The sequence below is a fragment of the Bidens hawaiensis genome, unplaced genomic scaffold (genome assembly GCF_021521415.1).
Source record: "Bidens hawaiensis isolate Kalapana, Puna unplaced genomic scaffold, B.hawaiensis_p1.1 tig00029072_1, whole genome shotgun sequence".
Classification (NCBI taxonomy): Eukaryota; Viridiplantae; Streptophyta; class Magnoliopsida; order Asterales; family Asteraceae; genus Bidens; species Bidens hawaiensis.
The window spans coordinates 31,238-103,326 of NW_027505146.1; the positions used below are offsets into that span (position 1 = coordinate 31,238).

A 72,089-nucleotide genomic window follows, 5' to 3' on the forward strand; every position below is an offset into this window, starting at 1 on the left:
GATTTCTTGTATGGATCCTATTACATATGATATCCTTACAAGCTACAATCGTTGCATGATGTTTGTGATGGTATGTTGATTCTTGAACTACATTGTCTACTCGTTATCCACATTTCAAAAGGTAATGTTGAAATGTGTCTTTTCTATCAACCATCACGTCTTTCTAAATATACAAGTTTCTCATTCACATTACTTTGAACATGTTTAACCTTCAAACAAAAGCTTAATGAAATATTGTCTGAACAATATAACTGTTGGAATCATAAGACGTGATAAGATGCTTCTATTGTCAATGATGAAACATCATTTCTATGTAATAATCATTGTATATTATGTTTTTCTTCATTTGGCATGGGTTAATGTTACAACCAGTGATCGATATTATTTCATAGGTGAGCATAAGTGTTTATTTTTATTTATATTTTTAAGATGATGAGATAAAGCTCATATACCCACTAATTAATACATAACCAATGCATGCAATGGTTGATCAATATTATCATGAGTATCATGATGTTGGTTGATCAATATCTAGCTACTGCTTCGATTGCATAACGCTAGTTATAAAATTCATTTTTGCCAACAACACACTACCTGTGCCACACCCCGACCAACGATAGAATATGTCGGGACGTAACTTAGATTGTTCATAAGCTCAAGACACTAATAAAAATAGTGATAATAGTTATGAAATTTATTTCATAAATCCAAGTACACATAGTTCAAACAAAACCAAAACAACCGTCCAAACTTATCAAAACTTGGCAAATTATTAAATATCCTAAAGGTAGATACTAAATTCTTCAATCAGGTAATCATCCAATAAGCATACTTGCAACGCGCGTGAAAATAATATATCTAGTCAACAATATATTGTGAGCAAAACACAAGATTTGATGTATATAATATGAAAAAAATACACAATTCTATGCGGATACAGTAATTACAGCATTTAATACAATATATAACAATTAAAGTCCGTTCAATATAACAAAAGTTAAACTACTAAGACAAGGCATATGATCATATTAATGAGGATGAGAATGAGGACGAGGCTACCAATACAATAAATAAACATATTGTCTATCAAGCATATAACAAGTAAACGAGCAAATACACGTAAACGCATATATATGGTGGTTGAGAACTCATTGTTGTAAAAAATAAGGTTGTGGTACGCATGTTACCCCCAAAATAAAACAAAAAGTAAAAAGAGGTGTGAATTACTCACTTTAAAACTAGGCAAGAAAAGATATGAGAACAAAGTTGTCATACCCCAACCTAAGGCGGAATATGTCGGGGCGCGACATAATTATATCATAGCTCAAAAGACACTAAAGTAAATATACGTGTCAATATCTAAATTATTTATTTCATATAATTCAAGTACGCAAAAACACAAACATTGTTTCGAATTAAATAACATTACTACTTAAATAAATAAGAACAAATCCGTCCTTATTACCCATGCAACCTAAAGTCTAATCTACTCTTTAATCTCTTGCTTCATCCAATATAGCTACCTACGCCATGTGTGAAAATATGTAGTTTGTCAACATAAAGTTGAGAAAGTAATCACGGTTTTTGAATATATATAATATTGAAAATGACAATTCCTTGCGATAAATATGAACTACTATAACTAGCATGACAATAAATATAAAAATTGTCTTTTCACTCGAATCACATAGATAACGAGCTACTCCGACGTCGTATGATCATACTATTGAGGATGAGGATGAGATACCAACCACCAAAACATAAAATAAACACATAGTCACATTTACACATATAACTAATTGAGCAATATCATATAACGCAAATAATGGTGAAAAATGATTAACTTGTGAACGCATAACACCCCCAAAATATAAAACGGTAAAAAGGAGGATGTGAATTACTTACCTTTTAGTGTGTGGATTAATGAAGATGAAACGACAATAAATAATTAAAGTGAAAACGGTCGAGCTCCTCGAGATTTGCCAACAAAGATTCCTAGTTAAATATAATGTTAATCAATTATAAACGAAATATTAACAAGAGTTATAACGTATTTGAGATTGATCGGTGTTTTAAGATTAAAGATCTATTAGTTTAGTTGTTAAAATAAATTTGGAGATTAATATATTAATGATTTGTATTATTATTATCACTAGTATTAATATTAGCGTTGTGCATGTATTTATAAATAAATGAACATTATGAATATTCAATATTAATTAGCCATGGAATTATATATAATATGTTTGATAAAAAAAGGTTGTTATGCACCTGTATATTTATTAACGGGATCAATTATTTGAACTTACAATCTAGCTCGGTTTATTATTATTATTATTATTTGATTATATTTATTTATTAGTATTAATATTATTTTATTGTTGTTAAATATGATATTTATCTAAATGTATTAATATCATTAGTATTAATACTATATGTAGGTATTTATAAATAATCGTTATAAATGCATAACCAATATTAATTAATTATTATAACACACACATATGTGTGTGTTTAATAAAAGTATAAATGCTAATCATTATTGAAAATGTTATACACCTATATTAATGAAAAAAAAGTTTTTAAATATTTAAGCGAGTTTAGTTTACTTTAATATAAGAGGAATTATATATATTTATTAAACTCCAATTATAAGTATATATATAATGTATATATTTGTATATGTATATATGTATTTGTACATAGTATAAGATGTTGGAAAAATCAGGAAAAAGATAGCCCGGGGCTTGGTTTTGTTAAAAATAATATTTATTTAACCTTATAGGTATATACAAATAATAATTTAACAAATAAAAGGTTTATAAAAATAAAAATACCAAAAACCGGGCCTGGGGAACTCGAACCCGCACCCCAGGCCTAGGGCTGTTCACGAGTCGAGCCCGAGTCTAGCCAGGATGGTTTCGAGCTCGGGCTCGAAATTAAACGAGGAAACTTAGCTAGGCTCTAGCTTGATTTTGAAGCTAAAAGAGCTTAAGATCGAGCCAACGAATCGAGCCATGACTCGAGCCGAGCCAGTGTTGATTTTGGCTCGGTTACAAACATGATCCAAATCAGCTCAGGATGTTTCAAATCAACTTTTTATAACTAGTTTTATTCGAGCTTTTTCGAGCGAGCCACGAGTCTGAGCTTCGAGCCTCGAGCTTTTTGAACAACCCTACGGCCAGGCCGGTTCTCATGTTTTAACATAACAGGCGCTGGCCAACTGAGCCAACTCTGAACTTGGTAAATACATGGAAACAGACATATATATGTAGTTTGTGCAGTTTACCCTTAACCTTGAACAAACCCTAGATCTCAAACTTGTTTAATTGCTCGATATTTGTTACAATTGATTTGGGATTATCATTAATCATTAGAAAATGACTATAAAGCATAAATTTACTACCGAATTTGATGAGGGCTTAGTGGAGGACGACAGAGTAGTTTCACGGCTTAATCCGAACTTAAAACAGGTGTTGACGGCTTCGTATATCAAAATTGTGTTAGGGTTGTTTGTAGGATTGAGAGGGATGTGTGAGCGAGTTTAATTGTGTTTTGATCGAGTATATATAGTGTAAATGAGTCAAGGTCAGCTGCGTGTAACACCCCGGCAAAAGCGGAAACGCCCGAGTGTGACGCACAGATTGCTCAAACACACGTGGCACTATTAAGTGACCATAATAACATTAATTCATTAAATAGCGAAGTACACAAGTTCAACAAGTAAACAATTCAAGTTTAAATCAAAGATAAACAATAATCCGTTTATTAAATACCCTAAGCAATCTAGGTGTCTTCATACTTCATCTTCTAATCATCTTACCTGTAACATATGTATAAAATAAAATCAGCTATAAATAGCCAGTGAGTTTCCACAGTTTTAAATACATACATAAAAACCATACAACTCATGGACAAGTGATAACGAGCAAGTAAGTCCTTTCCAATTGGTAACAACCAACGTACTTGGGTAATCGCGCAAGTAAGGTCCTTTCCAGTTGATAGCAATCAACGTACTCGGATAATGAGGCCCTTTTCCACTCGATATAAATGGACCGGAGTGCAAAGGGGGGCATATGATCATACTTAATGAAGCTTCCCAACGTGCAAGTAATATTCGTGCAAGTAATACAAGTATCACACAAGTCCATATACGAATTGTAGTTTTGTAATAGAAGAAATCAATAATTGAATTTTAATATGGATACATATGCTACCCCAAAACAATAAAACATTAAAAGGGGTGGTGAAAAACTCACCTTAACGATTGAGGCAAAAGGGATATGAATAACTTGAAAGCATTTGAAAATGACCACAACTGAACACTTCACGTAAGCCGAAGCAAGCGATCCGTACTAACTAAATTGAGTAAAAACCAGACTTAATCGATAATCGAACGGGGTTGATTATTGCATATCTTGAAAGGTGTTATTTTATATTACTTTTATATTTTTGATTATTTTATTACCATCTAAGCTTTAACGAAAGATCGGCTATTAATGCGATTTAAGCACTTTAATGGCGAGAAGACGAAGTTTATATGTTCGAAAAGTTTGAACTATTGTTTATAAGTTATATTTATATTTATTGTGTTGACGAAAACAATTTTTATAAGTTCAAAGTATACTTTACGTTTATTAAACGATTTTTAAATACGATTTACGAAAACAGGAAACTTGGTTTTTAAATGTAAAACAGTAAGATTTATATTATATTTAATTTACATAATCTTTATTTAATTTAAAAAGGTTTTTATAAATTTATTTTGAGTTTTAAATGATTAAAAATTATTTGCTAAAAATAATTAAATAAAGAATAATAAATTAAATAAACTTGTATTTAAAAAAAAAGAAGAGAAAACAGTTATGACCCATGGTTTCGAAACCGGGTCTGTGTGTTACGATTATGATGTATTAACCAACTGGTCTAGGATGGATATTCGTTAATGTTCTGGTTTTAATTATATATATATATATATATATATATATATATATATATATATATATTAGTTTCTAATGATTTTTAATAATAATAATAATATAAGCAGTTTATCAAAAAGAAAGGTTGTTCTATGAACTTTAAATTTTCGTTGATTTCCACATCCTTTAGAGGCATATCTAAAGTTTCGTCAGCCAAACACTTGCGTAAATTAGAAACATGACATCATGTATGCCTTTCATCTCTTCTGGTAATCGTAAGCGATAAGCTACAGTACCGATTCTTTCTAACACTTCAAATGGTCCAACAAAACGCGGACTTAATTTTTCTTTCTTGCCGAATCGTATAACACCTTTCCATGGTGAAACCTTTAATAAAACTTTGTCGCCTACTTGGAATTCTAACGGCTTACAGCGAACATCAGCATAATTCTTTTGTTGATCTCTTGCCTTTTTAAGTCGTTCATGGATTTGTAGTATCTTATCCTTTGTTTCTTGGACTATTTCTGGCCCAGACATTTGATTATCTCCAGTTTCAGACCAACATACCGGTGTTCTATATTTCCGTCCATACAATGCTTCAAATGGTGGGGCCTGAATACTCGTATGATAACTATTATTACATGAGAATTTCATCAAAGGGAGATGATCATCCTAACTTCCTCCAAGATCAATCACACAAGCTCGGAGCATATCTTCAAGCGTTTGAATTGTTCTTTCACTCTGCCCATTAGTTTTAAGGATAGTAAGCAGTGCTAAGATTCAGTTGAGTTCCTAATGCTTGTTGGAAACTTTTCCAAAAATGAGACGTAAATCTACTGTCTCGATCAGATATGATAGACAATGGCACACCATGTAATGACACAATGTTGTTTACGTATATTCATGCCAATCTATCCATAGAGTATGATTCATTGATGGGTATGAAAAGAGCTGATTTAGTTAACCTATCGATGATGACCCAAATAGCATTATGCTGTTGGGTAGTCTTAGGGAGTTTCGTAATAAAATCCATTCTTATCATCTCCCATTTCCAAACAGGTAATTCAGGCTGTTGAAGCAAACCTGAAGGTTTTTGATGCTCAGCCTTGACTTGTAAACATATTAAACATTTGGCTACGTATAGAGCAATATCCTTTTTCATCCCGTTCCACCAGTAGTTCGACTTAAGATTCTAATACATTTTATCACTACCGGGATGCATCATACACTTCGATCGATGAGCTTCACTCATAATCTTTTCACGTAAGTCATCAATCTTTGGTACCCAGATTCTGTTTCCAAGTCTAAGTATGTCATCATCTCCTTTGACTAAAGAGTCGATTGTACCATTACGTTTTTCTTTGGAGATTTTATTTCCTTTGATTGCTTTATTTTGAGCCTCCTTGATTTGTACAATTAAATCTATTTGTAGTTCCAGTTTTAAGGCTCTAACCCTCTTGGGTTTTTCATGTTCTTTGCGACTAAATGCGTCAGCTACTACATTTGCTTTTCCTTCACGATAGATGATTTCACAATCATAGTCGTTTAAGGTTTCCATCCATCTTCTCTATCGCATGTTAAGTTCTTTCTTATCAAAGATGTGCTTTAAGCTTTTATGATCAGTGTACACGATAAACTTAACTCCATATAAATAGTGTCTCCATAACTTTAAGGCAAAAATTATGGCACCCAATTCTAGATCATGAGTTGTATAATTCTTTTCGTGCACTTTCAATTGATGAGAAGAATAAGCTATTACTTTGTTTCGTTGCATCAGTACACAACTTCATACCTGAATGAGATGCGTCACTAAATACAACAAAGTCTTCTGTACCTTCTGGCAAAGCCAGTATAGGTGCATTAGTAAGCTTTTGTTTAAGTAAATCAAATGCTTCTTGTTACTTGGTTCCCCATTCATACTTAACATTCTTCCGAGTTAAAGAAGTTAAGGGAACTGCTATACGGGAGAAATTCTCAATAAATCTTCTATAATATCCGGCCAACCCTAAGAAACTTCGAACTTTGGTTGGCGTTCTAGGAATTTCCCATTTGTCTATCGCTTCAATTTTGGCAGGATCTACTTGAATTCCATTTGCATTTATAACATGACCAAGAAATTGTACTTCATGAAGCCAGAACTCACACTTAGAAAACTTAGCATACAATTTCTCAGTTCGAAGTAATTCAAGCAAAATCCTGAGATGAACCTTATGATCTTCTTCCGATTTAGAATAAATAAGTATATCGTCGATGAATACGATTACAAATTTATCTAAATAAGGCTTACAAATTCTGTTCATCATGTCTATGAATGCTGCGGGAGCATTTGTAAGTCCAAAAGGCATGACTGTGAATTCAAAATGTTCATATATGGTTCTAAATGCAGTCTTTGGAATATCTTCTTCTTGTACTTTTAATTGATGATAACCTGAACGTAAATCGATTTTCGAAAACAACTTGCTCCTTGTAGTTGATTAAACAAATCGTCGATTCTTGGGAGTGGGTATTTGTTCTTGATTGTTACTTTGTTTAGCTCGCGATAATCGATGCACATTCTCATTGAACCGTCTTTCTTTTTCACAAATAAGATCGGAGCTCCCCAAGGTGAAGAACTCGGTCTTATAAATCCTTTCTTCAACAGTTAATCTAATTGTTTCTTTAATTCTTTCATCTCCGTTGGAGCTAATCTATACGGGTATTTGGCTATTGGAGCGGTTCCAGGTACTAAGTCTATTCTAAATTCAACATCATGCTCTGGTGGTATCCCTGGTAATTCTTCTGGGAAAACGTCAGGAAATTCGGAGACAATTGGTACGTTTTCTAATTTTTTCTCTTTAGGTTATTCCTTCACATACACCATGAATGCTAAGCATCGTTTGCGCAAACATTTATTAGCTTTAATCATTGAGATTAAGCTAACATGACCTGCATATTTGTCTCCAGCAATTTGGATTATCTTCCCATTTGTACGAATTTCAATTGCTTTCTTATCACATAAGATACAGGCTTGTTTATCGGATAACCAGTCCATACCTAAAACGATATCAAAGCCTGCCAATGTCATGGGTAACAACTGGACATGTATGACATGTCTTGCTAATAGTATTTTGCCTTTATTCAAGACTTCAGATATTCTAACTTGATTACCATCGGCCGTTTCTACGACGAGAGATTTATCTAATTTAACTAAGGGTTTGTTTAATAGACTACAGAATTTCTTATCTATAAAACTTTGGTTCGCACCTGAGTCGAATAAAACCCTAGCAAAAACATTATTAACGAGAAACGTACCGGTTATGACTTCTGGCGTTTCAGCTGCCTTCTCGGTGTTGAGCACAAAAACACGTGCATTTCCCTTCCTACCCTCATTCTTGGTGCCACTACCACTTGTACCTTCTCCTCCAGTTCTCTTCTTCGGACATTCATTTCGAAAATGTCCCATCTCTCCACAACCGTAACAAGCAATTTTATTCTTCCAACAATCAGTGGTTCCATGACCCACTTGTTTACAATTAGTACAGGTGACTGACTGATTGAACCTGCATCTTCCAAAGTGTCTTCGGTTGCATATCTTACACAACGGAATTGGTGACTGGGGATTCCTCTTCTCTCCATGGTATGGTTTCTTGTTTCCCCTATCATTCTTTTTAAACACAACCTCCCTCTTGAAGGTATTCTCTTTTTTTTCTTCTTCACGAGTCCTGATTAAACCATTCATCATATACCCAGCCAATTCCATGGCTGAATCAATAGTTTAAGGTAGAAACGATCTAACCATATCTCTAATATCTTTTGGCAAACCACAGATATAACGAGTGACTTTATTATTTTTCGGCGTTACCAAGTGTGGTACTATCCTACAATACTCCAGGAATTTAGTATTGTAGTCGTTGAGATTTGTTCCAACAACTCTATGATTTAAAAACTTGATTTGAATTTCATCTTTTTCGTTCATCAGACAAAACTTCCTGATTAGGAGATCCTTGAATTCTTCCCAACTTAGCTTGTACATGTTTAATCTACCCTTAGCTTGTATAAGAGTATTCCATCATTGTAGAGCTTCACCTTTGAATGATTAGGAGGAATATTAAATTGCTTCTTTCTCAGAACACTTAGTAATGACATTAATGGCTTCTATTTCTTCAAGCCATCCCAGTGTAGCAATAACACCGTCACTTCCATGGAAATCTTTAGGTTTGATTGTTTGGTATGTCTTATAACTAAAACCTTTCTTAGTCTTTTGTTTCTTGGTTTTCTTCTCCTCATAATCGCTATCAGCATTAGAGCTGACATGTTCTTCATCCTCGTCCCTCTTGGATTTGTTAGATTTCTCATTGCTCGATGCGTCTTTCTTCCTCATAGTCTCTAGCATAACTGGAAAAACTTTAGCGATTCCTTTTGCAATCATTTCTTGCATATCTTCCTTTCTCACAAATTGATCACCAGCGGGAGGGGTAGCATTCATTTCTTGATTTTCGATGTTTTTCTTTAGTCTTCCCCTCGTATTCCTTGAGGGTCCACTATTAACTTCAACGTTTGAATTTCCTCTTTTCGACAATCTATAGACGAGAAATAGGAGGTAACTATTAGTTACTATCTCTAAGAATTCATCAATGGCATATATATCTTATTCGTACTTTCATGCACTTATATTGGTTAAAGCCTAAGTACTTTTCTCAAATACTTAATTCGCTAAAACCGATGGCTCTGATACCAACCTGTCACACCCCGCCTTCGGGCCTAGGTGTGTGACTCACAGTTGGTACCACTTTTGTCAATTTATCAAAGTTTGCAGCGGAAATTGTTATTTTAAAATATTTACTTTTATAACTTAAGGAATTAAATACCCTTCTTCATTTTACAAAATTACTTGTTTAAAAACAAGTTTTACATATGCCTCATTACAAAATTAGCTGAGCCACCAGCTGCATACTATGCCTAGTGATCTTCTATCTCCACAGGCATATTCACCACTATACATTGCTCCTGGTTACCTGAAAACAGTTTAAAAATACGTCAGCTATGCTGCTGGTGAACACGCAGACTCAATAAAAAATTTTCACAATTAGTAATGACACAACACCAATAGTGTTCAATGACTCAGTGTGTCTCAATTCCGTCTCATCGGAACTAAACATACGCACAAACCACATAATCGGACTTCACTCTCCCTAGAGACAGTCACTTGCCTCATGGTTAGTATGTCTATAGTGTGCCCACTACAGTACATATATGTAAGGATCCAGACACATGTGTATTTTAGCCTGTGTGTTTAGTACTACCTTGTATCGAAACGTTTTAGAGGATTTGAACCAACCCTCATGCAAATACTTTCATAACTCTTTACATATAGATAACAGTCCATAGTTTATAAGAGTAAATATGTTTTCAAAAAGATAGTACATAGATGTATTCACATCATAAAATATTTCACACTATAAAAAGGTTGAACATATTCACCTTTTATTATATCAATGTATCTCACTGACAATTGCCTGTTCTTTATCTCAGTCCTATAGTACGAAAATAATATTTCATAAATAACTAGATCAAAAATCTAGCTTTGGATCTTTAGTCTACTTGTATAACCTTTACCTTGATATTCCTTTCTTTTATAAAGCATTTATATGCTACGTTTCTTCATCATGAAGAAACGTGTATATCAAAATTCTTCTTTCATAAGATATATCTTTATAAACCAAATAATAATATTTCATCAATAATCTTAGCTTATCAAAACTTATATTTCACTTACTATCTGATCAAGGTATAGATTATATCCCTAACTAGGGTCTAAGCCATATAATAATAAAATAATAACTTAAGCAGAACCCCTACCTTATGCGGGTATTTTGCTTAAGCTTTAAACGGGCAGCACTTCTACTTCCTTATCACGTATTGAATCTTAAACCGTCGGGACCTCACTTCCGGCTTGCTTAACAAATCTACAGATAGTCAAAACTCCCGTTCTTTCACGAATTACGAGAAATCAGGATCTCGAAACCTCACAATAGTCGGGCACGCCTCCCAAGGTTCTGTGTTTTGCCCACCGTCGCGTAGCGCGATGGGCCTCTCCATAGGCCGTCGCGTAGCGCGACGCTGCAATTCAGGAGATCCTGCCACGTTTTGACACGTGGTTGATATGGTTACTTAACCGGGTCATCGTGTAGCGCGATACCCTTTCCTTCTGGACCATCGCGTAGCGCGACGCCTCTTTTTCTATACTTCCGGGAAACACCATTGCGTAGCGCGATGTTAAACATAACCTACCCATCGTTTAGCGATGGGTCTAGCAAACCAAAATTTTATTTTCAGCCCCTGGACTTTGTTAACTTGTCACGTCTTGGTCTATCTTCCACAGTTCAAAAATACTAAAGCGGCCCTTATACGGCTCACGGAGATGCGAGCGTGCAAAGTGCGCCATCAAAACGCCATATTACGCACATCGCCCGAGTCCGTGTCCGTGTCCGAGTCTGCACGCGTGCGCGTCGGGTGCTTCGCACCCTCCGCTAAGACTAGTGAGAGTGGTTAGACACACAAGAACATTATCATGGAAAACTCCTTCCTTATAAAGTGCTTCCATTTCTTTCCCACTTTCCATGTGGGATGGAGTTTTCCTTATTTATTCCTTAACATAAATTGCCTTCTTTACTTTATCATACGTTTCCCATTATTTATCTCATGAATATTTTTGGTCCTTCACCTTTATAAATTTGTCAAATTTGAACCAAAACTTTGTGGGCGTTACAAAAATTGTGTTAGGGTTTTTGTTCGTAGGATTGAGAGGGATGTATGAGTGAGTTTAATTGTGTTTTGATCGAGTATATATAGTGTAAATGAGTCAATGTCAGCCGTAGGTTTGATTGAACATGTTAGCTGTCAATTCGTTGTAGTTTTCTACATTTAGAGTGTCGGTAGAGTCGTATTTGTAGGTTCTGTGGCGGGTGGATCTAACAATGTTCTTGGATCAACCGAGCTTAGTGCTAGTGGAAATCACACTAAGCCACCTAAGCGGTCTCGGATCTTGAGATGTTATTTTCGGGTGTAGTGAGAAAGAGAGACGAGAGAAAAACGAGAGAAAGTAAGAGAAGGGAAGATATGTGAGTTAGTCAAATTGGCAAAAGGATGTGCTTCTCATGGCATGCTCCTTATTTATAGAGGAGCATGCATGAGAGATTTCTTTATTTCCATAATGCTCAATGGGCTTGATTACAAGTTTTTCCCTTGGGCCATTACATATAAAATGAACTATTAAAGTCCAAGAGAAATAAATACATTCAATACAAAAGACTAATATTAACAAAATGAGGTCTAACAATCTCCCTCTAGTCTTTAGTATTGAAAACCGTCGGTGTCGTATTCTATCCAGCCGTCCTCGGGTAGTGGAAGTTCAACAACTCTTTTAACAAACTTGTTGAAGGCTTCAACTATCCGGTCTGTGTTCTGACGACCGATGTCCTCGACGGTTCCCAGGGGTGAGTTGTAGAGCTTCTTCACATATTCTATTTGCAGCCCCATTAGCTCGTGCTCGTTAAATATACGGATCTCAGGTAGATCTTTGCAGTGTATGACGACCTCCCTTGTCGTGTTATCGAATTCCCAGCCAATGAAGTCTCGGAGGATGTTGGGAATATAGGGCTCACCATGGTAGATGATATGACAATCCTTTGGTGCCCTGTATCTCCACATTTTTCGTGGCTCTCCGGTGGCTGGGTCTATCTCCCTTGGGTTCTTGTACTTGCGACCCTTATTTAGCTCGAAATCTTTGTAGTCCATTTTCGATTGACGATGTAGATAATTTGGGACCCAACTTTCTAACGTACTCCCAACCGCACCATGGCCTAGAGCTTTTCAGAGATAGTTACTGTCAAGCTCTGGTAACGTCTTTAACTCGCGGTGATTGAGATAAATCAGATCGCCGCTATATCGTCTGATTGCCCAACAATTGTTCTCCTTATTATATTTCGTGTAGACGATCAGTGAATCATCATGGCAAGGATAGTTGAGCTCGCGGGCACATGCACGACTTGACACAATATGAGTCTTTCTCTTCTTCTTTGGTGGTTCCTGTGTCAAGTCGGCGGTTGGATCGGAGACGGGATCAGCGGCAGGAGTCTCTGAAGTTTGAACTTGAGCTGGAGGTGTATCTGGATTTGGCGAGTAGTTGATGTATTCGTCTTCTACTGCCTCTTCCGTGTTAGTTGTAATGTACTACTCTAAGTCCTCTCTTGCTTCAATAAAGGCTTCCAACATACTTGCAAAATCACCTTCAAGGAATATCTCTTTGTACATGTCAATGATCTATGTGTCGTGTTCCCTGACTTTGCCAGATGAATCATGGGTAGCAGGGTCTTCATAATCATGTTGAGTGGGTGGAGGTGATTGAGTGTTAACTCCACCTCCACCTCCTGCTGCCCCGTCCCCTCGGTCTTCTCCATCTCTACCACCACCACCACCACCATCATCATCATCATCATCATCATCATTATCATCATCATCATCATCATTATCATCATCATCATCATCATCATCATCATCATCATCATCATCGTCATCAAAGCTGTCGTGCACGTTGTCGTCTTCATCGTCTTCACCATCATCATCTTCTTCCTCATCATCATCTTCCTTCTCTCCTTCATTTCTACCACCAATACCACTAGATTGGCCGCCTTGTTGTACCAACCGACCAACAGTCGCCTCTTCTTAAGACGTCACAACCTGAACTCCTCGCGTAGCCATACTAGGACCGCGGTAGGCTGAGATCCACCAGCCTGAGAAGTCTCACCAGACCTTCTCCAACTCCTGAAAACTGTATCAAGTTGATCCTCCAGACCGTGAAAGTCATCTTCATGAATACCCATAAGGTCTGAGGCCGCTTGATACTTGCTCACCAGTTCTTCATTTGTTTTCAGTTGAAGCTCATTGAGATGATCATGCTCCGTCACTTTTGCTTAAATTGCCTCCATCTCGGCTCTAAGTGTCGCATTCTCAGCCATGAGTGTATCGAGGGAGGCAGATGATGCTAGTTGATTCTCTAAATTTGTGACTCCGGAGTTTGTAGCCTCACATTCAACATCCCACTTCCTCGTCGCATCTTCGATCTTCTTGTTAAGATTTGTTCTAATAGCGCTTGCACTTGATAAGTTTCTCTTTAATGTGGTCATTCTGTCTCCAAGCCTTGAATGATCTGCTCGCAAATTTGTGTTCTTAAAGGCTTCATGGTTCATTAGCACCTGCAAATTCTGGATTCGGGTATGGAAAGTATTTGTCAACGATCTTTGAATTTCAACAAGTGCATCGCTTGCCTCCTTCTGCTCTTCCAATACCCTTATCCTCTCCCTTAGAGCTTCCTTCTCTTTCTCATCCTCAATCGCCTTCTGTTTCATATCTTTGATGAACTTGAGGAGCGTTATTTCTCGTTCCGTCCTTTTTGCGTTGGATTCCTCCAGTGCGACGATCCTATCAAGGATAGGATCGGCGTATACTGGAGGTGTCGAAGACTTCCATCGGGCAATGGGTTTGGGTGAAATAATAGTGGATGGTGGTGTGATAGACACTGTGGGTGGTGAGGTTACTTGCAAAGGTAAGGTAATGGATTGGGTAAGTATTTGTGAAGTTGTAGAGGTGGGTGGTGTTGGTTGTTTGGCAAGTGGTGTTGTGGATTGGGGTGGTGAAGTTATAACGGTTTGGCTCCATAAGCTGGTTGTTTGGATTGGTGAGCTGAAGATAGAGAATGTGAAGATTGAGGTAGGTTGTGTAGGTGGTGTGGTTATGGATTATGTTTGAATGGGTTCAGTCGGTGTAGATGGTCGTGGTTGATCTTGAAGTGGTAAGGGTGGTATTTGGGGTAGGAAGGTCGATATTGGTTGGTCTATTGGAGTGGGTTCGGGTGAGGGTTCAGGTGAGTCATGGAGTAAGGTTTTGGTTTTATTGGATTTTGCTTTCTTTCTGGTCTTTTGCTTCTTGTAGGTAGGGATCTGGATTTTGGTTACATCTAAGTCCTTAAGGGCTTTGGCTAGGGCTTCTTTGGTGTTTATAGGTTGGTCAGAGGATTTACCTTGAGAGGGAATCTTCAACATGAGCTTGGATGACTTCTGGGAGTCCCCAAGTTTCCTCAGACGCTTCAAGGGCAGCTGGTCTTCCTCTTCCTCCTTGAAATCAACAACCTTGCCCTTCTCAGTATCCTTCCTCTTTAGATCATTCTTGGCTTACGTGCGGTCCTCAGGAGGCTCATCAGACGAATCTTGGTATGCCTCAACCTCTGGCTCATCATCCTCTTACTAAAACAGATCGAACTTAGGACCCGGCCTTGGTCCCTCATATTGATATCCCCTTCCTTTGGTGCTCAGCAACACACCAAAAATTGAAGTCTTGATCTCATTCACATGATAGGGCTCGGGAAGTGACTTCTTGTCCTTAGCTTTCTTTGATCCCGGCCTTGGAACATCTGGAATCAAATAATCTAAAAGCATTTTTACAAATCTTGGGTACATAAGCCATGTAGCCTCACTCCTGATATTTCCCAACATACATAGAAATATCCTCCTAGAGTAATTGAACTCCTCCCAAGTCGTTAGTGCAAACTTGATACGAACCCAGTCAACCCTTATGCTGTCGAACCCCCCACGAATATCCATAAAGCAATGAGTCACTATGTGGAAAAGAAACCTCCAAAATGGCAGGTGATGTTTCTTCTCGAGGCTCTTCCGTTCGGTGTCGTATCCCATCTTTGTAACAAACTCAACCAAATTCTTTCTGTCTCCCTTCTCATATTTATAATCTGGTTAGTCAGCAATCATTAACACCCGTCTAATATCTGCTTCAGTGATAGTCAACTCTTTCCCGGCAACCCTTGTTGTAAAGGATAGAGAATCATCAGCAATCTTGGCAAATGCCCAGAAGTCCCAAACCCATTTGTAATAAATAGCTGGATCAGCAGAGATAGCATGTGCAAGGGGTGATTGCTTAAGCCCCTTGACCATAGACGTGAACACTTTGTCCTTTTTAGATTTTGGAAGCTCAAGGGCACAAAATTGATTATGACCCTGAAATTAGAAGTTGAGAATATGAGAATCATCGTTAATTATAAGAAATTAAACAAGATAGATACAAACAAGAGTTTGAAATGTGCACAAGATAATTAACTTAGTTATAAATAAACTTATTTAATTTCAAGTTATAATTTACATTTTAGTTTACTAAGTTAAAGCATGATTTTAGTCTGTTAATAGGTTACTAAGTCCAATATGTACAAATATAAAGTTCAAAATGTTTCAAAAGTCCAAACAGTCCATAAGTCAAAACCAGTCCCAGTACCATCAGTTTCAAAATTCTGAAAAATTTGCTAAGTGTGCCTTTTTCGCATGAGAATTTCGCACCGGGTCCAGTTTCGCTTCCCATGGGCATGCGAAGCGAAAAACCCTTCATGCGAAAAAGTTAACTTGTCTAATTTTTGCTTTCTTCTCCTTCCTTTGGTGTCGCCTAGTCACAAATTAGGTTTCTGGAAAGATTGAGCCAAAAACTCTTTGGTTTACATGGTCAATTGAACCCGTGATCCTATGAACTAACCCTAGATCTACAAACTTTACAAACAACCCTATGAGATAATTATTTAATGATGATTAGCATAAACCAAGATCTAATTTGTGATCCTAAGCCCAGATAACAACACAAACTATAAGATCTGTTTCCAGATCTGGCCGACGGTTTATATGAACCGCCGCCACGATCTCGTTGAACCTAGAAACACATGATCTGGATTCAATGGCATAATTGATAATGAGGGCCGGATTCTTTGAAAAATTTGAAGATGATTAGGGTTTGAAGGATGAAGATGAGAGAGAAGAGAGAGAGAGTGAAAAGTAAAAGTGTTTGGTGAATAGTGAAAGATATTTTAGGTTCCCCTTATATATAGGGTCAGCCTATCTCGCGATAAGATCAAAATATCGCGAGTATTCACCTAAAAATACAATCTCGGTCCTCGGTCTTTAAAAATATTTGCATTTTCAATCCCTGAAAAACATTTACCCACCGAATCCGAGCACCTGTTTATTTATTTGATATTTCCTTTGTCGGTCTGTGACTGTTAACGTTTGCAAGATTGATCTTTTTGACAAACAAAACATAAAAACACAATAAAAGAAGATAATAATAATAATAATAATAATAATAATAATAATAATAATAATAATAATAATAATAATAATAATAATAATAATAATAATAATAATAAAAATAAAAGTAAAAATAAAAGTAAAAATAAAATAAAATAAAATTAAAAATAAAACTTAAAATATTAAACTATACAGGTACTTAATATTTTAGAAAATAAAAACAAAACAAAGTAAACTAAAATAAAAGAAAATTTAAAACCTTTTGAAGTTAAAAATAATATTGAATTAATTTACATAGATCTTTTTTTTAGTTAATTTACAAAGAACGATCGCGACATGGAATCATATTGATTTGCAAAGCTTTAGATCGCGTTTCCATTTTGAAATTATTGTGACACAAGTTCATCATTGACTGCAGATATTGTCCACCTTTTTAACTTGACAAGTTTTTTGATGCCAAAGTAAAACATTTGAAGTTTGATTAGGCACGGTGCTTATGTGGTCCCCACTTAATCAGACATGTTACTGATTCCATCATATCTCGAGCCTACTTTGTGTTAACATATCACCTCAACTTGACTTAAACCTTTTTTAGTTTATCACAGTACTCTTATTAACATACTTGACACTTTTTACTTTGTACACTCTACACTTTGTGCTATGCACACTTGACTCGATCTAGAAAAGTTAAAATAAAGTAGAAGATTCAGGGCCTTAACAATCAGATCTTGTATGACTATAAACAGAGAAAGTCTAAGGCTTGAATCAAAATAAATGAAGAAATAAAATAGAATTAAAATCCTAAAAGACTCTTTTTCTTGATTTTTCATTTTGTTTTTCTGTTTTTCTTTTTCTTTTTCTTTTCTTGACTCTTTTGTTTTTCTTTTTCTTGCCTTTCTATGAGGCTTTACTTGACTCAAATAAAAATAAAAAATTGTCACTTATTTCATAAGACGACTGTGATATGGTAAAGAGAGGCTTAGGTATGACATGTATAGTTACATTTTTGCCTTCATGAATTTGACTTCACGGATTCATGCAACCGCTTCTTAAATGTATAGCCAATAGCAACGGCAGTATTTTAAGTTTATATCACCCGACACTTACTTGTTTGTCAAGCCTATCTACACATCTATGAATGACCTTGTAGCATTTTGTTCTATTCTTTTAACGCGCTAGAATCATTACATACCAATGTACTATCACTTTCCAATAGGTCGGATCAAATTCTTAATTGAAAATTTTAAAATAACCGACTCCCTCTATGAAAGATCTCCCTCTAAACGGGACAACACTTTTAGAGTGTTCTTAAGATTTTCTTAAATAGGAGTAAAGATGAAATTAATATTATATATAAAAATTAAATATTTTTCTTATGTCAAATGACTTGATTTCTGTTTTACTAAAAGTAAATTTAAAATCTTTTTGGTGAGTTAAAGTTAACTCATTTTCTCCCTCTAAAATTGTAACATATTTGAAAAATAGTTACAATTTTAAAACAAAGTTATAATTTACTCAAAAGAAATCATGCCCAATGACTCAACGAGAAACATAAATCGGACATGACAAAAAGCTTTGGTAAAGAGATCTGCAAAGTTAAAATCGGTGTGGACTCTTTTTATGTTCACAAGTTTACGATCAAAACAATCACGAATAAAGTGTATTCGGATTTCAATATGCTTAGTCTTTGAGTGCTGGAACGGATTTTTAATGATTGCAACGTCCGCCTCATTATCACATTTGATCGTTGTGTCAAAGAAATTCAAACCGTAATCCAGCAGCTGATGCTGGATCCATATCGCTTGAGGGCAGCAGCTGGATGCGGCAATATACTTGGCTTCTGCGGTGGAGGTGGACACAATGACTTGTTTCTTGCACTGCCATGAGATCAAACGATCTCCTAGGAATTGATATCCACCCGATGTAGACTTTCTGTCCAAGTTGCATCCCCCCATAATCACTATCGATGTAAGCATGAAGCTCCAAGGGAGATTCCTTTGGATTCCAAAAACCCAAATGTGGTCTACCCTTCAAGTATCTGAAAATATGCTTGACAGCAGTCATGTGGGATTCTTACGGGTCAGACTGATATCTGGCACACTGACAAACAGGGAACATGATGTCCGTTCTGCTTGTAGTGAGATACATTAGGGAACCAATCATTGACCTATAAAGGTGTTGATCGACTGGTTTTCCTAATGGATCAGGAGCGAGAACAGGTCGCGTAGCGATTGATGTCATGAAAGCAGTTGAGTCCTCGAATCCAAATTTCTGAATAATGTCATGAACGTACTTTTCTTGATGAATTAAAGTCCCATCCATCTTTTGCTCAACTTGTAAGCCTAGGAAGAAAGTCATCTCCCCTAAGGAACTCATTTCAAATCGCTGTTGTATAACCTCAGAGAACTCCTTGCACAGATTCTCATTCGTGGACCCGAAGATGATGTCATCAACATAAACTTGTACCTGAATCAAATCACCCTTGACTTTCTTGACAAAGAGAGTTTGATCGACGATTCCTCTCTTGTATCCATTCTTCACTAAATGATCGGCCAGTATGGCATACCATGCACGAGGTGCTTGGTGAAGACCATAAAGTGCTTTGTCAAGTCGGTAAACGTAATCAGGATGACTCGGATCTTCAAAACCTGGAGGTTGAATGACGTAGATTACTTCATTCACCTTCCCGTATAGGAAAGCAATCTTCACATCCATTTGATACACTTTGAAGTTCATGTACAAAGCATATGCCAGAAAGATGCGAATTGCTTCTAGTCTGGCTACCGGTGCATAGACTTCATCATAATCAAGACCTTCACGTTGCCAAAAACCTTGTACAACAAGCCGGGATTTTTTTCTAATGATCACCCCTTGTCATCCTTTTTATTTCGGAACACCCATTTCGTTTCGATCGGTTTCTTATGTTCTGGTTTCTTCACTAGCCTCCAAACATTCAGCTTCTTGAACTGTAACAGCTCTTCTTGCATCGGTTCCACCGAAGAGTTCTCTTTCAATGCAACTTTGTAGTCTTTGGGCTCAATCTGTGAAATAAAACAGGCAAAAAGACATATGTTAATTGTACCAGAGGTGCTGCGTGTTTGAATGCTAGCGGATGGATCTCCAATTATGTTCTCAGTCGGATGTTGACGATGGATCGGTGACTGTGGAATTTGCTCGACATGCTTGACTGGTGTTGCCTCAAGCTGGATGGTCAGGCTCTCTAAGGGATGAAATACGGTGGTCGCAGGGACATAAGCACCTGGTTGAGAATCAGTGGGGTCCTCATGCTGATCAACCAGATTTTCCTATGCAATGGGAACTTCCCATAGGTTGTCATAAAATGGCACCACGACGGCTGGAACAGAGGTTCAGTTGGTGTTATCAGATGCTCCGTTTGGACTGTGATCAACTTGCACATTTGATGCATCGACCTCCACTGCAAGACCCTGATTTTCTTTTCTGAGGGAGGTGTGTGGATGGATTCCACCACACTTGGTTCTGTAGGAGGTGGCTCTGCTTGTTTGACATGAACATTTTCATCGTTGTCGGCTGACACATATGAATCAGAATCTGAATCAGTGATGTCTTCAACAACGTGCATTTCGGTGGTGTCGGCAGAGGGCTGCATATCATTAACCTGGGCTGGTGGATTAGCCACGGGTTGTATATTAAGTACGGGTGCAGGAGCAGCTATGTTAACATCTCCAAGATTTCTCAATACAGCATGCATCAGAACAGATTGATCATCAGCATGTTGAACAGGTGCAGAAACAACAGGGGAAATTGTTGGTACAACGGGTGTCACATACATCCCATGAAATTGCTTGAACAGACTTTCATAATCAAACATCCAGTCCGGAACATTGCATGCATCGGTAAGGTTCAATTCTTGCCATTCAATGTTGAAAGACTCCAAGATCACTCTTGTTTTCTTGTTGTATACCCGATAAGCACATTTATCGGCAGCATAACCAACAAAGTAGCACTCATCCGCCTTTTCAGCAAACTTGGAGGTTGTTCCAGCATTGGTTTGGAGTATGGTGCAGGGACATCCACACGTTCTGAAGAAATTTACCCTTGGCTTCATTCCATAAAAGACCTCATATGGAGTCTTGTTCAATCTTTTGTTCAGAAGCAAACGATTCTGGGTAAAGCAAGCTGCGTTGATGGCTTCACCCCTAAAAATCAATGGTAGTTTTGAATATAACAACATTGTTCGAGCGGCTTCAACCAACGTACGGTTTCTTCGTTCAGCCACCCCATTTTGTTCGGGAGTGTAAGGTGCGCTGAGTTGATGAAGAATTCCCTTGTTGTGACAGAATTCATTCACCACCTTGTTGCAAAATTATGTACCATTGTCACTTCTGATACATTTCACCTTCTTATCAGTTTGATTTTCAACCAACACAATGAACCTGGGCAGAAACTGCGATGTCTCATCTTTGTGCCCTAACAGAAATGTCCAACTGAAACGCCAGAAAGCGTCAGTAATAACCAGACAATAGGCTTTTCGACCTATTGCCGTTGGTTTAATTGGACCGAAGAGGTCCATGTGCAACAGCTGGAGAGTGGAGGTTATGGAATTGACGGTCTTGGGTCTGTGAGGGAGTTTGTGTTGTTTGCATTTAGAGCAAGATAAACATTTTTCAGCACAATGGAAAGATTTACAGGTAAGCCCCTCACATGGTCATCTTTAACCAACTTATTCAAGTTCTTAAAGTTGACGTGACCTAAACGTCGATGCCATAAACATGAATCGTTCTACGAGGCCTTGGACATCAAGCAAGAAGCAGAATGCATGGAATAATTGCTTCTCATGTCCAGAATGTAGGCATCGTTGTGCCTCGGAGTACGCAACATGATCTACTCTTCAAGGACTTTAAAACCTGGTTTCAATATAAGACATTCATTTTCTGCAAATAGGGTTGAGAATTTTTTATCACAAATTTGAGAGATGCTGAGCAGGTTGTGGTTGAGCTGTTCCACCAGATTGACCTCATCAAAGGTCAAAGTACCATTCGAGACCTTCCCTTGTTTTGTTATCTCTCCTCCAATGTCACCGTCGAATGGTTTGATGTCAAACAACAGCGACTCGTCTCCTGTCATGTGTCGGGTGCAGCCACTGTCTAAGTACCAAATACTGTTGATAGGCCTTCCAGGCTGACCCTACACACACGAACAACCAGTTAGTGGAGGGTTTCCCGAGACGCACTTGTCTCGGGAAAATTAAACACAAAATCACCAAGTTTAATTTTATGATATTTGAAAATGTAATCTTTTGGTGACTCAGAATCTGAAGAGCAATCCCTCTAGGAACTTGAATTATGATTTCCTCGGTTTTGAAATGTTTTTCTAGATTGCCTTCGTTTTGGTTTAGGCTTAACCACAAAATCTTCTTGGTTAGCCTTTGTGAAAACTTTTGAAGGAATCTTGGGCTTTTCAGCTTCAGACCCCTTCGCTAACCTTTTCCTTTCTCTTTGGGTTAGCCAAAAAGGTTTCTTGGGTTTTTTAGTCCGTTTGGGTTTGAAATCTGTCTCACTGGCTGAAGTGTAAGTTTGGTTAGGCATTTTCTTAGTTTGAGCAGGAAACTTGGGAAATTTATGACCAAACTTACTATTAAAGTCTCTTTGTTGCTTATGCCAGTTCTTGCAATGTCTAGCAAGATGAGAAGGGTTTCCACAAACAAAACAACACTTTCTTTGATTGTAATTATAGACATCTTGATCACTAAAATATGTGGGATAAGGTGATGTAGTTGGGTTAACATGTCTGTAACCTGTATCTGTTTGATAATGATGAAAATTTGGAAATTTTGAAGCAAAGTAATTTGAATGCCTCGGTTTTTGTTGAGAGTAGTAATAGGCATTGTCAAACTGATCATTATATTGAGAACTGTTGTTATAATAAGTATTTTGAGAAAAAGGAGTTTTCTTTGGTGGCACGTATTTACAAGAAGTGCTTGGTTTTTCATTCTCGAAAATAGATTTCTCTTTAGTTGAGTTCTCAAAATGATGATCAGTCGATGAGCAGCTACGACTTTTCTGTTCATCAACCTTAGCTTCGATTGTTTCATCAAAAATAGTTTCACATTCTGAATCGGATGAAGAACATTCACTGTTATTACAAGTATTTGCAAAACTGTCATCACTGGATGTTTCACAAAATACATATTTTGAACCTAACATCAAACTTCCTAACATTGACTCACACACTTTATTACTGACAGGATTGTTAATCAATTTTGTTAGACCCACACAAGAGTCAAAACGAGGTTCTAACTCTCCTTTTGGCTTACAACCCTGGTTAACCTTCCCACAATCACCATTTACATCACCTGCTACACAAGAAACATTGACGTTAGACTTATCAGATGATGGAATTGGAGCAGCTGATGGAGAGGCAGTAGGAACGAATGTCACTGGTTTTGGTACTTTACCAATCCTCTTTGCCATTTCTTCATCAGGAGAAGTATTATAGCTAAAGTGGGGCAAACTAGTATAATTATCATTCAGTGATGGAGGCACCGCTGAATAATCATATCCAAGCCCTAATTTAACTTTAGTACTTCTTTGTGCTCCGATAATATCATCCAATTGCTCATATGATGCTTCAAATCTTTCAACTTGTTTTTCCTTTTCTCTTTTATCAGATGCATCAAGTTTCAATTTTTCATTTTCATCTTTTAACTCATTAATTATATTTTTATAATGGATTACATCTTGCTCCTTAAAAAAATTTTTAAGTTTAAGATTTGCTACATCATCATGGTGAGTTTTTATCTTTTCAACATAAATCTTGTCAGCTTTAACATATTCAGCATTTAATTGACGAAGTTTTGCATTTTCTTTCAAAACTTCGTCCTGAAGATATCTATAATAGTAACTTTGTTTATGCACGCTTGAGTACACAGATTGTGATTTACCGCATCGTTGGGTGATTCATCAGAACTTGCAGCAGTGGATGAGGATGCTTTAATGTTTGTTGTGAAAGCCATGCCTGCTAAGTTGTGAGGATTTTGCAGCTCTTGAAATTGATCATCACAATCAACACCAACTTGGACCTCTGTTTCGGAGACAAGGGCCTTTGTGTTTGAACTTGAATTTCCCTTGTGTGGATGATTTCCAATTCTTTGAGCTGAGCTGCTTGGCTTATGCACCTCATGCTTCTTTCTGGCAGCTTTGTTGTTTTCCTCCTCAGTCACCTCAGTCACAGGAATATCATTGGCTGGCTTTGACGGATTCGTGCATTCTCATGAAAAATGACCCATCTCACTGTAGTTGTAACATCGTAGCTTCGACTTGTCAAACCCGATCCTTTTCCTGTCAGAATCCTTGAAGCTATCCTTCCCATACATCTTCATGAAGTTTGTAGCTCTTTGCACGACCATTGCCATTTGGTACTTGATATCCATCTTGTCAAGATCCTTTTGATTAATATCTCTCATGTCCCCAATCTCAAATTATGGTGGCAATAGATTTCCTTGCAATAACTCTTCATGTCTTGACAAAAAAGCCTGAACTATTGAGACATTGGAATCATTCAGCAACGGGAGAGCTTCACAGTAGCTTGAAGGTTTTCTTGGTTGGGGTTTTGTGGATGAAGAAATCCCTTGAGCTTTCAATGCTTTCTCAACTGCACTATCAACTGCCTTTTGAAATGAGCTAGACTCTGACGATCCAGATTGACTTCCCGTTGAGATAAATGCAGTAGTCTGTGGAGGAACACTTGAGGAGTATTTTGGAGTGTTCACAGGGTACACATTTTGCTGGGTTTTGCTGATAAAAGCAGTTGGCATTGAGGATGCAGTTCTCATTCCAGCTTGATTCAGAGAACTCAGATGATTGTTCATTCTCATATGCTCATCCATTTCAAATGACTTGATGGTTGAGATCAAATCAGAGTTTGTCATGGCATTTAAATTTGTGGTTCTCTTGATTGTAATTGTGTTGGTACTCCAGCTGTATGGCAGAGAATTTATCAACTTGTGATTGACCTCAGAGTTGGTGATGTTGACACTTGCTGCTCTAAATCTTACCATTAACTTTTCAAATCTTTTCCCCAAATCCAACACAGCTTCACCTTGACGTTAATTGAACATGTTGAATTCTTCTTTCAATAGGGCTTTCTTGTTTTCCCTAATTTCAGCATTTCCCTCCACCTTCTCAACAAGAGCATCCCATAAACCCTTGGAAGTTGTATGTTCTTGTAGGGTCTCAGTAATCTCATTTGAAAGACAAATTATTAAAGTAAGATATGCCTTCTTATCCTGCTCCACCAAGGTCCTATCATTATCATCATAATTTTCAGGAGTTTTTAGTTGTTCCCCAGCCTGAGTGACAGTCACAGGAACATGAGGACCTTGTACAAAGCATCTCATTAAGTCAGAATCAGTCAATGAGATAAAATTCATGAACCTCCATTTGAAGTTGGCAAAATTATCTTCTAAGGTCATGAATTTTGGAGGTTTTTGAGGTGTTCCCACTTTGTTTTCCAATAGTAAATACCCCTTCAACAACTCAGAATCAGTGCTAGCCATGGTCTCAGCAGTTTTAAACACTTAACAATCTTCAAACAGTTCAAATTTCAGAAACAGTCAACTTTTTTGCTCGAAAAAGTCTCTTCATGAAGCGAAAAACCCTTTCCAAGCGAAGCGAAAAAGTTGTATGCGAAGCGAAAAAGTGAAGCGATGCGAAAAAGTTGCATGCGAAGCGAAAAACTTTTATGCGAAGCGAAAAAGTGAAGCGAAGCGAAAAAGTTCAGCTTCTAGAAGCGATCTTTCTTGGGATCTGTCCACCTAATCTGTCAGTACTAGGTCAAGGGTTGGTACACTAACTTTCATGCCATGCAAAGCGAAAAAGTTACTTGTTGATTTTAACACCTTTCAAAGAACCCGTAACACTTGTTTTAACACTTTTCCAACCACAACTTTTGGATATAAAGCAAGTACACTGTTTATTTTCACTAAGAACACAATCTAAGTCATGTTCATCAACTAGAAACCGATTCTTTTGTATTTTTGTTATTTTTCTTGTTTTTGTGGTTTTCTTTGCAAGAAGATTTCTTATCTTCTTCTCAAGATCAAAACCCAAGGTTGTGATCCAAAAATCCTCAACTAGTGAGCTGAAGCTTTGATACCAATTGTAGGTCCCGTGGCGGGTGGATCTAACAATGTTCTTGGATCAACCGAGCTTAGTGCTAGCGGAAATCACATTAAACCACCTAAGCGGTCTCGGATCTTGAGATGCTATTTTCTGGTGTAGTGAGAAAGAGAGACGAGAGAAAGTAAGAGAAGGGAAGATATGTGAGTTAATCAAATTGGCAAAAGGATGTGCTTCTCATGGCATGCTCCCTATTTATAGAGGAGCATGCATGAGAGATTTCTTTATTTCCATAATGCCCAATGGGCTTGATTACAAGTTTTTCCCTTGGGCCATTACATACAAAATGAACTATTAAAGTCCAAGAGAAATAAATACATTCAATACAAAAGACTAATATTAACAAAATGAGGTCTAACAGTATTTTAGTGAAGAAATCATCTTATGAAATCAAATTCGTGATTTATTGCAAAAAATCCGAGTTACCATAGATGGGGGAAGGGGTCGTTCATGAAGAAGGAAGGAGGGGGAAGAAGGAGATCTTTGAAATGTTATTTGCATTTTAGTCGTTAGGCTTTTGTGGTGGGTGCATAATGGGATTAAAGTTAGTTATGGGGTTGTTTTTGTTCATTCTTGATAATTATTAACAATTGATAAGAAAAATAAATAAACAAAACTAAATTGTAAGTACTAAACAAACTCGGGATTTTATTAATGAGGTAGCCGAGTACAAAGACGGGTGTCGTGAAATAGAAAATGATCGATAAAAATTTTATTAATTGATTAAATAACAATTGACTGAAAAATAAAAATTTAAATGGGTCGGGTTTTAGGGTCCGAAATTTGACGAATGTTACAAAAGTAAACATGAATAAGCGAGCTGACAACCGAACTCAACCAAAATATCCTAAGAAATCAAAATATAATACTAACATCACTAATATGATGGATGGAATAAAAATTAATTAAAACTTAAAGTTCTAACATAAAAAACAGGAAAAGTAAGTTTAAATGGGTATTCGGTTCGTGCTCGGTCTGAATGTCGATATGAGATCGGATTCAGGTCTAACTTGACCAAAATACAAGAATTAAGATAAAGTTAATTAAAAATTCAGAAGTCAATTTGGGTAAAATCATTGATTAATTGAAAAACCCTAAATTTAACATAAACCCTAATTTGGTTTTGATTCAATTGAATGTGAAAATTCCTTAATTCGTTGGTAGTGAACGAGGGCTTTAGATTTAATGATGTTAATTAACAGAATCAACTCAAATTTTACCCGACAATTGATTAGAAGATGCAGAACACCCGAAACAGTTGACTTTTAAAGTCAAATTATGAAGAACTCTTAAATTACACTACCGAAACACCAAATTAAGGAATAAATCAAAGTGTAGCAATGGAGTATGGGTTATATCATAATTGAATTAGGGTTTAGGTTTAAACTATTAATTTATAAGATTTTTTTAAAAGTTAAACTATGAATGAGATCAACTCAATTAGAGGTTATATCTCAGAACTTAAGAGAAAATGATAACTAATTTTCATTAAAATATGATCTAGGAACATTCTAGAGTCGTCAATTTGAATCAAATACAAATTTGGGAAGAGATTTGAGAAATTCCATTAGGTCGACAATTATCATCCAACAGACAAGACCGTGCATCGCGATGAAGAAGTGCCTTGCCTGTCACATAGCGTAGCAGATCCACAGACCACAAAATTGATTTTTTACATAATGGCTCTTGAACTTTGATTTAATGCAATAATGATATAAAATAAGTGAGATTGAGGATTGTTTAACCAGCATACACAATATAATAATACTAAACATAAACAAATACTAATAAATGCACGTTTTATTAATGATAGACTATCTGAATTACAAACCCATATCGGCTAAACAATTACAAATTTAGAATTGAACAAGTCACAACCTGGTCCACCACGAGGCTTAACTAGAGCCGCTATTTTGAATACAAGAACTACCAATACCTACCGTTTTTTTTAACTCCAAAACTAAATCTATTACATAAGGTTCATAAATCAAGGACAGGTTTGCATTATTATCAAACCATAATGCCCGATCTAGAAGCCTACCAAATTTCATAGCAAACTGGGATTAAATACATAATCTTTTTACTTGAACGTACCTTAAAATGATATCGGTTGAACTTGGATCTTGATGTAACACCCCGGCCAAAACAGCTAAACATGACAAGGCGCGACTATTATTGCTCAATGCACATGACACTATTAAAGTGACAATTTTTAAACAACTCATTCCACATCAAATACAACACATCTTGTTTATACGAATAAAACAAAGTAAAAGGAAAATAAATAGTTCATTTAGCTAATAACCTAAACGGTTCAAAATAAGATAACGTCTTCAAATCTTCAATCAACCAATTATCAAAACTGTAGCATTGCATAAAATATATTTTGTCAACACGAATTTTTGTGAGTGATTCCATGATTTTTGTATCATATAATATGAGGCAAAAATCAACAACTCATATGTGAAACCCTAAATAAAAGTGACAGTTGAGGTATATAAATCATAAATAAATAAGGCTACTTTCTAAAAGGTAAAACTACCAAATTACAAGGAAGAGCGCATGATCATACTTATTGAGGATGAAGATGAGGCCAACCAACCAAAGCAATATACGTTTAGTAATTAATTCATAACCTAGAGTTTCTGGTTTGAGGCATATAACACATAACCGGATAATTATTCTAAGGAATACATAACCTAGAGTTTGTGGTTTGAGCATCTAATTCTTAAATCGTTTTTGTTTGAGTAGTATGCAAGCTACCCCCAAAGTATAAAAAAGAAAACGGGGATTAAATTACTCACTTGAAAAAGATGACGTTGATGAAGAAAAACTTAGAATAAATCCTCAACTAAGTGAGCCCAACGGTTCGGTTTAATGTGTGTGTCCTAGATTGAAAGACCATCAGTTAATATTGAGTCTTGAAGATGAGAAATAAATGATATAATAGTTTATAAAAACAAGGCTTGGGTTTTCGGGATTTTAAATTGTATTTTACAAAATCCGGTTAATAAAGTAAGGATAAAATGAAATGAGACTCACATGAAACCGGGTCTTGGATCTTGTAGTGGTTTTATTAACTCGGCTTTAGTTTAGATGGAGAGAACAAGATGAGTTAGAGACTTGTTAATTTTATAAAAACTTGTTTGTCTCATAAGCATGCTCCTATTTATAGAAAAGCATGCATGAAACATGTTATATTACATCAAGGCCCAATGGGCTTAAATTACAATGGCCTTAGGCCCAATTAAGTTATTACAAGACAAGCCCAAATATACTAACAATACAAAAGACTTTAGATAAACAAAACTAGGCTCAACAATTGTAACGTACAAAAGCAACATTCATTTTTTGAAAAAACCGTATCGTACCATATGTTAACATATCGTCGTAACTACTAAAAATCTGTTTAACATATCGTCGTAACCACAGCGTGGTGCAGGTATACTACTAGTGTCTTTAGTCATTTAGTCATTCAGGGTATGCACAATCTTTATAAAATGTAAAAAATGAATCGTTAAAAAAAAAGAAAAAGAAAAAGAAAAAAAACAACAGTATCTTTATTGTGTTCTTATGTTGTGGTTTTAGTTTCACGAAGTTGTTCTTTTGTCAAGCACTAAAGTACATATGGTAAGCGTGTATGTACATGTGTTGTATGTATGTATGTATGTAACCATCTATGTATGTTTGTATATACATTATACATGCGCACATTGATAGGGAAAAATAAATAAATATTATATTATCCCAATGACATGTCGTCGGGAAACGTTTTCAAATTTTTTTTTAAATGTTCGTTAATTTTTTATTATTTGTTTCTAATTTAATATGATATTAAAGAAAAGAAAATAAAATATAAACACTCTAATTTTTTATTCTTTATTTCTTATTTAACATGTTTTTAAAGAAAGGAAAACAAAATATAAACACTATATCCCGATAACATGTCTTCGGGAATGGGTATTTAATTTTTTAATTTTTTATTTCTTATTTAACATGTTTTTAAAGAAAGAAAAAATAAAATATAAACACTCTATCCCAACAATATGTCGTCGTGATTGGTTAGTTAAACTTTTATTATTTATTTCTTATTCAACATGTTTTTAAAGAAAGAAAAAATAACATATAAACACTCTGTCTCGACTACATATAGTACAGGATTGGATAGTTAATTTTTATTATTTGTTTCTAATTTAATATGATTTTAAAGAAAAAGAAAATAAAATATAAAAACTCAATCCCTACAAAAAGTCGTTGGGATTGGGTTGTTAATTTTTTATTATTTATTTCTAATTTAATATGATTTTAAAGACAAGGAAAAATAAAATATAAAAACTCTATCCCAATAACAAGTCATCGGGAGAAGTATCGAGTCATTGGTTTGGTTTAGTCAAACACTCTCTCGCGTATTAATAATTGACACGCGTATTGATCAGTCAAGAAATTTGGGATTTTCTATCCTGACGACATGTCATGGGGATAGGGTTTGGATATACTGACAACATCATGTTATCAGAATAGGTGTCGTCGGGATAGGCTTATATTCTTGTAGCGGTTGTAAAACAACTTGATTTTATGTTCTTAAACTACAATAAAACACACAAATGATCATCAACGTATAGTATGTGAATATTATAGGATAACATAAGTTTTGTTTTTTACATCTTAAAATAAATTAATTGGCACCTTTAAATGCAAAAATTGAACTCTTATAACATCTGTAATGCAAAAATTAAACTTATATTATATTTTAATTACTGTATAAATTAGGGGTTATTGAAATTACTTATTTAACCTCCTTATGATAGCTTATATAAGAAAGTTATAACTTATGATTTATCTATAAATAATTTTTGCTTTCTTAAATACGTTTTAACATATAAGTCATAAAAGGATAAAATAAGTAATCCCAAATGCCCCATTAGTCTTTCATTTACTATATTAAAATATTTAGGAATGTAGATTGTTTTTCAAATTCTCTTATATATTTAGAACATGATGCTATATCAATCAATAAAGTTTAGTTCTCAAAACATGCGCAAATGTGAATATTTTATCCAAACACTTAAAAATAAACCTAATAACTATAATCAAAATTTTCACATAGAGGCCACTCAAACTGATGTTTTCAGATTTATAACAATTCAAAAAACACTTATGTAACTTGAGAGGGGTGGAGCAAAAATGAATCGTTTGGAAGCTAGAAGTGGGATGTACTATTGATATCATTTGTAGGAACCCTAAATGTATCCTTTTTCATGTACCAACTAGCTTCCCTAACCCTACATTTACTCCTATATATTTCCCTCCCCATCAAAACCCTAATGGACCCTTTTCATATGTGCAATCCTCTCTCTATATATACCTATATATAATCATCCACTGATTAATATAACACATATCATTTGTGATCCACTGATTCAACTTCACGGTTTCCATTTGTGTGATCATGAACTTTGAAGTGCAAGCCGAGAGGGTAGCAAATATGGATCAACCAGCTGATCAAACGCCTTCGGATCAACACCTTTGTTACGTTCGTTGCAATTTCTGCAATACCCTTCTAGCGGTATTTATTTATGTGATCCAACTTTGTTTTTGAATGAAAACAAGATAATTATTTCAATATACATCATATCCTTTTATTTATACATAGATATTGATGTTTTATGTGTGAATAATCTGAATTTTTTTTTGTGTTCATTAATATATACAGGTAGGGATACCATGCAAGAGGCTTCTGGATACAGTGACTGTGAAATGTGGACATTGTAGCAATTTATCATTTCTGACCATTAGGGCTTCTCATCCTGATCATCCTTCACTTCCTCCTTTTCAGGTATATATGCTTCGTCATAATAATTTCAATAAAATTTATATTATTGTTAATTTACCAAAGTGGGATTTCGGGCGGTGCGTTTTCTTGAAATTGGAATTAAGGATGTTTTTTTAAGAATTTTTTGTGTGTTAAACCTGCAAACAGGCTGGTTTCTCGAGTGACTTTAAAAGAGGCACTCAATCTTTATCATCTTCATCGTCCACCTCAAATGAACCCACATCACCAAAAGCTCCGTTCGTTGTCAAACGTACGTACTCATCAGCTCTTTTCAATATTATTACTTTTGAATATTAAATATGATAAATACAATTATTATTACAAATTTATTATTTTTCGTGGCAAACAGCACCTGAGAAGAAACATAGGCTTCCATCTGCTTATAATCGATTCATGAAGTGAGTTTACAGCCAAACTACCAACAATCTTGACTTTTTTCGACATTTTCGGTATTCAAGTTAATAATATGTTCTTTTGTGTGAAACTTGAATATAGAGAGGAGATACAACGCATCAAAGCTTCAAATCCTCAGATACCACATCGAGAAGCATTCAGCACTGCAGCGAAAAATGTGATTACTTATTTATATATTTTGTAGCTTGTTTATATTGGTTCTCGCTAATTAATACTGCTTTGATTAAATACCTACATATAGTATGTATGTTTATATATAATTTTTTTTTTCACGTTTTGGGTTTTATTAATTCGTCTTCCGATGTTGCAACAGTGGGCTGGGCATATACCAAATGGATCCATCTCAGGGAGCATCAACACTGTAAGTTTTCTTCAGCATTTATTGGTTAAGAATAAAGAATTGTTTGTAACTAAAAGTATATTTCTCAATTTAAGTTACTTAAATATATTGCTACTTAAACTATAGTATATTTCTTAATATGAGCATATCAATGATTGCTAGCTCATGTAATTCAAATACTCATTAGCCCTTGTTATTTGCTACATTCAAAAGTCTGCAATTGAATCATATCATTTATTTAATTATCAATTTTTCATCATACAAAGTTAAAAAAATGAAACAAAATTTTGCTCAAAAAAACCAACACCCGCTCTTTTTATTGCTTATTTCTTTTTTATCTTGAAATGATGAATTGATCTCGTATAGTCATTTTCGACGTTGCTGTTGAAATAGCCCTTCTGGCAATAGTTTCTATTAGTCCACCCATTTCATTAAGGATTTGACCTCAGCCACCCAATATTAAGTAGAACCTTTACCTGAACTCATACGTGTTAATTAGATTGCTTAGAAGTAGGATGTTTCTCGTTTTTAGAAAGTATTGCCAAGCGAGAAAGAAAAAAAAACAAAAGTTGTGTATGAATCAGTCTAAATCTTAATCTTATTTAAGTTAAATAACGTAGTTGTGTCTCTGTTACTATATAAGAATCAAAGAGAACTCCATATTTCTATGATAACGATCCTTCATGAATGATGATATGTTTTCTGTTTTAGGGTTTTGATCTTGCAGGGATGAAGTAGCTAGATATGCGTTGCTACCTTGAAGTCGTTGAAAGGACTGATGCAACCTTATGTATTTGTATTCTGAAACTGATGTTCTATGAATGACTTATGTTATCTAATGTTCTTATTAGTTTAAAGACCATGGATTTTATGTAATATATCTATTTTAGAATGAATGATATCGATCTACATGTTTTATTTCTATTAGTATTATTAGTTTACGAGACAACGTACATATAATGAAATTGAAACAATGTAGAAAATAAAGGAAACATAAAAAGGATGTTGTTTGTTTAAAGTTTTCACGTTACTCGCAAACTAATATTAAACGATATATTATTAAAGAAACCGGTGCATGTGTGAACTGATTCGTTACAAGGAACTGCATAAGAAATGTTGGAATATTGGATCGAGCAAAGTCACTTGAATACAATATATTTTTTTCTGACAAATCGAAAATCACATTTTGAACTTTATTAAACCCTCTGTTTATGCTAAACACATAGTTTGTTCCTGTTAGGTCCTGTTTTGTTTATTTAGTCTTTTGTATTGGAATAGATGTATTTGTGTATGTTTGGGCTTGTTGGTTCATTTTGTATGTTATTGAGCCAAGGTCCATTGTAAAAAAGTCCATTAGGCATTAAATGAATATAACACTTCTCATGCATGCTTTCCTATAAATAGGAAGCATGTCATGGAAAGAAAGAATCCTTTTGCAAATTTTCTAACTTCCACTTTTCTTATTCTCTCTCACTCTCACTTCCCTCAGCCGAAAATAAACATCAAGATCCGAGACCAAAGGTAATTCGGTGTGATATTCCGCTAGCACCGGATTTGGTTGATCCAAGACACGTTGTTAGATCCACCCGCGCTGGGACCTACAATTGGTATCAGAGCTTCGGCTCACTAGTTGAGGTTTTTGGATCACAAACTTGGGTTTTGATCTTGAGAAAAAGAAAAAGAAATTTTCTTGCAAAGAAAAACCACAAAAATATAAAAGGTTTTGAATTTCCAGTTGATAATCATTATTTAGAATGTGTTCTTGGTGAAAATAACAAGTATAAAAGTCTAGATCTAAAAGTTTCGGGTTTAAAATTGTTAAAAACCGAATAGTTAAAATTTCGCATCGCATGAAATGGGGTTGTTGTGCTAACCCTAGACAAGATATGACAAGTTAGGTGAAACTGATCCCAAGAAAGATTGTTTCTGGAAGCTTTTAAAATTTTCGCTTCGCTTGACTATTTCGCTTCGCATGAGATTTGGTTTCGCTCCGCAAAGAATTCGCATCTCTTGAAATGTTTTCGCTTCGCTTGCAATTTCGCTTCGCACAGAACTGTTTCGCATCGCATCACTGTTCACAGTTTCGCTTTGCATAAGATCCATTTTGCTTCGCACAGTCATCATTTCAATTCGCACAAGAATCTTTTCGCTTCACATCACTGTTCACCTGTTTCCCTTCGCTTGAATTCTTGTTTCGCTTCGCATTACTGTTTCGTGCGAAATTGTTGTTTTGTGAAAATTTCAACTGTTTAAGGATTTTTAAGTGTTTGAGACTGTTGTAATCATGGCTAGTACTGATTCTGAGTTATTGAAGGGGTACTTGTTGCTAGAAAACCAAGTGGGAACCAATACAAAACCTCCAAAGTTTATGACATTAGATGACAACTTTGCCGACTGTATATGGAGGTTCATGAACTTTATTTCTTTGACTGATTCTGAGTTGATGAGTTGTTTTGAGATAGGTCCTCATGTTCTCGTGATATTCACTGCAAATGGGGAACAACCAAAACCTGTTGAAAATTATGATCAAAATGATAGGACCTTGATAGAGCAAGACAAGAAGGCATACCTCACTTTAATTGTTTGTCATTCCAATGAAATTACTGAGACTCTATGTGAACACAGAAGTGCCAAGGGTTTGTGGGATGCACTTGTTGAAAAAGTTGAAGGAAATGCTGAGATTAGGGAAAACAAGAAAGCCCTTTTGAAGAAGAGTTCAACATGTTCAACCATCGTCAAGGTGAAAGTGTAGAAGATTTGATAAAAAGGTTTGAAAAGTTGATGGTAAGAATCAGAGCAACTAGTGTCAACATCATGAACTCTGAAATCAACCACAAGTTGATGAACTTTTTGCCGTATAGCTGGAGTACCAATACAGTAACAATCAAGAGAACTACCAATTTGAATGCAATGTCAAACATTGATTTGATATCCACTACTAAGTCATTTGAAATGGATAAGCAGATGAGAATCAACAATTATCTGAGTTTTCTGAATTAAGCTGGGGTGAGTACTGCTTCAAAAATGCCTACTGCTTTCATAAGCAAAACCCAGCAAAACATGTACTCAGTGACCACTCCAAAGTACTCTTCAGTTGTGCCACCACAGGAGACAGCATTCATCACAACTGGCAATCAGTCTGTGTCATCTGGTTCCAGTTCATTTCAAAAGGTAGTTGATAGTGCGGTTGAACAAGCCTTGAAAGCTGATGGGATTTCCTCTTCGTCAAAGACTCAGCAAAGCAAAAGTTCTAGCTACTGTGAAGCACTTCCAATGTTGAATGACTCAAATGTATCACTAGTTCATGCATTCTTGTCAAGCCATGAAGAATTAATGCAAGGAAATTTGTTGCCACCTCAATTTGAGAAAGGAGATCTAAAAGACATCAACGATAAGGATCTCGAGAAGATGGACATCAAATACCAAATGGCTATGGCAGTCCATAGAACTACAAACTTCATGAACACATATGGAAAAGACAGTTTCAAAGACTCAGACAGGAAAAGAATTGGGTTTGATAAAGAGAAGCTGAGGTGCAATAACTGTGGTGAGATGAGTCACTTTTCAAGACAATGCACAAATCCACCCAAGCCAGCAAATGATATTCGTGTGACTGAAGTGACTGATGAAGAAAATAGCAAGTCTGCTGGAAAAAAGCATGAGGTCCACAAGCCAAGCAGTTCAGCTCCAAGAATTGGAGGTCATCCACACAAGGGCAATTCAAGCACAAACTCTAGAGCCTTTGTCTCTCAAACAAAGGTCCAAACAATCGTGGATTCGGATGATCAATTTCAAGAGCTGAATAATCCTCTTAACATGGCTGGTGTCACACCCTCAAAATCCACTAACGGAGTTTTACCGTCAGAGGGTGTGAACTAACAGGATCGGAATCATTAATTATAATCAAACCATAAAACAAAGTTTTAAAACCATGAAAACGTTTACGAGTAATTAAATGCGGAAGCGTAAAACCATAGAAACCAATGTTGCGTCACGCAGGACGACTTAAAACCCAATGATAAAAGTTTAAAATAAGTTTGCATAATTAAAAGTGTTTCAAGCAATGCATGATCCTAAACCGCGCGCCCGCCTCGGCTACCTGAGAATAACATACTAAAAGTGTCAACACAGGGTTTGTGAGTTCACGAGTTCAAATAAAATAAAGCGTTAGCGTTTGCGTTTGCGTTCAGCGTTTTGCGTTCAGCGTTTTGCGTTCAGCGTTACCAGATACTGTTATGTCAATTATATATCTATAGGTAACTAGCCTATAAAACAAGTATTACTAAGTGTTCGACACCGAAGCTGACTGTTTATCATTTGCCTTGCCACCAGGTCTATCCCGACCATGGTATGTGTTTAGCCAAGATTACACCCACTCGACCTCCAGTCGAGTTTAGCGTTGGGTGGGGTTTGTCAAACCCAGTAGTACTACTCAACAATGACTCGCTATTATCCAATATTAAACGGTTCGATGTGAATGAAGGACTTTAGTTATTGTGTTTGCCACTTAGTCTTTACAAGTGATATATAATCTATATTAACAAAATCTTAAATGCGTTTTCGGAGTATGTTATCTCCCCCAGGTGAAAAGCGTTTGAAAACAGTTTAAAAGGGGTAAGTGAACTCACTGTTTGCGAAGTATTCCCAAAATAATTCACCAAGATGCGCGTCACAGAAAAACTCTCTCTAGCGTTCTAAAACAACAAAGAGATTTTTCTAAGTGTCGGAATATTATCGAGTCTCTAGACCCGGCACATAATACCTATGCACACAACATGTTTCGTGTTTCGTTTGTGAATCGTGTGTGACTTTAACAAGTGTATTTGTGATACGTTACATGTGTGAGCAATTATTTACGTGTCATGTATTCATAATGTACATCACTAGCAATTACTCCCCGTAAGGGCAATTTGGTCAACACGTAACAATTAACTAGCAATTATTCCCCACGAGGGCAATTTGGTCAAATCATGACAATCAATTAGCAATTATTCCCCTCAAGGGTATTTTGGTCAAAATACGACAAGTAATTAGCAATTATCCCCCGCAAGGGTAATTTGGTCAAAACATCATCATCATCATCATCATCGTACTCAGTATATCCCACCAATAGCAAAGCTATGGTAGGGTCTGAGGAGGGTAAGATGTAGACAGCCTTACCTCTACCCTATAAGGATAGAGAGGCTGCTTTCGGTGAGACCCCCGGCTCGATAGTAGTTTTGCATCAAGCCTTGGACATAAGGCACATAGCACTCAATCATCGGGACACCGGCTGATCGGTGCATGTACCCTTGTCTTTCGGCTATCAACGCCACTACATGATGCCTGATTAACCGTCCGTCACTTTTAACGTTATTTTCACAAGATTAGTAAAATAACGTCAAAATTAGTGCAATTTCACTTTTGCCCACCCGAGGGTTCACACATATATACATCATATGTGCGCACCACAAGCAGGGCTATAATTTGGTCAAAACACGATAATAAATTAGCAATCACCATGTTTCATGCAACTTTCACAAAATTCAGCAACTAGTTTCTTAACGACAGAATTTTACTTGAAAAACTAGTCTATCTCACCGATCATAGCATTACAATTAATTTACCAAAAATCATCACAAAAGCATGTATGTGTTAGGTTTCCAGAACATATTTTTTTGTATTTTTATTCCATACATATTTCTCACAAAGATCAATTTACCACAGCAAACTCATAACAGTCAAATTTATGCGCAACAGAATGTTATTTGAAATTCCCGTTAAACTAAAAATCTAATAAATGCAAGACCACTTGGGTTAGGTTCCTAAGTTAACAAGTCAACTTCCAGAAGTGGAACCAATCCAATTGGTCTCATAGTTCATGAGATATAATATTTACAAAACAACCTAACAGCAGGTCTAACAACTCAGCTTTGCACAACGTTTTCGTAAAATCATAAAGGTTAACTTATACACGTCCAAAAATTGCAAATTTATATTCTTTAGAAACTAGACTCAACCTAGTTTACTGTAGTATCAATTATCTCAACCAATTTTCACATTTACACCCCATTACAGTCAATCAAACATCAACAACACAATCTGTCCAGAAACTGTTTGCATCCAAACTCAACAATTTAACTATCTATGGACCACAAATCATTCATATAACATTCTAGACACTATAACCACTACCCATTCATATCAATTACACCATACATACATGGTTAGGGTTTTATTTGATCTCAAACTCAAAGACACAACAATCAACATGCAATAATATCAAAACTAGTTATCAATTCATCATCAATACATCATCAAATCAAACAAGACATATGAACACAACCTATTTATGAAAATCGGACCCTAGGGTTTTCAATTAACCCATTAAAAACCGAAATTAAGTATAAAGGATGCAAGGGATAGTCGTTTATACCTTCCTAGCGCCTTTATCTTCGATCAAACTTGAAAAATCTTGATTGTATGTGTGTGTATGAGGCCGATCGCAAGGGGGGGGGGGGTCTAGAGCTGCCGTCGGGTTTGAGGGAGAGAAAGGGAGGCTAGGGTTTAATATAATATTATTTAATAACAATATATATTACACTCAAGTCCCTCAACTTCCAAATGTTACTTCTCTAGCTTAAATAATTAGTTCTAGCACATTGAGTTAACGTTTATAACAATGTTATTACATAACACATAAGTCTAACACATAATTATCACATAATTATTGTTTTGACGTTTTTCGTTTATTCACCAATCATTTGCGTCAACTCGTTTGCGTTTCGGTGCAATTCCCGAAAGACTACACATGTAGTAAGTGTTAAGCGTCATTTAAACCCTAGTTTAAATGTAATGAGGTGTGCGTTATAGATTCAGTGATCTTTAAGTTTGAATTGACGGAGTTGAGTTAACGGAGTTAACCTGAAATTGACGATTGTCACATCATTCCCATGTTAACGAATTTTCGTCCCGAAAATTTGAGTCATGTCGTGATGAGTGTCTGAAAAAGTAAGAAAAATTTTCAGTTTTTCATATCATCTCCTAGTAGAAAGAAATTTCGTCCTGAAATTTAATTCATACCTCCGGTGATTTCTGACGGTTTGTCGGGTTTCGCGGTTTCCGGTGTTTGGTCAGCCCTTCAAAAAGGTGAGGATACTTTTTCATCATTTGATCCTCGCGTTCCCACGTGAACTCCGGTCCACGTCTTGAGTTCCAACGAACCTTAACAATTGGAATTTTGCTGTGCTTGAGCGTTTTGGTTTCCCAATCCAAAACCTCAACTGGTTCTTCAATGAAGCGTAACTGTTCATCAACTTGCAGTTCATCCAAAGGGACTACTTGGGTTTCATCAGATAGGCATTTCTTCAAATTGGATACGTGGAATACATTGTGTACGCCACTGAGTTCCGTTGGTAGGTCCAGTCGGTACGCCACCAGACCAACGCGCTCCGTTATCCGGTAAGGACCAACGTATCGTGGGTTGAGTTTGTTTCGCTTTCCAAAACGAACCACACCTTTCCAAGGTGAGACTTTGAGTAATACTTGGTCGTTCACTTGAAATTCGAGAGGTTTTCGGCGCTTGTCGGCGTAACTCTTTTGGCGGTCTCCTGCTGCTGCCATGCGATTTCGGATTTGAACAATCTTTTCCGAAGTTTCGAGTACCAGTTCTGGACCAGTGATTTGACTGTCACCCACCTCTGCCCAGCAGAGAGGTGATCGACACTTCCATCCGTACAGTGCTTCAAACGGCGCTGCTTTAATACTTGCGTGGTAGCTGTTATTATACGAAAACTCTACCAAAGGTAAGTGAGGTTCCTAACTTTTTCCGAAATCCAACACACATGCACGCAACATGTCCTCTAAGGTCTGAATAGTTCGTTCACTTTGCCCATCTGTCTGAGGATGGTATGCTGTGCTCATATCAAGGCGTGTGCCTAGCGCGCTTTGTAGTGACTTCCAAAAGTGTGAAGTGAAACGAGAATCTCGATTAGAAATGATTGAGACAGGCACTCCGTGTCTAGACACTACTTCATTCATGTAGACGCGAGTCAATCTTTCCATCTTGTCCGATTCCTTAATCGCTAAGAAGTGTGCAGACTTAGTCAACCGGTCAACGATCACCCAGATGGTATCGCATCCCGTCGGTGTTTTAGGTAAACCCGTGATAAAATCCATTGAGATGTGTTCCCATTTCCACATTGGGAGTTCCGGTTGTTGCAGTAGACCAGATGGTTTCTGATATCCTATTTTGACTCTGGCACAAGTCAAGCATTTGCTCACGTTGGTGGCAATGTCGGCTTTCATGTTCGGCCACCAGTAAAGTGCCTTTAAGTCATGGTACATTTTATCTGAGCCAGGGTGGATAGAATATCGGGACTTGTGAGCTTCGTCCATCACTAGAGTTCTCAACTCTCCGTATCGTGGAACCCAAATCCGGTTCTCAAAATATCGGACCCCGTCCGATTTGGTTTCAAGTTGCTTGTTCATGCCCCGCATGAGTTCTGATGGAAGATTATCATCTTTCAAAGCTTCGAGTTGCGCCTCGCGAATTTGATCGGGTAAGTTGGCATGAATCGTGAGTTGCAATGCTCGCACTCGCCTGGGTTTATCAGTTTCTTTCCTGCTGAGAGCGTCGGCCACTACGTTGGCCTTGCCAGGGTGATACTTGATGGCACAATCATAATCCTTAAGCAGCTCGACCCAACGACGCTGTCGCATGTTCAGCTCCTTCTGATCGTAGATATGTTGGAGACTCTTGTGGTCGGTGTAAATAGTAAACTTGGTACCGTACAAGTAATGCCTCCATATCTTAAGGGCAAACACCACAGCTCCGAGTTCCAAGTCATGGGTCGTGTAGTTCTTCTCGTGAATCCGTAGTTGTCGAGAGGCAGAGGCTATAACCTTCTCGAGTTGCATCAGCACACAACCGAGACCTTGTATCGATGCGTCACAATGTACCTCAAAATTCTCTGTTCCCTCGGGTAGGGCTAGAATAGGGGCGCTACAGAGTTTGGTTTTCAACAGTTGAAAAGCGGATTCTTGCGCGTCTCCCCAATTGTACTTAGTACCCTTGTGTGTCAAAGCAGTGAGGGGTTGAGCAATCTTCGAAAATCCCTCGATGAAACGCCGGTAGTAGCCGGCCAGTCCTAGGAATTGCCGCACCTCAGTCGGAGTCTTAGGTGCTTCCCAGTTTTTGATGGCCTCTACCTTACCGGGATACCGTTCTCGTTGATCACATGTCCTAAAAAGTGAACCTCGCGAAGCCAAAACTCACATTTCGAGAGTTTTGCGTACAGTTGTTCCTTCTTCAATAATTCCAGAATTACCCTTAAGTGTTTGTCGTGGTCTGCCTTGTCCTTGGAATAGACCAGGATATCGTCAATGAACACAATCACAAATTTGTCGAGGTACGCCTTGCATACTCGATTCATGAGATCCATAAATACGGCTGGTGCGTTAGTTAAGCCAAAAGGCATAACCGAAAACTCATAGTGACCATACCGTGTTCTGAAAGCCGTCTTTGAGATATCTTCTTCGCGCACTCTTAGTTGGTGGTAACCGGATCGCAGATCGATCTTCGAGTAGTAACTCGATCCTTGGAGCTGGTCAAACAAATCATCAATTCAGGGTAAAGGATAACGGTTCTTGAGCGTCACCTTGTTCAACTCCTGGTAGTCGATACACATGCGGAAAGTCCCGTCCTTCTTTCTGACAAATAAGACAGGGGCTCCCCATGGCGATGAGCTAGGTTGCATAAAACCCTTATCCAACAAATTCTTGCAACTGGGTGGACAACTCCTGAAGCTCCGCCGGTGCGAGCCGATACGGGGCTCTTGCTATGGGTGCTGCACCGGGTGTCAACTCGATTTGGAATTCGACTTGTCGTATAGGAGTGAGTCCGGGCAAATCCTCCGGGAAAACTTCCGGAAAATCTCGCACAATCGGTGAGGGAGAGAAAGGGAGGCTAGGGTTTAATATAATATTATTTAATAACAATATATATTACACTCAAGTCCCTCAACTTCCAAATGTTACTTCTCTAGCTTAAATAATTAGTTCTAGCACATTGAGTTAACGTTTATAACAATGTTATTACATAATACATAAGTCTAACACATAATTATCACATAATTATTGTTTTGACGTTTTTCGTTTATTCACCAATCATTTGCGTCAACTCGTTTGCGTTTCGGTGCAATTCCCGAAAGACTACACATGTAGTAAGTGTTAAGCGTCATTTAAACCCTAGTTTAAATGTAATGAGGTGTGCGTTATAGATTCAGTGATCTTTAAGTTTGAATTGACGGAGTTGAGTTAACGGAGTTAACCTGAAATTGACGACTGTCACATCATTCCCATGTTAACGAATTTTCGTCCCGAAAATTTGAGTCAAGTCGTGATGAGTGTCTGAAAAAGTAAGAAAAATTTTCAGTTTTTCATATCATCCCCTAGTAGAAAGAAATTTCGTCCTGAAATTTAATTCATACCTCCGGTGATTTCTGACGGTTTGTCGGGTTTCGCGGTTTCCGGTGTTTGGTCAGCCCTTCAAAAAGGTGAGGATACTTTTTCATCATTTGATCCTCGCGTTCCCACGTGCACTCCGGTCCACGTCTTGAGTTCCAACGAACCTTAACAATTGGAATTTTGCTGTGCTTGAGCGTTTTGGTTTCCCAATCCAAAACCTCAACTGGTTCTTCAATGAAGCGTAACTGTTCATCAACTTGCAGTTCATCCAAAGGGACTACTTGGGTTTCATCAGATAGGCATTTCTTCAAATTGGATACGTGGAATACATTGTGTACGCCACTGAGTTCCGTTGGTAGGTCCAGTCGGTACGCCACCAGACCAACGCGCTCCGTTATCCGGTAAGGACCAACGTATCGTGGGTTGAGTTTGTTTCGCTTTCCAAAACGAACCACACCTTTCCAAGGTGAGACTTTGAGTAATACTTGGTTGTTCACTTGAAATTCGAGAGGTTTTCGGCGCTTGTCGGCGTAACTCTTTTGGCGGTCTCCTGCTGCTGCCATGCGATTTCGGATTTGAACAATCTTTTCCGAAGTTTCGAGTACCAGTTCTGGACCAGTGATTTGACTGTCACCTACCTCTGCCCAGCAGAGAGGTGATCGACACTTCCATCCGTACAGTGCTTCAAACGGCCCTGCTTTAATACTTGCGTGGTAGCTGTTATTATACGAAAACTCTACCAAAGGTAAGTGAGGTTCCTAACTTTTTCCGAAATCCAACACACATGCACGCAACATGTCCTCTAAGGTCTGAATAGTTCGTTCACTTTGCCCATCTGTCTGAGGATGGTATGCTGTGCTCATATCAAGGCGTGTGCCTAGTGCGCTTTGTAGTGACTTCCAAAAGTGTGAAGTGAAACGAGAATCTCGATCAGAAATGATTGAGACAGGCACTCCGTGTCTAGACACTACTTCATTCATGTAGACGCGAGTCAATCTTTCCATCTTGTCCGATTCCTTAATCGCTAAGAAGTGTGCAGACTTAGTCAACCGGTCAACGATCACCCAGATGGTATCGCATCCCGTCGGTGTTTTAGGTAAACCCGTGATAAAATCCATTGAGATGTGTTCCCATTTCCACATTGGGAGTTCCGGTTGTTGCAGTAGACCAGATGGTTTCTGATATCCTATTTTGACTCTGGCACAAGTCAAGCATTTGCTCACGTTGGTGGCAATGTCGGCTTTCATGTTCGGCCACCAGTAAAGTGCCTTTAAGTCATGGTACATTTTATCTGAGCCAGGGTGGATAGAATATCGGGACTTGTGAGCTTTGTCCATCACTAGAGTTCTCAACTCTCCGTATCGTGGAACCCAAATCCGGTTCTCAAAATATCGGACCCCGTCTGATTTGGTTTCAAGTTGCTTGTTCATGCCCCGCATGAGTTCTGATGGAAGATTATCATCTTTCAAAGCTTCGAGTTGCGCCTCGCGAATTTGATCGGGTAAGTTGGCATGAATCGTGAGTTGCAATGCTCGCACTCGCCTGGGTTTATCAGTTTCTTTCCTGCTGAGAGCGTCGGCCACTACGTTGGCCTTGCCAGGGTGATACTTGATGGCACAATCATAATCCTTAAGCAGCTCGACCCAACGACGCTGTCGCATGTTCAGCTCATTCTGATCGTAGATATGTTGGAGACTCTTGTGGTCGGTGTAAATAGTAAACTTGGTACCGTACAAGTAATGCCTCCATATCTTAAGGGCAAACACCACAGCTCCGAGTTCCAAGTCATGGGTCGTGTAGTTCTTCTCGTGAATCCGTAGTTGTCGAGAGGCATAGGCTATAACCTTCTCGAGTTGCATCAGCACACAACCGAGACCTTGTATCGATGTGTCACAATGTACCTCAAAATTCTCTGTTCCCTCGGGTAGGGCTAGAATAGGGGCGCTACAGAGTTTGGTTTTCAACAGTTGAAAAGCGGATTCTTGCGCGTCTCCCCAATTGTACTTAGTACCCTTGTGTGTCAAAGCAGTGAGGGGTTGAGCAATCTTCGAAAATCCCTCGATGAAACGCCGGTAGTAGCCGGCCAGTCCTATGAATTGCCGCACCACAGTCGGAGTCTTAGGTGCTTCCCAGTTTTTGATGGCCTCTACCTTACCGGGATACCGTTCTCGTTGATCACATGTCCTAAAAAGTGAACCTCGCGAAGCCAAAACTCACATTTCGAGAGTTTTGCGTACAGTTGTTCCTTCTTCAATAATTCCAGAATTACCCTTAAGTGTTTGTCGTGGTCTGCCTTGTCCTTGGAATAGACCAGGATATCGTCAATGAACACAATCACAAATTTGTCGAGGTACGCCTTGCATACTCGATTCATGAGATCCATAAATACGGCTGGTGCGTTAGTTAAGCCAAAAGGCATAACCGAAAACTCATAGTGACCATACCGTGTTCTGAAAGCCGTCTTTGAGATATCTTCTTCGCGCACTCTTAGTTGGTGGTAACCGGATCGCAGATCGATCTTCGAGTAGTAACTCGATCCTTGGAGCTGGTCAAACAAATCATCAATTCGGGGTAAAGGATAACGGTTCTTGAGCGTCACCTTGTTCAACTCCTGGTAGTCGATACACATGCGGAAAGTCCCGTCCTTCTTTCTGACAAATAAGACAGGGGCTCCCCATGGCGATGAGCTAGGTTGCATAAAACCCTTATCCAACAAATTCTTGCAACTGGGTGGACAACTCCTGAAGCTCCGCCTGTGCGAGCCGATACGGGGCTCGTGCTATGGGTGCTGCACCGGGTGTCAACTCGATTTGGAATTCGACTTGTCGTATAGGAGGGAGTCCGGGCAAATCCTCCGGGAAAACTTCCGGAAAATCTCGCACAATCGGTATATCTTCAATTCGCTTCTCCTCCGCTGGTTTCTCAACAATATGCGCCAAAATTGCCGGATGACCCTTTCGTAGATACTTCTACGCCTTCATGAGGGTAATGACGCTGGTGGTCATGCCGCTTCTCTAACCCCGGATCGAAACGATCTCGCCGGAAGGGGTAGTAATGTGGACTATCTTGTCGTGACATATAATCTCCGCTCAGTTCTCGGATAACCAGTCCATGCCGACCACGACATCGAAACTACTAAGCGTAAAAGGAATAAGGTCGATATCAAAGACATGACCTGACAGTTTTAACTTACATCCCGCAAGTACATGAGTCGTTACTATAGTCTTACCGTTAGCTAATTCAACAGGAAACTTAGCATCTAACGGGGTTGGGGTTAAGTCTAAGAGTTGGCTAAAGGCTTTCGACACAAGACTCCTATCAGCTCCAGTGTCAAACAATACAGAAGCAAAACAATCGTTCACAGGGAACTTACCAGTCACCAAGTATGGATCATTGCGGGCTTGACATGACCCAATAACAAAAGCTCTTCCTTTACCATTGTTTCCACCACTACTGCCACTTCCATTACCTCCATTGTTGTCATTCTGTTTCAGCTTAGGACAGTCTTTCTTAAAATGTCCCTCTTGCCCACACTCAAAACATCCCTTGGTTGTCATGGGTGGTTTAGGAGCACCCTTTGCCGCAAGGTCTCCTCTACATTCCTTTGCCTGTTGACCCATTTTTCCGCATCTCTGACATTTGACACGGTCACACGGGCCAGCATGATGATAGTTGCACCTGTTGCACTTCGGATATCTCCCAGCATAGCCGCTCGAACCCTGCCCGCCACCGTTGTTATTGTTGTTGTGACTCTGATTGTTGAAGCTCCGAGTGAATTCGGGCTTACGGTAGTGGTGTTGCTGTGGGGGGGTTCGAGGATGAGGATTTGGTGTTGTCAAACTTTCTCTTTCCATAGCTCGGGTTGTTGTTGCTGCTATTGTCAGTAATCGGGTTGTCACGGGCTTTAGTGGTTGAACCCCTAGGTGGTAACGCACCTTGGGTCACTGCTTGATCCGTCAGTTTGTGAGCTAACCGGATCGCTTGTTGAATCGTGGCTGGTTTGGAAGACGTTACCATGCCTTGAATTTGCGGTGCCAACCCATCAATATACATTTCAATCCTCTTACTCGGCGGGTCTACCATCCGTGGACACATCACAGCCAACTCGTGAGAACGGGTAGGGTAGGCTTCGATTTCCGAACCCACCATCTTCAATGACCAAAATTCTGACTCCAACTTTGCAATCTCTTCTCTTGGACAGTACTCTTCTCGCATCATGTTTTTGAACTCCTCCCAGTTCATCGCGTTAGCTAGTTCCAATCCTAGAATCTGTACGTTCGAATTCAACCAAGTGAGGGCAGAATCTTCAAGTGTTCCAGCAGCAAATTTGACCCTACTAGCAGGGGGACAATTACACATCTCAAATGCAGACTCGGCCTTCTCAGCCCAATGCAGGAAGCCTATAGCTCCCTCAGTGCCCTTAAACGTACTGGGCTTGCAGTCAAGGTAATTCTTGAATGTACACGTTCCAATTGGACCTCCAGCCTGGTTCTGTACATATGCGGCTAGAGCGGCCGCCGCATGGTCGTTCAGCAGAGTTTGGAGTTTTGCTACAGTCAGGTTGATGTTACCACGTCCGTGTCCAGCGTTTCTTCCTGCCATTTCCTAGAATCATGTAAGTCCCCCCTGGGCGTCGGCGATCGATACGAGATCCGCACGAGGTCTAGGAGTGCGGAATCCTCCTAGACTCGTTTATGGTGAACAGACGAATAACACAAACACGTACACGATCAAATACACAAACAAATACTAGAACGGGATAAACAAATCTGCAGATTCATATATAATAATAAAACACGTTACAAACCGTAACAAAACAGAAACACGACTGACCCGAGGAGAGCTCTACCTCGGGTCGTCTCACACGACTCTAGTCTCTTACTCTCTCTCAATAAACAAGCTGCTCAAACACACACTGATTTCTGGATACCTAAAACTAAACAAGACACAACTATATATAGACAAACATTCACGGGCCTGGGCTTCAGTAGGCGAAGTTGTGCTAACTTCGCCTAAGGCGAAGTTGTGATAACTTCGCCTAAGGCAGAAGTTGTTACAACTTCGCCGTTGGCGAAGTTGTTCTAACTTCGCCTAAGGCGAAGTTGTGCTAACTTCGCCTGTGGCGTTCCGCTTGTCAGAATTGCATAGCGACGGTCACAAAATGCACCAACAGTCTCCCCTTTGACCGTTGCTCTCAATTCTAACAAACACGAAAGATCATCTGTTACAAAACATGCACCAACAGACTCCCTCTTAACTGATGATCTTCTGTTTGCAGTCAACCAGCCGTGTCAGAAACTGTCCTGTAGCTTCACAAATCTACCAATCACCCAGCGTCTTCCATATCAGATCTCCCCTTCAGTGTAAGCTTCTCCGACTATAACGATTGAGGTCTTTGTAATGCATGCATCCCCGTGCCAATAGATCATCTCAACCAATCACGTGAGTCCATCTGACTTCACCAACACATGAAGTTGGGCTTCCTCCACAACTTCACCAACTCGTCGGCATACGATAAGGTTTAATCTTCAACTACTCAACATCAAGTGATCAATTTCATCACAAAACCACCCTGACAGAATCTAACACACGACCATTAAAAAATCTGAAGCATCTTCAATCACCAGGGATAACGATCAGGAACATAAACACTTTAATTCCCGGTTAAATCCAACTTGTTCCAGAATCTTCACTCTAATAAATAAGCATCATGTTTCAGGATCCAATTCTCGAACGCCTTGAAGATAACATAAATAATATGCTCTGACCGCAATCCAGTAATGACGAAAAACCTTCAGTTCAATTTGACTTTCTTCGGTTGGTCACCACGAACAACAACAATTTCCTTTCCCACAAACACCCGAATATGTGTCACGATCCAGTTTCAAACAATAACCCATTCACAACCTCAACTCCAAATCAGAGTTGACACGTATTTGTTCACACGTAAAACCAAAAGATAACAAGATCACTCGTTGACGGAACAACATCTTCGGTCTCACAATAATCGTGTACACCTGGCCATACAGACGGAAAATTCCAAAATACTCTTTTTTTTTTTTTTTTTTTTTTTTTTTTTTTTTTTTCACCGTTAACTTCGCCTAAAGTTAACATCGCCTGGCCATAACTTCGCCTGGCTATAACTTCGCCGAGAAGTCAACTTCGCCTAAAGTCAACTTTGCCTGTTCATAACTTCGCTTCTCCTTATATCTTCGCTGAAACCCTACGAACAGTGACGGCAACTTCGCCTGATGAACAATAACTTCGCCTGAAGAACTGTTCGGCCAGAAACGCACAGAAACGTGCCAGAAACACCAAAACGCAGATCTCGAACCATAGCGTAAGAGCCTAAGGCTCTGATACCACTTGTAAGTCCCCCCTGGGCGTCGGCGATCGATACGAGATCCGCACGAGGTCTAGGAGTGCGGAATCCTCCTAGACTCGTTTATGGTGAACAGACGAATAACACAAACACGTACACGATCAAATACACAAACAAATACTAGAACGGGATAAACAAATCTGCAGATTCATATATAATAATAAAACACGTTACAAACCGTAACAAAACAGAAACACGACTGACCCGAGGAGAGCTCTACCTCGGGTCGTCTCACACGACTCTAGTCTCTTACTCTCTCTCAATAAACAAGCTGCTCAAACACACACTGATTTCTGGATACCTAAAACTAAACAAGACACAACTATATATAGACAAACATTCACGGGCCTGGGCTTCAGTAGGCGAAGTTGTGCTAACTTCGCCTAAGGCGAAGTTGTGATAACTTCGCCTAAGGCAGAAGTTGTTACAACTTCGCCGTTGGCGAAGTTGTTCTAACTTCGCCTAAGGCGAAGTTGTGCTAACTTCGCCTGTGGCGTTCCGCTTGTCAGAATTGCATAGCGACGGTCACAAAATGCACCAACAGTCTCCCCTTTGACCGTTGCTCTCAATTCTAACAAACACGAAAGATCATCTGTTACAAAACATGCACCAACAGACTCCCTCTTAACTGATGATCTTCTGTTTGCAGTCAACCAGCCGTGTCAGAAACTGTCCTGTAGCTTCACAAATCTACCAATCACCCAGCGTCTTCCATATCAGATCTCCCCTTCAGTGTAAGCTTCTCCGACTATAACGATTGAGGTCTTTGTAATGCATGCATCCCCGTGCCAATAGATCATCTCAACCAATCACGTGAGTCCATCTGACTTCACCAACACATGAAGTTGGGCTTCCTCCACAACTTCACCAACTCGTCGGCATACGATAAGGTTTAATCTTCAACTACTCAACATCAAGTGATCAATTTCATCACAAAACCACCCTGACAGAATCTAACACACGACCATTAAAAAATCTGAAGCATCTTCAATCACCAGGGATAACGATCAGGAACATAAACACTTTAATTCCCGGTTAAATCCAACTTGTTCCAGAATCTTCACTCTAATAAATAAGCATCATGTTTCAGGATCCAATTCTCGAACGCCTTGAAGATAACATAAATAATATGCTCTGACCGCAATCCAGTAATGACGAAAAACCTTCAGTTCAATTTGACTTTCTTCGGTTGGTCACCACGAACAACAACAATTTCCTTTCCCACAAACACCCGAATATGTGTCACGATCCAGTTTCAAACAATAACCCATTCACAACCTCAACTCCAAATCAGAGTTGACACGTATTTGTTCACACGTAAAACCAAAAGATAACAAGATCACTCGTTGACGGAACAACATCTTCGGTCTCACAATAATCGTGTACACCTGGCCATACAGACGGAAAATTCCAAAATACTCTTTTTTTTTTTTTTTTTTTTTTTTTTTTTTTTTTCACCGTTAACTTCGCCTAAAGTTAACATCGCCTGGCCATAACTTCGCCTGGCTATAACTTCGCCGAGAAGTCAACTTCGCCTAAAGTCAACTTTGCCTGTTCATAACTTCGCTTCTCCTTATATCTTCGCTGAAACCCTACGAACAGTGACGGCAACTTCGCCTGATGAACAATAACTTCGCCTGAAGAACTGTTCGGCCAGAAACGCACAGAAACGTGCCAGAAACACCAAAACGCAGATCTCGAACCATAGCGTAAGAGCCTAAGGCTCTGATACCACTTGTAAGTCCCCCCTGGGCGTCGGCGATCGATACGAGATCCGCACGAGGTCTAGGAGTGCGGAATCCTCCTAGACTCGTTTATGGTGAACAGACGAATAACACAAACACGTACACGATCAAATACACAAACAAATACTAGAACGGGATAAACAAATCTGCAGATTCATATATAATAATAAAACACGTTACAAACCGTAACAAAACAGAAACACGACTGACCCGAGGAGAGCTCTACCTCGGGTCGTCTCACACGACTCTAGTCTCTTACTCTCTCTCAATAAACAAGCTGCTCAAACACACACTGATTTCTGGATACCTAAAACTAAACAAGACACAACTATATATAGACAAACATTCACGGGCCTGGGCTTCAGTAGGCGAAGTTGTGCTAACTTCGCCTAAGGCGAAGTTGTGATAACTTCGCCTAAGGCAGAAGTTGTTACAACTTCGCCGTTGGCGAAGTTGTTCTAACTTCGCCTAAGGCGAAGTTGTGCTAACTTCGCCTGTGGCGTTCCGCTGGTCAGAATTGCATAGCGACGGTCACAAAATGCACCAACAGTCTCCCCTTTGACCGTTGCTCTCAATTCTAACAAACACGAAAGATCATCTGTTACAAAACATGCACCAACAAATCACAGTATAAAATTTTAAACATGAATTTTTCTTTCATATGCAACACACCATACACGTAATAAAAAGATAGGTAAGAAAGAAATAAGAAGCAAACATCACATCACAACCATATATTTATCCAAATAATAATTCATGATTAAAACCATTGTATTCTCTACAAAGTATTTAAAACCAATCCTTAATATCATAGAAAAATAATAGTTTGGATGGAGACAACCCCTCCATCTAGGTGTTATCATCACTAGATGTCATCATCTGAGGACACCTCTGAGTGTGCCTCCTCCTCAGCCGGTTCTTCCTCCGGTTCTTCTTCAGGTTCCTCCTCGGGATCCTCCTCAGGTTCCTCTTCGGGATCTTCTTCAGGTTCCTCTTCAGGCTCTGCCTCAGGCTCGGCCTCAGGCTCTGCCTCAGGTTCGGATGCGTTCTGAGCAATCTACATTTGTAAGACATCGCAACGCTCTAGAGCTATCTCGGTTCGGGTCCTTGCTACTTGGAGTTGCTCTTGCAAGTCTATTATTTCGGCTTGCATCTTTCTCATAATCTTCATCTGTTGATCACTAGCCTCCTGCATTTCCTTCATGGTCGCTGCCATGCGGGCAATTTCCTCCTTAGTCTCGGTTCCGTCTTTTAACAGTCCGGAAACGTTCGCTCTCGTATAGCGCATGTAACCCACGTCACGCTCCAAGCATGAAACAACAGCTGCGAGAACTCGCTCTACAGGTTCGGTTATGGGTGGTAGGGTGTTGGGGTAAGCAGGATGGTTCGGGGGTGGTAATGGGGGAACTTGTTCACGATAGATCATACGTCTGATCATATTAGGGTACCAATCCCAGCTAACTTAGTTTTCGTACATGCCTCCGGATAAGCGATACCTTTTCGGTGCGGGAGCTTCGAGTTCCGGGACTACTCGGGGTGGCGATGCGGTAGGTAACTGCGGTTCCTTCCCGTGAGCATGAGTCATCGGATCGGATGATGATGAGGGTGGCGTCGACATCCCTACAGGTAAGCCGTGTATGCGCGCGTATGAGTGAAAGAGGTAAAGAGATAAGATTACAAAGACTACACAAACATATGCAGTGCGTATCATTATAACTAATGGGTCGTCGTTGTTATAGTCTAGTATGCATGCAGCTTCTAGTTCGCTATAACCAATGGATCTGATACCAATCTGTCACACCCTCAAAATCCACTAACGGAGTTTTACCGTCAGAGGGTGTGAACTAACAAGATCGGAATCATTAGTTATAATCAAACCATAAAACAAAGTTTTAAAACCATGAAAACGTTTACGAGTAATTAAATGCGGAAGCGTAAAACCATAGAAACCAATGTTGCGTCACGCAGGACGACATAAAACCCAATGATAACAGTTTAAAATAAGTTTGCATAATTAAAAGTGTTTCAAGCAATGCATGATCCTAAACCGCGCGCCCGCCACGGCTACCTAAGAATAACATACTAAAAGTGTCAACACAGGGTTGGTGAGTTCACTAGTCCAAATAAAATAAAGCGTTAGCGTTTGCGTTCAGCGTTTTGCGTTCAGCGTTTTGCGTTAAGCGTTACCAGATAGTGTTATGTCAATTATATATCTATAGGTAGCTAGCCTGTAAAACAAGTATTACTAAGTGTTCGACACCGAAGCTGACTGTTTATCATTTGCCTTGCCACCAGGTCTATCCCGACCATGGTATGTGTTTAGCCAAGATTACACCCACTCGACCTCCAGTCGAGTTTAGCGTTGGGTGGGGTTTGTCAAACCCAGTAGTACTACTCAACAATGACTCGCTATTATCCAATATTAAACGGTTCGATGTGAATAAAGGACTTTAGTTATTGCGTTTGCCACTTAGTCTTTACAAGTGATATATAATCTATATTAACAAAATCTTAAATGCGTTTTCGGAGTATGTTATCTCCCCCAACTGAAAAGCGTTTGAAAACAGTTTAAAAGGGATAAGTGAACTCACTGTTTGCGAAGTATTACCAAAATAATTCACCAAGATGCGCGTCACAGAAAAACTCTCTCTAGCGTTCTAAAACTACAAAGAGATTTTTCTAAGTGTCGGAATATTATCGAGTCTCTAGACTCGGCACATAATACCTATGCACACAACATGTTTCGTGTTTCGTTTGTGAATCGTGTGTGACTTTAACAAGTGTATTTGTGATACGTTACATGTGTGAGCAATTATTTACGTGTCATGTATTCATAATGTACATCACTAGCAATTACTCCCCGTAAGGGCAATTTGGTCAACACATAACAATTAACTAGCAATTATTCCCCACGAGGGCAATTTGGTCAAATCATGACAATCAATTAGCAATTATTCCCCTCAAGGGTATTTTGGTCAAAATACGACAAGTAATTAGCAATTATCCCCCGCAAGGGTAATTTGGTCAAAACACGATAATAAATTAGCAATCACCATGTTTCATGCAACTTTCACAAAATTCAGCAATTAGTTTCTTAACGACAGAATTTTACTTGAAAAACTAGTCTATCCCACCGATCATAGCATTACAATTAATTTACCAAAAATCATCACAAAAGCATGTATGTGTTAGGTTTCCAGAACATATTTTTTTATATTTTTATTCCATACATATTTCTCACAAAGATCAATTTACAACAGCAAACTCATAACAGTCAAATTTATGCGCAACAGAATGTTATTTGAAATTCCCGTTAAACTAAAAATCCAATAAATGCAAGACCACTTGGGTTAGGTTCCTAAGTTAACAAGTCAACTTCCAGAAGTGGAACCAATCCAATTGGTCTCATAGTTCATGAGATATAATATTTACAAAACAACCTAACAGCAGGTCTAACAACTCAGCTTTGCACAACGTTTTCGTAAAATCATAAAGGTTAACTTATACACGTCCAAAAATTGCAAATTTATATTCTTTAGAAACTAGACTCAACCTAGTTTACTGTAGTATCAATTATCTCAACCAATTTTCACATTTACACCCCATTACAGTCAATCAAACATCAACAACACAATCTGTCCAGAAACTGTTTGCATCCAAACTCAACAATTTAACTATCTATGGACCACAAATCATTCATATAACATTCTAGACACTATAACCACTACCCATTCATATCAATTACACCATACATACATGGTTAGGGTTTTATTTGATCTCAAACTCAAAGACACAACAATCAACATGCAATAATATCAAAACTAGTTATCAATTCATCATCAATACATCATCAAATCAAACAAGACATATGAACACAACCTATTTATGAAAATCGGACCCTAGGGTTTTCAATTAACCCATTAAAAACCGAAATTAAGTATAAAGGATGCAAGGGATAGTCGTTTATACCTTCCTAGCGCCTTTATCTTCGATCAAACTTGAAAAATCTTGATTGTATGTGTGTGTATGAGGCCGATCGCAAGGGGGGGGGGGGTCTAGAGCTGCCGTCGGGTTTGAGGGAGAGAAAGGGAGGCTAGGGTTTAATATAATATTATTTAATAACAATATATATTACACTCAAGTCCCTCAACTTCCAAATGTTACTTCTCTAGCTTAAATAATTAGTTCTAGCACATTGAGTTAACGTTTATAACAATGTTATCACATAACACATAAGTCTAACACATAATTATCACATAATTATTGTTTTGACGTTTTTCGTTTATTCACCACTCATTTGCGTCAACTCGTTTGCGTTTTGGTGCAATTCCCGAAAGACTACACATGTAGTAAGTGTTAAGCGTCATTTAAACCCTAGTTTAAATGTAATGAGGTGTGCGTTATAGATTCAGTGATCTTTAAGTTTGAATTGACGGAGTTGAGTTAACGGAGTTAACCTGAAATTGACGATTGTCACGGCTGGCATGGCTTTCACTTCCAACAATGAAGCATCTTCATCTTCAAACACAATTTTTGATGCATTAACAGTAGATGAGGTAAATCACAATCTATGTTCTCAAGCTTGCATTAAGAAGGTTATATATTATAGACACCATCAAAATGAAGTCTTAAAAGAACATGCAAAATTTCGAGGGTTAAATGCCGAGTATGTAAAAGCTGACAAGATTTACATTGAAAGGATTGAAACTCACCATGATGATGTAGCAAATCTTGGACTAAAAATTTTTCAAGCTAAACAAGAAGTAATATATTATAAAAACATAGTTTCTGAATTAAAAGCTGAAATTGAACGTTTGAAACTTGATGCTTCTGATAAACATAAACAAGAAAAGGTTGTCGAAAGATTTGAAACATCATCTGAGAAATTGGATGATCTTATTGTAGCCCAAAGAAGTACTAAAGTAAAAGCGGGGCTGGGGTATGATTATACTGCTGTACCTCCTCCTTTAAATGGCAACTACACCAGTTTGCTCCAGTTTAGCTATAATACTTCTCCCAAGGAAGAAATGTCATATGGAGTTGGTAGAATACCAAAACCAATGAAATTTGTTCCTGCGGTGTCTCAAACTGCTGCTCCAGTCCCATAATCTAATAAATCTAACATCAATGTGTCTTGTGAAGCATGTGATATAAACAGTGGTGAATGCGGAAAGGTTAACTTGGGTTGTTAGCAAAAAAAGGAGAGTTAGAACCACATTTTGAATCTTGTGTGGATCTAACTAAATCAATTAACAATCCAGTTTGTAATAAAGTGTGTGAATCAATGTTAGGAAGTTTAAAGTCAGGATCCAATCATGTATTTTGTGAAACTTCAAGTGACGAAAGTTGTAAAAGTGATTGTAATGAAAATGAATGTTCTTCATCTGATTCAGAGTGAGAAACAGTTTATGATGAAACAGTCAAAGACAAGGTTGATGGACAGAATGGTCCTAGCTGCTCATCAACTGATCATCATGTTGAGAATTTGAGAAAACAGAAATCTAGTTTTGAAAATGAAAAACCGAGCACATCCTGTAAATACGTGCCATCTAAGAAAACCTCTTTTTCTCTAAATACAAATTATAACAACAGTTCTCAACACTATGATCAGTTTGATAGTGCCTATTACTACTCTCGACAGAAACCTAGTCATTCAAGTTATTTTGTTAATCAACATTCAAATGATCATAATTGTCAATCAGATAGAGGTCACAAACATGTTAACCCAACTATATCACCATATTGGTCAAATCACACATACTTTAGTGAGCAAGATGTCTATAAATTCAATCAAAGAAAGTGTTGTTTTGTATATGGTAATCCATATCATCTTGCAAGACATTGCAAGAACTGGAATAAGCAACAAAGAAATTCAAACAGTGCATTTGGTCAGGCATTTCCTAAGGTTGATCCCAAACCTAAGAAAATGACTCACCAAACTCATTCTTCTGCCAGTGAGACCGATTCAAAACCCAAAAGAAGTGAGAAACCAAAGAAACCTTTTTGGCTAACCCAAAGAGAAAGAAAAAGGTTAGCAAAGGGTTCGGAAGCTGAAAAGCCTAAGAGCCCTTAAATGTTTTCAACAAGAAACACACTGAGGACTTTGTTGTTAAGTCCAAACCAAAAATAAGGCAATCTAGAAAACCTTTCCAACGAGGAAATCACAATTCAAGTTCCTCGAGGGATTGCTCTTCAGATTCTGATTCACCAAAAGATTATATTTTCAAGGATCATAAAATTAAACTTGGTGATTTTCTATTTAATTTTCCTGAGACAAATGTCTCTCGGGACCCCTCTACTAACTAGTTGTTCATGTGCGTAGGGTCAGCCTAGAAGGCCTATCAATAGTATTTGGTACTTGGACAGTGGTTGCACCCGACATATGGCAGGAGATGAGTCCCTGCTGTTTGATGTGAAACCTTTCGATGGCGGGCATGTCTCCTTTGCTGGTGACGTAGGAGGAGAAATCACGAAACAAGGAAAGGTCTCAAATGGTACATTGACCTTTGATGAAGTCAATCTTGTGGAAGAACTCAACCACAATCTGCTCAGTGTCTCTCAAATCTGTGGTAAGCATTTCTCAACTCTCTTTACAGAAAATGAGTGTCTTATTCTCAAACCAGGTTTTAAAGTCCCTGAAGAGTGGATTATGTTGCGTACTCCGAGGCACAATGATGCATACATACTGGACATGAGAAGCAATTATTCTATGCGGACTGCTTCTTGCTTACTGTCCAAGGTCTCGGAGAACGATTCATCTTTATGGCACCGACGATTGGGTCACGTCAACTTTAAGAACTTGAACAAGTTGGTTAAAAGGTGACCACGTGAGGGGTTTGCCTGTAAAATCCTTTCATTGTGTTGAAAAATGTTTATCTTGCTCTAAATGCAAACAACACAAACTTCCTCACATACCCAAGACTGTCAATTCCATAAACTCCACTCTTCAAATATTACACATGGATCTTTTTGGTCCAATCCAACCATTGGCAAGAGGTCGAAAAGCCTATTTCCTAGTTATTACTGATGATTACTTGCGTTTCAGTTGGACTTTTCTGCTAGGGCATAAGGATGAGACATCTCAGTTTCTGCTCAGGTTCATTGTGTTGGTTGAAGATCAAAAGGAGAAAAGAGTCAAGTGCATCAGAAGTGACAACGGAACATAATTCTACAACAAGGTGGTGAATGAATTCTGTCACAATAAGAGAATCATTCGTCAATTCAGCGCACATTACACTCCCGAACAAAATGGAGTGGCTGAAAGGCGAAACCGTACACTGGTAGAGGCTGCAAGAACAATGCTGTTATATTCAAAACTTCCATTGATTTTTTGGGGTGAAGCCATCAATGCTGCCTGCTTTACGCAGAACTGTGTGCTTCTGAACAAGAGATTGAACAAGACTCCGTATGAAGTCTTCTATGGAACGAAGCCAAGGGTTAATTTCATTAGAACGTTTGGATGTCCTTGCACCGTGCTCCAAATAAATGCCACTTCAACCTCCAAGTTTGCTGAAAAGGCGGATGAGTGCTATTTCGTAGGATACTCAGCCGACAAAAGTGCTTATCGTGTCTACAACAAGGAGCATAGTAATCTTGGAATCGTTCAACATTGATTGGCAAGAATGAAACCCTATGGTTGCACACAATGGTCCAAACTGGATGTTCGATTATGAAAGTTTGTTCAAGCAGTTTCGAGGGATGTACGTGACGCCAGTTGTACCTCCGGTTTCCCCTGTTGTTTATGTTCCTGCTCAACCTGGTGATGATCAACCAATTTTGATGCAAGCCGTGTTAAGAGGTTTGGAAGACATTCAAGTAGATGTTCCTGCACCAGTACTCAACGCTCCACCTGTGGCTAATCAACCAGCCCTGGTAAATGAAGTACAGCTAGCTTCAGACACTACTGAAATGCCCACTATCGAAGACACCATAGATTCATATACAGACTCATACGTGTCAGCAGATAATGTGGAGCATGACCAGACCGTTCAAGTTGAAAATCCTCCAGCTAAACCAAGTGTGGTGGAATCTGTTCCCACACCTCCCTCAGAAGAAGAAAATCACGGTGTAGCTGAGGAAACTAACATAGAGGCTGCTCAGGTTGAACACGCGCAGAATGAAGCTTCTGGCCACACCGACTCAACTTCAGTTCCAGCCATCATTGTACCTTTCTATGACAACCTATGGGATGGTCCCATTGCTCAAGAACATTTGGTTGATCAACAAGAATATGCTAGTGATTCTCAACAAAATATTCCTATCAATGTGGCTGCTGTTTTTCATCCCATAGAGAGCTTATCAGTGGAACTCGCGGCAACACCAGTCGAGCATATCGAGCAAATTCCTCAATTACCGATCCACCGTCGACATCCGACTGAGAATATAATTGGAGATCCATCTACTGGTGTTGGAACACGCAGTACTTCCGGTAACATTAAAGATGTCTTTTTAATTGTTTTATTTCACAGGTTGAACCCAAGGACTATCGAGTCACTTTAAGAGAGAATTCCTGGGTAGAGGCCATGCAAGAGGAGCTGTTACATTTCAAGAAGCTGAATGTTTAGAGGCTAGTGAAGAAACCAGAACATAAGAAATCGATAGGAACGAAGTGGGTGTTCTGAAATAAAAAGGACGACAAGGGGGTTATCATCAGAAATAAAGCCCGTCTTGTTGTGCAAGGCTTTTGGTAACGTGAAGGACTTGATTATGATGAAGTTTATGCACGTGTGGCCAGATTAGAGGCAATCCGCATCTTTTTGGCCTACGCGTCGTATATGAACTTCAAATTATATCAGATAGAAGTGAAGACCGCTTTCTTGTACGAGAAGGTGAAAGAAGAAATCTACGTCAGCCAACCTCTAGGTTTTGAAGATCCAAATCATCCTGATCATGTTTTATCGACTAGACAAGGCACTATATGGTCTTCACCAAGCACCTCGTGCCTGGTATGCCACACTGGCTGACCATTTGGTGAAGAATGGGTACAAAAGAGGAATTGTCGATCAAACTCTCTTTGTCAAGAAGGTTAAGGGTGATCTGATTCTGGTCCAAGTGTATGTTGATGACATTATATTCGGGTCCACGAATGAGAATCTGTGCAAGGAGTTTTCTGAGGTTATGCTGCAGCGATTTGAGATGCGTTCCTTGGGGGAGATGACGTTATTCCTGGGTTTGCAAGTTGAATAAAAGAAGGACATGACTTTAATTCATCAGGAGAAGTACGTTCATGACATTGTTCAGAAATTCGGATTCAAGGACTCAATTACATTCATGACTCCAATAGCTACAAGACCTGTCCTCGCTCCTGATCCATTAGGAAAGCCATTCGATCAGCTCCTATACAGGTCCATGATTGGCTCACTGATGTATCTCACTGCAAGCAGACCGGACATCATGTTCCCTGTTTGCTAGTGTGCCAAATATCAGTCAGATCTAAGAGAATCTCACATGACCACTGTCAAACGTATTTTCAGATACTTGAAGGGAAAACCACGTTTGGGACTCTGGTATTCAAAGGAGTCCCCATTCGAACTTCATGCTTACACTGATAAGGATTATGTGGGATGCAATTTAGACAGAAAGTCAACATCGGGAGGATGCCAATTCCTGGGAGACCAGTTGATCTCATGGTAGTGCAAGAAGCAACTCAGTGTGTCCACTTCAACCGCTGAAGCCGAGTACATCCCCGCATCCAGTTGATGCTCACAAGTCATTTGGATCCAGCATTAGCTGCTGGATTACGGTTTGAATTTCTATGATACAACGATCAAATGTGATAATGAGGCTGCCGTTGCGATTGTTAAAACCCGGTCCAGCACTCAAAGACAAAGCACATTGACATCCGAATGCATTTCATTCGCGATTGTTTTGATCATAAGCTTGTCAACATAAAAAGGGTCCATTCTTATTTTAACTTTGCTGATCTCTTTACAAAAGCTTTTAGTCGTGCCCGATTTTGTTCCGGACCACAATAACTCACTTGCCCTACAAGTTCATCCCGACATCCATCAGTATATAATATTAATTTATTATTTAATTATTTTCCCAGAGTTAATCGAGCCTACGGTTATATTTTAGGTACCCTAAGGGATAACCTAATCCTTTATAACCAATGGCTCTGATACCAACTCTGTCACACCCCGACTAGCACAATGCGGAAGCGTAAAACGGGAATGCAACAGACACCTCTGATATCAACACATTGTTTATAAAGAAACATTACAAACTAATTTACAATATATTACATTTCTTTGTTCTATCATTGTTTTACGGTCTACGTGATACAAACAAAACTAGTTCGTTAACTATACATTCTTACTACTAACTCCCTTGCCTCTATTCACATAGCATCAACCACACACTTCAGGCAAGTAACAGATCATCAAATTACTCCGATTTAGGTACACCTGAAAAGCAGTTTAAAACGGGTCAACTACTAGAGTTGGTGGGTTTCACGAGTTTCAAGAAATCAGTAATGAGTATTCAAAAGTCAACACTTGTAATCATGAAATAAGTACGTATGTATGTAAATGATGTATGTGATGTAATTATGCTAAGCTACAGTGAAGCCTGGATTGTTCGTGCTGCGTGCCTCCATTTCCCACGCTCAATCAACCACTGTGGCCCCTTTCCGCCCACAACATGCCCCGGTAGCTATGTCTAACACTACATAGCGTGTTTGTATAATTATGGTCATGTGCAAACGGTTTTGTGTCTCGGCAAACCGTACCGGCTCCGTTTGGGTTTGTCAAACCAATAGTACTATTCACAAGCCACCGGCTTGAAGTTAATCACTGTGATCGTGAGGACTTTCATGTGTTAGCACTTAGATAATTCACATCAGTACATGTTTCAGGTATGTATATGTAATAAAACATGTTTTTCACCACAAAAGTTCGTAAAACAGTTTAAAAGCGGGGTCATGAAACACACGGTTTAGTAGATAATCGGTACTGTATCAGCTCGTGGTTTGTTCGGTCTGCTATCAGTAGTTCCTATAATCAATATTATAATAATATTAATATTTTAATATTATTATAATCTCAATACTAAACTGGGCTATATAACTAATCTGGGTGTAGCTGGAACGCCCAGAAAGTGGCAATAGGCTTAGGTTGTGATGTTGTTCAATGTCTAATACTTAAAACTGAACTTGGCTCAGACTCCCGTTTTTCCAGCTGAGCCAAGTTGCTCGTTTACGCGTTTAGAAAGTAGTTATGGGAAAATAAGCTTGGGTAAATGTATTGGTTAATAACATGATTAAGTTATAAAGAAAGATCACACACTGGGGTCCCGGATTAGCCACGGGGCCCGTTTCCGTTTATTCAGTTTGATTTGAGAAGAAACGCACACAATCCACCCGGATTGTCCAGGTTTCTCATAGAAAAGTTCATTTTCACTTAATTAGTCCAAACATATAATTTTTGATCACTCTTGGTGTTTTGATATTCCCGCAGGTTCACTAGTCGTGAACTTGCCGGTTGTTATAAAAACTGAATTTGTTTAATATTCAGATTAGCATAATTAATTAACCGTTAATCATTAAATTATGAAAATTTAACCACTTATCAATTAAAATATGTATATTTTTATAAAAATATTTCTGGAATTTATTTACTGATTTATTAATTTATAAAAATTCATTTTATCAGCTATATTTCGTCTGAAAATCGTCCATTTACCCCAAACAATTTCCAAAAATTCACCAAAAATTACTAAATGCTCAATTCATGTCCCAAATAAATCTTTATCAATTCCAGAATGTAAAAAGCTCGTGCGATATTCTTTTCGGCCCAAATTCGGCTGTAAAAATTCACACGAACGCAAATAAACAAAACACCTTTAAACTTCTCCAAATGATCCCAAAATTCATATGTGAACAAAATACATCAAATCTGAGTTCCCAGAAAAATTTCATAATTTTTGAAGTATTTTAGCTATTTTTCCCAAATAAACGTCCCAATTTGGTAATAAATTCGCCAAATATTCTCGGAAGGTCGAAATATTACCAAAATTAAACAGGGACTTATTGACATGGTCCCTGATGTCCTTGAAAAATTTTAAGTCCTAACGATATGCACATCACAACCTTAACCTAAATAGCCCGTAAGCGAGTGTTTCGGCATTACCTTAGCGGGTTTGGCTCGTTTCCGACCTTTTAATCAAGTTTTCAGGTTCTTGTGCTTCTAAGAAAGCTAGGTACAAGTCCTATATCACAAACCAAGCAATATTTCATCAACATAACAGCCCTTAAGTTAGGGTTTCGGCTAGTGTACAAAAACGAACTTTTGAACCGTAAAAATGTCGTTTCAACCCCTTAATCCGTGTTTATGGCCAAAAAAACTATCAAAACAGGTTCCTTAACATGTGTATGATCAAAACATGTTTATGGACCATTTTTAGGATTTTTACACAGTTAGGAATGATTTTTAGTAACCAAGACATGTTTTTATGGTATTAAACAAGTTTAAACAAGTGTAAAAGTAGCTTATTTAAGTTGTTTACCTTAGGGTTTCTTGAGTTTTTGGCTGGAGAAGAAGTTTATGTCCAGAATTTTCAAGAAATAATGTTGAAAATATCTTGTATCTAGTTTAAATGTGAAAGAATAAAAGGGGGGGCTGCTGCTGCGATCGGATAATCATGGGCCCACTTAGGGCCCATTTTGGCCCAAGTTTCTGATTTCTCAAGCCTAAACACGAAAAGCCCGGTCCAAATTTAGTTCGGGTTCGGTTTTTGGCGTGAAAAACTTATCGGGTGCGTTAAACAGCGAGAAAACGAGTGTTTTTCGGCTTGTTTTGTTTAAAATTATTAAAACAGATCACTTAAAAAATTTCAAATAAGTGTTTGGTAAGTCTTTTTCGGCTTAACGGATGATACAATGCTTGGTTTGTAACTATCTTTCGCGTTTACATCTATAGCGGGTAGTTAAACGAGCATATTTTCGTTTAACTTGTTTGCTATCAAACTAAGGTCATATTTCTAATGTTTTAGCTTGTATAGATCGTATATCACTTATAGATGGACCCCCGAGATATCTGGGTCATAACCCGACCCGTTCGGTTAATCGTTCGTTTGTTACGCAAAACGCGTTTATCTGCTTAATCGGTAAATACGTACTGAGGTGTACCTTGTTTTGGCTCAAATGTCACATTCTCCCCCTGTTAGAAAATTTCGTCCCCGAAATTCGATTATTCAACTTTGTCCTTGTTTGGAAATAGGTGCGGGTATTTCTTTTTGAATTCAGATTTCCGCTCCCACGTGAATTCGGGTCCCCTTTGTGAATTCCACCGAACTTTTACTAGAGAGATTTTGTTGTGTCTTAATTGTTTTATTTTTCCCTCTAATATTTCCACCGGTTCTTCAAAAAAATTCAGTTTTTCGTTTATGTTTAAGTCTTTTAATGGCACGATTTCGGTTTTGTCAGTAAAACACTTTTTCAGGTTCGAAACATGAAAGACATCGTGAATAGAACTCAACTCCACAGGAAGTTTCAGTCGGTAAGCTACCGGACCTATCCTAGAAATGACTTCATATGGCCCAATGTATCGCAGAGCTAGTTTACCAGTTTTTCCGAATCTAATGACGCCTTTCCACGGGGTTACTTTCAGAAAAACTTTGTCACCTATTTCAAAGGATAACGGCTTTCTACGAACATCAGTGTAGCTTTTTTGTCGATCTCGGGCAATTTTCAATTTGCTTGTGATTTTACGGATTTTTTCGGCGGTTTCTTGAATCAAGTTAGATCGTGTAATTTGGGTATCTCCAACCTCAGTCCAACACAAGGGTGATCTACATTTCCGTCCGTACAGCGCTTCATACGGTGCCGCTTGAATGCTAATGTGATAGCTATTGTTGTACGAAAATTCGACCAGTGGAAGATGTTGATCCAAGTTTCCACCGAAGTCTAGTACACAAGCGCGAAGCAAATCTTCTAAGTTTTGAATGGTTCGCTCAGATTGACCGTCGGTTTGGGGATGGTAGGCGGTGCTTAGGTCAATTCGGGTTCCCAAAGCTTCTTGTACGGCTTGCCAAAAACGAGGGGTGAAATGGCTATCGCGATCAGAAATAATTGAAACGGGTACGCCGTGTCGGGATACGATTTCATTGATGTAGATGTGAGCAAGTTTTTCGGTTGTGAACGTGGTTTGGATTGGAAGGAAGTGTGCGGACTTGGTTAATCGGTCAGCTATCACCCATATTGCATCATTTCCTCGGGAAGTTTTAGGGAGGTGTGTTACAAAATCCATGGTAATTTGTTCCCATTTCCATTGTGGTATTTCCGGTTGGTGCAACATTCCCGAAGGTTTTTGATACTCGGATTTAACCCTCGCACAGGTTAAACATTTACTGATGTATGTAGCTATATCCTTTTTCATACCGGGCCACCAATAATACTCCTTCAAGTCCTTGTACATCTTATCTGTTCCCGGGTGAATGGAGTATTTGGACTTATGGGCTTCGTCCATGATCAAGTCACGCAAATTGCTGAAAGTCGGAATCCAAACTCGATTTTTGTTGTATAGAATTTCGTCAGTTCTTTCTTCAAAGTTTTGTTCGGTTCCATGTAAGTTTTCATTTTCCAAGTGATCTCCTTTCAGAGCTTCGTTTTGAGCAATACGAATTTGCTCGGTGAGGCTGGTTTGGACGATCATTCCAAGTGCTCGGACCCGTAGTGGTTTGATCCTGTCTTTTCTGCTCAAAGCGTCTGCCACTATATTAGCCTTGCTCTGATGATATCGAATCTCACAGTCATAATCGTTCAACAGCTCTACCCATCTTCTTTGCCTCATGTTTAGTTCTTTCTGATCGAAAATATGCTGTAGGCTTTTGTGGTCGGTGTATACTGTACACTTGGTGCCATACAAATAGTGCCTCCAGATCTTGAGTGCAAAAATAACCGCGCCCAGTTCCAAATCATGGGTGGTATAATTCTTCTCGTGCACCTTTAATTGTCGAGAAGCGTATGCTATGACTTTGTTTCTTTGCATAAGTACACACCCTAAACCTTTCCGGGACGCGTCACAATAAACTACCATATCATCAGTTCCCTCTGGAAGACTCGGTATCGGGCCTTGGCATAGTTTCTGTTTCAGCAATTGAAAAGCCGCTTCTTGTTCTTCTCCCCAAACATAAGTACGATCTTTTTGAGTCAAAAGAGTTAAAGGTTGGGCTATGCTGGAAAAATTAGCAATAAAACGCCGATAATATCCAGCTAAACCCAAAAATTGGCGGATCTCTTTCGGTGACTTTGGGGCCTGCCAATTTTTAATGGCTTCAACCTTACTCGGATCTACATGGATACCGTGTCGGTTAACAACGTGCCCTAAAAATTGTACTTCTTGTAGCCAAAATTCACACTTTAACAGCTTGGCATACAACTTTTCCTGCCTCAACAGCTCCAAAACAGTTCGTAAATGCTGCTCGTGTTCCTCCTTGGTTTTCGAATATATCAAAATGTCATCAATAAACACGATAACGAATTTGTCAAGGTACGGTTTACAAACTCGATTCATAAGGTCAATGAAAACTGCGGGTGCATTAGTCAGTCCGAACGGCATAACTAAGAATTCGTAGTGGCCATAGCGAGTTCGGAACGCCGTTTTAGACACGTCTTCTTCTTGAATCTTAACTTGATGGTAACCGGATCGAAGGTCAATTTTCGAGAAATAGTTTGCCCCTTGGAGTTGGTCAAACAAATCATCTATTCGTGGCAGAGGGTATCGGTTCTTGATGGTAACTTTGTTTAATTCCCGGTAATCAATGCACATTCTAAAACTTCCATTCTTCTTCTTTACGAACAATACCGGTGCTCCCCAAGGAAAATAACTAGGACGAATGAAACCCTTATCTAACAATTCCTGTAACAGGTTGGATAGTTCTTGCATTTCAGAGGGTGCCAATCGATAAGGTGTATTAGCAATAGGGGCTGATCCTGGAATTAAGTCTATGCGGAATTCAACCTGTCGGTTCGGTGGTAATCCGGGTAAATCGTCAGGAAAGACATCGGGGTATTCACGTACAACGGGAATTTCTTCTACGCGTTTCTCATCTGGATTCTTTATAGTCACGTTTGCCAAGAATGCCATACAACCTTGGCGTAAACATTTCAACACTTTGAGATGAGACACGAGAGGTAATATCAAACCAGACTGCTCTCCTTGTACTACAATCACCTCACCATTCGAAAAGGGAATTTTAACCGTCTTGTCGTTACACACAATCTCCGCCTTATACTTGGTTAACCAGTCCATGCCAACGATTACATCAAAACTTCCTAACTCTACCGGGAGTAGCTCAATAAGGAATGGGTGTTCATTAAGAATGATGGAACAGTTTTGGACTATTTGGCCGACAGTTATAGAGTTACCGTTAGCGAGCTCTATAGTATAGGGATTTGTTAGTTCACTAACTGGCATATTACCCAGGGACATAAAACTAGTGGAAACAAAGCTTCTATCGGCACCAGTATCAAATAACACAGAAGCATATTGATCAGAAACAACAAATGTACCTGTTACCACGTTTGGGTCTTGTCGTGCTTCTCCTGACCCAATAACAAACGCACGTCCCCGAGACGCACTTAAAGTCGATGCTTGGTTTCGACCGGTGACTGCTCCTCGATTCAGTTTGGGGCAGTCCTTTCTAAAATGCTCCGTGCTCCCACATTCAAAACAAGCACGGCGATTCACTACAGTTGAGTTTTGCTGAGCTGGTTGCTGACGGATTGGTTGTGGTCTCGGTAGTTGGGAACGACGGGGTTGGGTTGTCTGGGCTGGTCGGTTTACAATCTCGATACCGATTCGGCAATTGGGACCACCATTGTGTCCAGTCCTTCCACACCTTTGACATATTATCGGTCTACACTCACCCACATGATGAAAATTACATTTATCACATTTTGGCCACGGTCCCTTGTACCTGTCTCGTTTCATCTCAGAACTACTCATGACATAATTTTGTATTGTTGGGCGTGCACGTTTATTTGCTGGCCTTCCTTGTGATCCTGATCCATAATTGGTTCGCTTCATAACTGATGATTCCCCGGCCATTCTCAACACTCCACTTCTTACCAAGTTAAAAGTCACAATGCCGGTTTGAGTCACGGCATTCTCAAATGATGTGTGCCCCACGGAGTTCACCAGACTCCTCACTTCTGGGGCTAAACCCCAAATATAACGTTCAACTCGTTTATTTTCAGGAGTTACTAACCATGGTACTAAGCGGGCCAATTCATTGAAGCGGTTCGTGTATCCCAAATGATCCGCTCCTTTCATCTCCAAACTCCAGAGTTCGTGTTCTAATCTTTGAATTTCGTTCCTTGGGCAGAAATGTTCCAACATAAGTGTTTTGAGTTCAGCCCATGTCATGCGATTCACCGTATCTTGACCTTTTATTTTCACCGTAGTGTTCCACCACATCAAAGCATGATCCGTAAAAGTAGAAGCAACATACTTGACTATGTTTTCCGGTGGACAATTACTAATATTGAGAACAGATTCAGTTTTCTCAATCCACTTGATTAATCCGTTTGGCCCTTCAGTGCCCTTGAAATCAATCGGTTTACAGGCCATAAAGTTTTTGATCGAATATTCCCTTCGAGGGGGATTAGGGTTGTTATTGTCATTGCTTGGGTTTGATGGGGGATTATTTGCATTGGTAGGGGTATTTGTATTAGATGGGGGGTTGTTATTTGTAATTGTTTCATTGTTGGTTGGGGGAGCATTATTGTTTTGTTGTTGGTTTGTTTGCATATTTGCGTTTACACCGGCAGTTACTTGTGTTACAATAAGCGGAATTACTGCCTGCATTTGCCGAGCAATCATCTCGGCTATTTCTGCCTCAGTCATAGGGTTTGCTTTCTTTGGGGCCATTCTATAATGATAAACAAATATAAGCCAATTAGGAATTTTAACTTCTTCTTTATTTCTTCATTTATTTTGATTCAAGCCTTGGACTTTCTCTGTTTCTAGTCATACAAGATCTGATTGTTAAGGCCCTGAATCTTCTGCTTTATTTTAATTTTTCTAGATCGAGTCAATTGTGCAAAAATAAAGCACAAAGTGACAAGTATGTTAATAAGAGTACTGTGATCAACTCAGAAAGGTTTAAGTCAAGTTGAGGTGATATGCTAACACAAAGTAGGCCCGAGATATGATGGAATCAGTAACATGTCTGATTAAGTGGGGACCACATAAGCACCGTGCCTAATTGTACTTTTAATGTATCACTTTGGCATCAAAACACTTGTCAAGTTAAACAAACGGACAATATCTACAGTAGATGATGAGTTTGTGAATAATATCAAAATAGAAACGCGATATAGGGCTTTACAAATCAATATGATTCCACGTTGTGATCGTTCTTATCGAAATTATGTAAATTAATTCAATATTAACTTTATTTTTAAAATTGTTTTAATTTTGTTTTTATTTTATTTTTTTTTTGTTTTTGCTTTCTAAAATATTATTTACTTTGTTATTTTAAATATTTTATGTTTCATTTTTATTTTATTTTTATCTTTATTTTCATTTTTTACTTTTATTTTTATTTTATTTTTTTTATCTTTAATTAAGTTGTATTTCACTTTATTTTATCTTATTTTGTTTTGTCAAAGAGATCGTGTTTGCAAATGTTAACAGTTACGGACCGACAAAAGAAAAATCAGAAAATAAACAAGTGCTTGGATTCGGTGGGTAAATGTTTTTCGGGTTTTAATGTGTAAATGTTTTTAAAGACCGAGGACTGAGAGTGTATTTTCGGTGAATACTCACGATGTTTTGACCTTATCACACGATAGGCTGACCCGATATATATGGGTCACCTAAAATATCTTTCACTATTCATCAAACTAATTTCCACCAAACACTCTCTCTTCTCTCTCATCCTTATCCTTCAAAACCCTAATCGACTCTTCATTTTCTTTCACAAATCCGGCCCTTGTAATCACTTTTGATCGTGAATATGGAACCCACACCCATGGTATAACATCACAAACACCATCAATCGTCTGTTCTTCTGGTTTCTGGGTTCACGCAGATCTAGACGGCAGTTCTAATGAACCGTTGACTAGATCTGAAGACAGATCTTCAAATCTTTGTTGTTATCATGCTTAGAAACTATTACTAGGTCATTTAGATCATGCTTTTCATCATTAGTTTTTAGTTTTAGGTTTGATTTTGTAAAGTTTGTAGATCTAGGGTTTATCGAACCTTTTCGGGTCCGATTGACCAAGTAAATCAAAGGGTTTCAAGCTCAAACTCTCCAGGAATGCAATTTGGGTCTAGGCAACCTAGTGGAAAGCAAAAGGGGGCAAAAATGGACTAAGTGAAGTTTTTCGCATAGAAAGGGTTTCGCTTCGCATAACCATGCGAAGCGAAACACATTTCTGTCTCGCTTCGCATAACCATGCGAAGCGAAACACATTCCTGGCTTGCTTCGCATGGGTCATGCGAAGCGAATAGGAATGTGTTTCGCTTCGCACGTACATGCGAAGCGACTGGATTTCTTGTTCGCTTCGCACCCCATGCAAAGCGAATGCTAAATCTGTTTCACTTCGCACCACATGCGAAGCGAAATAAGGGCCATGCGAAAATCTGACACTTAGCAAAATTTTCAGAGTTTTGGACTGAAATATGCTATTGGACTATTTCGGACATTAATGGACTGTTTGACACTTGGACCTTTTTGGACATACAAAGACAATATATATTGGACTTATTAACTTCTAATTAGACTTAAATCAACTTTTTAACTTCTTAATAAACTAAAATCAACTTTAACATATTAAATGTAAAATAAATGTGATTAATTAACTATATGTAATTAATTAAGTTAAGAACTTTGTACGTTCTTACACATTTGTGTATAATCTATCTTTTGTTTATTTAAGTTAAATGATGATTCTCATGATCTTAATGTAATGATTTCAGGCTCATAATCTATTTGTTGCTCTAGGGGAACCAAAGGCTAAAGCAGACAAGGTGTTCACATCCATGATTAAGGTGCTAAAGCAGTCACCCCTTGAGTATGCCATAACTGCTAACCCGGCCATTTACTCTAAATGGGTTATAGACTTCTGGGCTTTCGCTACACCTGTTGATGATGCACTGTCAATCAATACAAAGGTGGGAAACAAGACATTGAAGATCACTGAAGAAGACATAAGACGTGCATTGAAGATCAAATATGAGGCTGATTATGTGTATGAGAAGGGAGACAGGGCAAAGTTGAGTGAGCTTGTGACGAGAATGGGATAAGATACAGAATGGAAGAGCCTAGAGAAGAAGCACTTGCCACCATACTGGAGATTTCTCTTTCATATTGTGATTCACTGTGAGATGCTCGGTCGAATGAAGCCCTTTTCGATCAATTCTTCTAGCTGAGCCATAAGTTCTTTCATTTCATTCGGCGCTAGACGGTAAGGGGCTCGAGCAACAGGTTTTGCGCACGGCACAAGGTCTATCTGGAACTCGACCTCGCGGTCCGGCGGCACATCTGACAAATCATCTGGAAATACATCCGGGAAATCCCGAATGATAGGAACATTACTGATGGTAGCCACCTCGGTTTTCATATTTATAGCATATGCTAAATACGCCTCGCAACCCCGCTGCATCAACCTTCCCGCCTTAAACATTGATATGATATGTGGCGTCGCACCATTCCGGTCACCAAATACCGTAATTTGGGTCCCATCCGGAGCCCTCAGACGAACAAGTTTCTGACCACAAATGATCTGAG

The 72,089-nt window shown here is 38.4% G+C and overlaps 1 protein-coding gene across 1 annotated transcript; it reads left to right on the forward strand.

Moving 5' to 3' along the window:
- The first annotated feature begins 31,308 nt into the window (after positions 1 to 31,308).
- LOC143611072 (protein CRABS CLAW-like) lies at positions 31,309 to 32,621 on the forward strand. Its single transcript, XM_077085377.1, has 5 exons — positions 31,309 to 31,756; positions 31,904 to 32,026; positions 32,171 to 32,273; positions 32,373 to 32,421; positions 32,519 to 32,621. Exons 1-5 carry the CDS (start codon positions 31,640 to 31,642, stop codon positions 32,619 to 32,621), a joined length of 495 nt encoding a protein of 164 aa, XP_076941492.1. The 5' UTR covers positions 31,309 to 31,639.
- The last annotated feature ends 39,468 nt before the right edge of the window (positions 32,622 to 72,089 follow it).

Bases quoted from the DNA above. Each gene is read 5' to 3' on its own strand.
- LOC143611072 (XM_077085377.1), top strand. From the start codon at position 31,640: ATGAACTTTGAAGTGCAAGCCGAGAGGGTAGCAAATATGGATCAACCA. The intron at 32,027-32,170 runs GTATATATGCTT...ACCTGCAAACAG, and splicing joins CTTCACTTCCTCCTTTTCAG to GCTGGTTTCTCGAGTGACTT. The intron at 32,274-32,372 runs GTACGTACTCAT...CGTGGCAAACAG, and splicing joins AGCTCCGTTCGTTGTCAAAC to CACCTGAGAAGAAACATAGG.